Source organism: Pseudorca crassidens, chromosome 13, assembly GCF_039906515.1.
Source record: "Pseudorca crassidens isolate mPseCra1 chromosome 13, mPseCra1.hap1, whole genome shotgun sequence".
NCBI lineage: Eukaryota > Metazoa > Chordata > Mammalia > Artiodactyla > Delphinidae > Pseudorca > Pseudorca crassidens.
In genome coordinates, this window is record NC_090308.1 from 906,973 (window position 1) to 968,824 (window position 61,852).

General features: G+C 44.6%; 1 pseudogene; it reads left to right on the top strand.

Annotated features, from left to right (window-relative positions):
* Nucleotides 1–44,357: 44,357 nt before the first annotated feature.
* On the top strand, nucleotides 44,358–54,943 carry LOC137205107 (vacuolar protein sorting-associated protein VTA1 homolog; annotated as a pseudogene).
* Nucleotides 54,944–61,852: the final 6,909 nt, after the last annotated feature.

Genomic DNA, 61,852 nt, shown 5'->3' on the forward strand with positions numbered 1-61,852 from the left:
AGAAGCCAGGTGAGTTACCAGTCACCCAATCCAGGGTCAGTGAAGTATGACCTGTGAGTAAAGTTTCTCAACAGTGATGCAAGGGAGAAATAAACCTTTATGTTACTAAACCACTAAGATATAACATAGATAACTATAAGCTATAGTCTCTCCTTACACCACCTACCATTAACTGCCCTGGCTTATACCACCGCTCTTAGTGCTCAGAGTTTTCTCATATATATATATATGTGAGACACTGTATATATACAGAACTATATATATATATACAGTTGACCCTTGAACAGCACGGTTTGAACTGTGCAGGTCCATTTATACATGGGTTTTTTCAGTGGTAGGTATAGATCAATGATATGTTTGGTTGGATTTGTGGATGCAGAACCATGCATAGGGAGGAACCATGTATACAGAGGGCCGACTATACGTTATACTGTTACATGCAGATTTTAGACTGCACAGAGACGCCCCGAGGCTCCTGTGTTGTTCAAGGGTCAACTGTGTGTGTGTGTGTAAATAAATATATGTATATATTCTCCATATATGAATGCTTATTCAAATATCTCATTAATGTGATATAGTTGTGAGGTAAACACAGTACGCAGTAATGCAAATTCTGAGATATCAATTTTATTTTTAAAATAAGTGTAAATTTATCACTTTTGTGAAATTTGAGGTCATTTTGTCTACTCCTCTTGTTTTACAAATTAAGAGACTAGAAATGTGGGCTGATGAAGCTATTAAAATATGGCAAGTCTCATCACCATTAGTGAGAGCAACCGTGGTTCAGCTTTCTGGAAAGTGCACAGAACATGCCAGCTCCTACTCTGTGACTCAGCCTTCATGACCCTGACCCACATCCCAGAGCAGGTCTACAGGGGACATGTACAAGGGCACTCACAGAGGCATGTTTGTGGAAGTGACTAGAATTCATCCTTAGGGGAATGGTTTCGATGATGCTTTTAATGGATAACTACCTACAGACGTATAGAAAACATAATTGGGGTGGATTTTCAAGTAAGGGGGACATGGGAGAAGGTATCAAAGAGGATGGAAGAAAAAAAGGAAAGATACTATTTCACTAAGATCAGAGAGTAATTCACACAGTGAAATTTCCAAATTATTTTCAAATAGAGAGTTTATTTTACTAAACATGTTGAATTAATTTAAACGTTGTTGGTCACTATGCTACTGAAGAGAATTATTAAAACACATAGAGATATTGACTTGAACAGTTTTTACTGAACATTTCCTTTGCCGTTTTAAAAATGATTATTTACTTAATAATTGCTCCCTTGATTTTTGGCCCAAACTTGCTTCATTGTGTGCCTATCACAGAGCCCTACATATACTAAGTGCTTAAAGATTGACATTATTGTATTTTTCCACTATGAATGTAGATAATGGATGATTTCATAAAGATACTTTTGACTTTTCTTTTAAATATAATGTTTGTATCAGTTTTGTATTTTACTCTGTCTGGATTCCAGCCCTTTCTTCTCAGTTATGATTATGTTTTATTTCTAGGATCCTTTATTTATTTATTTTCCCACTTTTCTTAGTTTCAGTCCTTCCTTTGGCTCACTTTGTGGCTTTACAAAATGACGTGGTGTCAAGAAGCAGACGCTCAACAGAGAACCCACGTGTGGTCTCTGGACAGTGTGCGCTTGAATTAAGCCCTTGAGTCTGTTACTGACAGTACAGCAAACAGCAAAATCCGTTCAGTATTTACTGCTAACATTGCATCTGACACAAGTCACTCTAACTCTCCAAGGTATGGTGGTGTCTGTCAATTGCTGCTTTGGTAGTTTTGTGAGGATTTTATGTAGTTTTGTTAGTTCTGAAAATTTGCATCTATTCTTTTAACCACATTCTTTTTTTTCCTTTTTTTTTGCGGTACACGGGCCTCTCACTGCTGTGGCCTCTCCCGTTGCGGAGCACAGGCTCCGGACGCGCAGGCTCAGCGGCCATGGCTCACGGGTCCAGCCGCTCCGCGGCATGTGGGATCCCGCCAGACCGGGGCACGAACCTGTGTCCCCTGCATCGGCAGACAGACTCTCAACCACTGCGCCACCAGGGAAGCCCCACATTCATTTTTAATGACCTAAGTTCTTGTCTCTAAACTAAGAATGTATCAACTCTTCCTGCCGTTCTGACCTACACATCAGCACCCTAGTCTCGTAACACCCTGTGCCTGAGGCTTGGGTGATCAGAAGTAGAAGATGCCATGGTGTTGAAAAGGTAATACAAGGAGGGCTTATATTTGAGACCGAGCAGTGACTCCCCCATTGTTTTCTGATCTATGCCCAGACGGAATCTTTGTCTTCCGTGGGTTATTGGTGAGCACAGATGGTAGATGGCAGGTCCCTGGTCTAAAGAATTATACTTGATGTGGATTTTAAGCCTTCCACACTGGCTTATCTTCTTATCTTGTTCGTACTTTCCTGCTTAGAATGGCATGGGTGGAGTGTTTGTCCTTTTGTATTTAAAATTGTTTTCCTATTTTTGTGATCTCTGGCAACATAAATCTCGGCTCTATTAGTCAGCTGTAATTAACTTACTTGCTACCAAGACACACAATAGCTCAGAATTCCTCAGTGGTTTCTGACTTTACCTTTTCTCAAGATGAGTGATACTAGGGACCAAATGCCTCTTTCTACACAGGAGCAGAGTAAGGCTTTTCATGAGATCCACAGCCCTGGGCACACGAGAGTGGAAAGCACGTTTGAGAGCCTCTTCACCATGAGACCAGCTGGAGTCCTGGCTCTCGCACAAACACTGTTGTATTTGATTACTTAAGGTAGAGAATTCAGGGAAACTGGCAGAGCAGAGAGTACCTGGTAGATGAAATCTGTCACGAGGAACCTTCAGTAAGACTATCGACAGATTTCTCATCAGAAACTTTGAGGCCAGAAGACTGGGCTGATCTGTTCAAAGTGCTAAAAGAAAAACTGTCAACCAAGAATCCTGTATCCAGCAAAACTGTCCTTCAAAAATGAGGGAGAAATTAAGACATCCCCAGATAAACAAAAGCTAGGGAGTTTGTGACCACTATTTGCCCTGCAAGAAGTGTTCATGTGAGTCCTGCAAGATGAAATGAAAAGAAACTAGACAGTAATTCAAAATTGTGTGGAGAGATAAAGGTAAATACATGGGCAGTTATAAAAGCTTGTATTATTGTAACAACAGCTTATAACTGTACTTTTTGTTTTCTACATGGTTTGAGGGACTAATACACTTAAAGAAAAAACCAGTTATTAGTATAATTGGTACCTTTTTGGTCATATATTCCAAAAATCTATTGCAAAATGTCTTAACAATATAGCGACTAAATTGGTTCACATACCTAAAAACCATCAGAGCACTGTTGCCCCAGATCCAGCACTGTGGCTGGATCGAGACATCACTGGAGGGGCTGGGGACACAGCAGTTAACAAAATGGGAAAAGTTTGTGTATATTTTATAGAAAGAAAATGGAAGAAACAGGTAACCTTGTTGACAGTTTATAGTTAGTTTTTAGAATTTCGATTAGGGGTTATATTTTCCTATAACTTTTGATCTATTAACGCAATTTGGCTGCAACATAAAATTCAGAAGGCCGGTAGCCAATTGTTATTTAGCCTGATATCTCTTTCCATTACATTGAAGAAGAAAAGCAAAGGGACTGATCCGGGGAGTAGTTAGGTAACTGGACTGGATGCTCTTCCTTGCATTTTACTCGGGGTTATTTCATTATAAGAAAAAGAAACACACTCTCTTGCTATTTTAAGAAAAATAAGATTTTGCGTAAAGATCCGGAAGTCTATTGCAGATACTCAGAACAGGAACCCTGCGGAACCTCAGAATGGTTCTCGCTGTGTGTGGTGAAGGGTGAGCTCTAGGAGCTGGGAAGCTGTCTGAACGAGGCGGGCCCTCTGTCCCCTCCGTCCTGCCCTGCAGTGTCTCTCATTTCTCCTGCACGTGAGCCTCAAAGAATTACCTGAGTCTTCATGACCTCCCAGCTGGATGTAGCCACCCACGGCCATAGTTTTCAACTGTGACAGCCTGGGCCAGTGGCACGGCCCCAGGCGAGTCGGCTGTGGCTGGTGGTGCAGCAGGTGGGGAGCTGGGTGCCACCCTCCACAGGGCTGGGGGTGGGGGATGGGCAGGCAGACCCTCCAGGTGTGCCTGCACCCCGGGCACTGGCCTACTCTGCTTCTCTTAGGAGGTAATATTTGTTCACTGATGCTTATTTCTATCAACTAGATGGGGTAATGCAGAGTTTTCGATGATATTTATTCATATGCTCATTTTATTTTTCAACAATATTTGAGTGCCTACGATTTTTTAGGCACTGTGCCAGGCGCAGGGATACACTGGTGGGTGAAAAATGGTGTTTCTGCCTTCTTTCACGGGTTTATGAACAAACAAGGTAGTGATATTATAAAACTTTAAAGTCACTAAAAACACATGTATTAAGCCCCAGTGATCTTCCTGGGCAATTTAGGGACCCAGATGTGTATTGAATTAAAAGCCCAGTTTCCACTGCCGGAAATACAGTGGCTCCTTCCACGAGTATCACTAATGTTTCCCAGGAGTTTCCGATTTTGCCAAGCCTCCCGTGTGCATGGCTGCGGGGACCCCAGCTCGTCCCTGGAGAGCCAGCGGGGGGCTGTTCTGTGGGCTTCCTTCCAAATGAGATGGGAAGGGGCTCAGAGAAGCTCCTTTCCTTCCTTCGCCAGAAGCTCTGACATGACAGTATCATTAGTTAGGTTACTGGGTGGGTTACTGTGCTTCAGAGCATGTTGAGTTATTTTACAAACAATGGCTGAAAGCGGTTTTCTGTCAAGCTAGTCATGTTTTTTCTGAATGTGAAGCTCTATCTGCCCTTTATCAAGTGCCTCACAGACCAGGGCAGCTCTGTGCTGGCTCCTGCCTGGAGGACGCTTTTCTCTGCTGTTCCTTCAAAGGGTACCAACCGGGCATCTGTCCTTCTGTCCTTCTGTCCCCCTGGAGCACCTGTGTCTCTCCACCTTTCATCTCCCAAGTAACACGCTGGGCCTTCTCCCCCCAGCCCTCATTTCTCAACACACACCTGCAGACCCACCCCGCATCAGGGTCTTGAACACCCTCTGGGTTATAATGGGGGTGTGGCCGTCCTGCCCTCAGCAGCCCAAGGTCTCATGAGGGAGGAAGCAAGGAAGGGGTGAGGTCTAAACAGCCAGAAGTTCTGGCCTCGAAGGACCCCAACCACTGGTGGAGTCGGTGAAGGCCTCTGGGAGGATGTTTACTTCCAACCCGAGACCTGGAGGCTGGGTGGAAGCCCAGGTCTCAGGTAGAGGCCCCAGCCCGGGGTGACCCCAGGCCTGGAGGGACAGGAAACGACTGTTTGTTCTGAGTAGTTGTGTGTCTCGTTTATCATGCCAAAAAATGGTAAAGCGATTAGAATGTACAAGAACTGGTGGGCGAATACTATTGCTGGTGGCCGTGTAAGCACAGTGAGTCCTGGCCCCGGGGCCTGGGGTGGGGTGGGGGACATGATGGTGACTGAGCTTCTGCAGGGAATCACTGTGTTACTGTAGTTCAGACACTCTCTGGCCCAGCCTTTGTCTATACTAGAGCTAGTTTCCAACCTGGCTTTCCGTGTTTGCTGTGAAGGCGGCCAAGGGACTGAGTGTGGCTGCAGCCCTGGGGGTGCTGTCGGCGTCTCCCACCTCCTCCTGTCCGCAGGGTCTCCTCTGGGACCCTCCCCCTTGGCCTCTCGCCTGTAGGCTCTTCATGGGGCTGGGCCACCCGTCAGGGCTCTCTGTGGCCCTCTCCTCCCTCCTGCGCTGTGACAGCTGCATGGCCAGGGCTGGGACCCGCAGCCTGCACCACCAGCTCAGGTAGTCTGTGACTCCCTTCACCAGATGGCTCGGTCCCCACTCCCCAGGAGGGTCTTTCTTAAGGGCAGCTGTCATCTTGGCGGATGTTTCTGTTGGTGAAATACACCATTAAGGAGACGTCTTAGGCCTGAGTCTTACCTGCCCTGCCCCACTCCCTGGAGCAGAGTCTCTCCCACACCATTAACCAGCGCTTCTCATGTTTTTCAAATGGAGCCGGTTATAAATGAGGTCATCACACAGCCAGCGTGGGGTGACAAGATAAACCCCAGTCATTTTAAATCACATGGAATCTGAATCAGGAATCGAGGGCGGACAGTGCCTCTTAACAATGTACAAAGAAACATTTCTGGGTGGATGCGTGAAGGGTTGCCATTTGCTTTATAAAAGGTTACTTTGCTTTTCTAAACGATTTACTATGGAATTACTCTAATGAGTAAAATCCTTAAGTGCTCTTAAAATTCTAATTAGAACTTCTAGCTTAAGAGTGCGTCTGGCTGTTTTCTTATAGGTTCTCTTCCAAATTCCTATTTAAGGATTCAAGGAACAGAAAAGAAAACACCAAAAACTAAAAAATGTGCTGTAAAACGAAATAGCCGTCAACATTTTATAAGATTCTTGAGCAAGTTCCAGTAATAATGGGGCAGATGTGTTTGGATTCAAATTCTTAAAAATCTTAAACCTCTTCTTTACCCTCTAAAACAAAGGGCAGCACATCCAGGCAGGGGTGGGCTGGGATCGGGTCCTCTCTGTTACCCACCTACGTGTGAGGTCCACCTGCAGAGGCCGGCTCTTCTCAGAAGCGGCAGGAAGCCTGTGTCCTTGTCCCAAGATGCCAGCCCACCAGGAACCACCATCTTTCCACCCACTGGAGGACACAGCTCGGAGGACGCAGCACCTGTGGGCACTGCTGAGCCTGTATGTGGTGGGGAGATGGGGGATGAGACCAGTGGGCCCCAGGAGGCCTGGAGGCTGCTGCACTTATGTATTTTAACACAATTATTATCTACGGCCTCCTGTACTTGAAGCATTATTTTTTTCTGCTTTAAGTTTGAAAATTGGACGTAGGAAATGGTAAAGGCCCCGACTCAGTCTGGCAGAATACTCCACATGTGCTAGACGCTGGAAATTGGACGATTTCTCTAGCTGTTGATGCAAGAGGGAGATTATTTCAGTACCGACTTGAACAGAAAGGAGACGTTCATATCCTGTTGGTGTAGACTTGAGTTTGCCAGCATATAACTCATTTGTATTAGAAACAGTTTTATCTGGTATATTTACGAATCATACCTTGGTTTACACTTCATACAGTATTAATGTGGGCAGCCCCTTCTCTTTTTGCTTGTATCATTTGGTGCTTTTTAAAAATCTTAACCTTTGTGAGTTGCTTTGTTTTAGGTACACCTCTTAGAAATGGAATATTAATTGAGCTTTGCTTTTTCAGCCAATATTAGACTGATGTTTTAATAATGACAGTATCTAAAATAATTTCTAAGAGTGTGAAAAGCTGTGTAAGTGATTATTTAAAATAATTGCTTCACTCCCCAACACTATAAACCCACTAGGGCAAGAACCCTGTCTGTTTTATATTCACAGACGTGTCTCTGGCAACTGGAGTAGAGACTGGAGAACAGTGTTGCATAAATGATCAAGTAAATGAAGGGAGAGTTTTTGATTTAAACAATCTTTTTAAAACTGTAAATGTTCCTCCCAGTGTCTGCTGGCAACCCTGTGGGGAGACTTGGAGATGCTGGTGCCTCGGAGGAGTCCTGGGGAGAGACTGGAGAAGAAGCATAGGACAAGCTAGTTGTTTTATTTCATTCATTATCAGAAGTGGGTTTACTGAGAAGCAGACGACGCTGAGGCTTTAAGGCTCTTCCCTGGACCTGGTGGGTCCTCAGTGGCATGCCCATATCATCACGTGTTGTGAAATTTTCAAAAGGTGTTACCTGCAATCAGCAAAGACCATGCCTCTTTCCAGCCCAACTTCCCTCACCTGTGTTTCCCACCATGGCAGGATGCAGGGGTTGCTGCAGTGAGTCAGGCTCTGGGGAAGTGGGGTCAGGGATGCATTTGATTAGGGTTAGTGGAGTCATAGTCACTTCTGTCCCAATGCTGGGGTGACTTCAAAAAATGCTCTAACCATGCACTCTGCTGATTTACCCAGTGTCATGATATGAAGACTTAGGAAGAAAAGACTGTAATCAGCCAGAAAATGTAGTTAGAGTTGTGTAGACGTGTACTGTGCCCTTAAATTGAAAAAAAAATGTTTTTTTCCAGATTGTGTGATGCTTGTGGTGGCTGTCATATTTAAAATGTTTAATTTATTTTATTCTTTTACGTGCATAATTTTCTTAAAGAGATTCCCCAGATTATATAACTTTCAAGCCTCACAAAACCTGGGATCCTGGGCTCCCCTGGTGGCGCAGTGGTTGAGACTCTGCCTGCCGATGCAGGGGACGTGGGTTCGTGCCCCAGTCCGGGAGGATCCCACATGCCATGGAGTGGCTGGGCCCATGAGCCATGGCCGCTGAGCCTGCGCATCCGGAACCTGTGCTCCGCAAGGGAGAGGCCACAACATTGAGAGGCCCGCGTACCGCAAAAAACAAAAACAAACAAAAAAACCTGGGAACCTGGGATCCCATGCTTATTAAAATCACAAAAATTAAGAGCACTTTTAACATCTCTAGATTTTCCTGCACCAAATAACATGGAATAGATTTCTATGGAACAAAAACTGAAGAGGTTACAAGAAGAGATGGCCCAAAACACCTTAGCTGTGAGATACGTAATACTTATTTCTCTTCCTCTCCATGGATCCAGAAGAATTATGAAAGACATATTTATGAAAGATGTGTGTGTGTGTGTGTGTGTGTGTGTGTGTGTGTGTAAAATAAAAAACAAAAACCAGAGGGGTAAAGCAGAAACAGATAGTAAATGGTAGACTGAGCTAAATCTTATCAGTAATTACATTAAACGTTAATGGTCTACACACTGCAGATAAGAGGCAGAGATTGTCAGGATGGATTAAAAGCAAGTCCAAGCTATATGCTGCCTACAAGAGACAAACTTTTAATAAGAAGACAAGGAGAGTTTGAAAGGAAATGGTGGGAAAAGATAAATCATGCAAATGTTAAGAATAAGTCATTGGAGTAAAGTGTATTCATATCTGAGAAAATAAACTTCTACATGGCGAGTATTGCCAGAGATAAAGGGAGTTTTTGTTGTGGTAGAATGAGCTTCTCTTCATCAGGAAGTCAATAATTATAACGGTGCCTGTTGAGAAATACTCCAATACATGAAGCAAAACTGACCCAGTGAAAAACTGAAGTAGACGATTCCATAACCAGGGTGAGATTTTAACACTCCTCTCTTGGCAACTGCTAGAACAACTAGATTTAAAGAATGAAAACTGGGTCAGTGAGGACAAAGTGTGACCCACAGCCTGGGGTCACCCTGAAGGGGCTCCTGACTGAAGTATCTGGAGGTAGTGAGAGCCTGGCCCCCAGCTCAGTCTTTGTGGGAGGTGACTGCCCTCCTCTGCAGTCATTTGTGGCCCTCTGAAGCCTCCTTCCCACTGTGAGGAGGTGTCTGGTTCCAGGGGCCTGTGGGAGCAGCGGTTACAGGAGCTGGACAGGCCACCAGGTTTGTCAGGTGGCCAGAGCCATGGCTGGCCTCGGCCCGTGGACTCCCCTGTGCATAATCTTGGGCCATGGAGGGCTCCTTACTTCCTTGTGAGCTCAGCAATGCCATTAAAGAAGATAATTTTAAAATTGCATATTCAACATTTTACTTGTTTTCAGGAAGAAAGCAGTTCAGGGAACTTTGTCCTGAAGGGCAGAAGCCTTTTGAAACATACAGTAGATTGGTGCATATTTGTACACTACTGATCATTACAGTGTTGTTTGTTACAACAGAAAGTGTCGAAGCTACACTAATGAAGTGGAGCAGTTCGGTTGGATGTGGTGTGTTCACATTGAATGTGGAGGGGCCGTGGATTTTCTGCGGAGGGACCCTGCATCTCCCCTTGTTTCCAGCAGCCACTTGCGTGTTTGCCTTTGCAGGGTTCCCAGGGACCACAGCCAACACAGTCCCCCTGGAAGAGCTGCCTTCCTGACTTGCCGTGGGTACAAAGCACTGCCTTCATTTTCATTGCTTTGTGCATCTGAAACCTGGGGACGAGTGACCCAGCCACGACTCCCAAGCTGGACCCAGGTTGGCCTTGACACGGCTGTTGGAGACTCCACCCCAGGGGCTCTCCTTTCCCAGATTCTTCATTAACTTACTCTAAGCTGACTTCCCTTTCTTTCTCTTGCAGCATAAAAATGAATTGGAAAAGCACATATGTCACCTCTAGGCTTCACTGATGCTACTTTAATTAAACGCACATTACCTTGGGGATGTTTTAAACGTTCCATCTCAAAACGGCAGAGACACGAGCAGCATGGAAACCACATCTCCTTCCATTCCTCTCACCTCCTTTTGGACGTGGCAGATTGAATTTTGGCTGAGTCTGTGTCAAAATTCAGACACTTGGCCACGGTTAATCTCTCACTGCTACTGCAAAGGCAGTAATAACAACCAGCTGAGTGAAGAATGAAGCCCAGACTTGGAAAACAAGCAGAGCCACCCCTTGGTGAGGTCTTGCTACTCGGCAATACTTGTTACGGGAGCCCTGGTGGGAGGGGTGGGGTCTGGGGTCCGGGGTCCTGGCACAGCTGTGTCAGAGGCCGCTCTGCTCCCTGACTCAGACGTGCCAGATGACCCTTCCACTAGTTTGCGAAGGTATGTCCGAGCTGGAGACAATAAAGGATTCAGAAGTGAAGTCTGGAGTATAGTTTGCCCTGTTATTGTCTCAAAGGACCAAAGTAGCAGAAGAACAAAGTCAGTCCAAGTTTAATACTTTAAAGCCAATGTATTTCTTAATAAGAATATGAGTGGAAAACAAAACAACTTAGCCAATATTCTCCCAACTGCCATAATCCCTCAGCTCAGGGAGAAATTCCACTCCAAAAATAACAACAAAGAAAATCCAAATGAATACGGACCAAAGCCAGCCTCCCCCACCAGGTGAGTATTTCCATGGGTGATGGGCCTTGGATGAAGTCAAGTCCCGTTGGCGGACGCACGGCGCACTGGCCCCGGCAGCCACGTGGACCTGGGCGGGGGTGTGTCAGCGTCTCCCTGAGCACCTCCTGCCTCTGCTCCCCACACAGGGTGCCTGGACGTGGGACAGAAGCCAGCTCCTGGCTGCAGATTGACACCTAGTTTCCACATGCAGGTGGATCTATCTCTAAACATGTGTGCCCAATAAATACTGCATATTCCTTCAACAAGCAAGTGAGAGGGAGAGGGAGAGACAGGATGGCAGGACTGGTTCAAGAGAACATTTCACGATGTACCTGAAAACTTTTAGTGGGTTGAGTTCCATATGTAAACATTTTTCAGTCTGTGTCAGATCTTTAGAACAGCTCCCTGGGTAACGTTTTTGACCCGTGATATATAGGGCAGTGTCTCCCCCCAGCCCGAGAATAAGACGTGAATGAGACCCTGAGAGCTAGAATAATAATTATCTTCCCCCCAGTGAGCTAATGTATGTAATTGCCATGTTTTAATGTGATAACAGTTGACTCTTATTTGGAGTTCTAAATAAATATATTTCGTTAATTATATACTTTTAAATTAGCATGAAAGTTTTCTCAGGACAGAGTTTTCCATCTTCTTCCAATTTTGAGGAGGGGGAATTGAGGAGGAAGAGGGTCCCACTGGGTTTCCTCATCCTGCTCTGGCCATGGAGCCACCCTGCGTCTCGCCGACTGTTTCCTTAGCCTTGGTGAAAACAGTCACGTGAATTCATAAATTTTTGAGTAGTCAAAGGTATCAGGTTTAGCTAGTCAGATGTTGTCCCTTAAAATATTTTGAGAAGCGTCTGTGCCCCTTTTGATGCGTAAGACACAGGGGTGCTTTCCATGCATGGTTTCATCCTTTCCTTGCAAACAGCTTCTAGATGAAAGTCTCTTTAATCTCTGCTTTTACTATATCCTTGTTCTAAACCTTTGGATAACTAGCTGTTTATCATAGGATAAAACCAAACCTTCTTGATTTTCAGAGTCTGTAGCAGGCTCATGTCTACCCACTGCCATGTGACTCGTGGGGCCTCCCTCTCAGGGGCTTCATGGTTGGGCCACATTCTGTGACCTTCTGGGGTCCTTGCCCTGCATGTGGAAGAGTGTCAGCCCCAGGGGAGGTCCGACAAGGCACGGGCTCGTAGGAGCAGAAGGACGTGCTTCTGTCCCGAGGCTGGTCCTCCAGCCGGGCTTGTGGGTCCCCTGCCACTCGCCTCACAGCTATATGACCATGTGAGCAAAGAGAAGTTGTCCTCAGAGCCCAGTCATTTGTGAGCTCAGCAAAGCCAACCGTCCAGCTCGGTGGCCCTGATTCCTTTCCATGGGAACAGGCCGGAAGATAATTCCAGGCTCTTTTTTCAAAATTAGTTAGGTCAGAACATGATTCCGGAACTGATTTTAGTGGAAGCTGATATAAGAAAATGCTCTATGTAGTAATGAAATCTAACACCCACATCAATAATAAAATACGTGCATTTGTGTATCTTTTCATAAACGCGTCATTTCCTGAACGCTGTCTACCTCCTTCTTTCTCCCCCAGAGCTGGAATGAGTCAGGTTTGCTTCACTGTTGAACCACCAAGAAGAAGTGGGAGGAGGCGCTTGGGGGCACGAGGCTCACATGCAACGCGCAGCGGACCACGAAGCCGTGTGATGAGCAGGCCTCACCCTCTGGAGTTTGCCAGGTGTCTCCTTCCCCTCCCCGCACTGTCTTCTTTGGAAGGGGGTCACTGTGCACAGCCCACACTGGGGAGCATCTTCACAAGTTACTTGGAATTCTTGTGCATGGGTTGGTCTACTCTCCCCGCTTTGTTTATTCCATCGTGTGTTTATATCTGTGTGGACTGGTGGGTATTTCTTTTATGCTCTGGATTATGACCCAACACGACTTTATTTTGTTGTTCAAACTGTCCCAGCTTTGACCACTGGGGGCTCCTTCAGTTGGCTCCCGGGTCCCTTTGACCTGCTGCCTCTTTGCCTTCTGACATTATAAGAAGCTCCAGACTCCTCCTGTACAATTCCTGCTGCAGTCAGTCTTAGGATCAGTCATTTCTGCGAGGAGCCCTGGTGGCTTTTCGTGGAGAATGGAGTTTAGACACCAAGGTCTGGGCACTGGGTGGGTGTCGCGGCTGGTGAGGTGCCACTGCCTCTAAGGCGTCTTGGCTGACAGAGAGGAGACGGGTGAGTGTGCAGTGACGATACACGCACGCTGGCTCCTATGTCGGATCCATCACACATGAACCGTATTTGCACTTCTCCTCTGCGTATCCATCAGTCTCTGGAGTAAGTGAGGCATGAGTCCATCCTGATGGCTGTGGCTCTGACAGCACCACCTGGGTTATTCTGGTGGCCTTTCTGTTATTTTACTATTGAATCTTGCATCTCTGCTTTTCTTAGCAGGAAGCACATCCACTTACTTTTCTCTTCCCTAATCACTTGAGGAACATATATTTGTCTAAAAGTGCTACTTTGAAGAATGTTTTAGTTTTCTTTAAGGTATTTATATTGTGGTTTGCTGTACAATAATTTATATACTTGGTTAAATCTACCCAAATAGATATTAAGCTCTTGGAGGATAGGGATCATGTGTTTTTCATTTTTCATTCCTCCTGGCCACCGGCACAGACACTCAATTATGTCTTGATCGAGAATCTGTCTTTGTGACCCTGTACTTGTTTCAGGAGTCACAGCACATGCTGTGGGTGCTTCAGTGGAATGGCTGCCTCTTCTGCATTTGGGGAAGATGCCAGCACCGTATGGCTATCAGGGTATTCATTGTTCCCTAGTCGGAAAGATGAGCCCTGGTCACTTTCGGGGGTACTCTCTCTGCATGGGGACCTAGTACTCACTGTCATTTCTTAGTGGTTATCTACTTTAAGGGCCCAACTGGAATACTTAGGAAAAAGAAGTACATTTGTTTTGGGTAAAGATATTCAAACATTTGATGAGAATGCGATTTTTATGTGTGTGGCAGTAACTTTCTTATTATCTTTGGAGAAGTTAATATGGGGAAAATTATATAAATACATGGAATGGGAGAAAGAACTAGTTGCCATTAGGGTGAGCTCATGTAGACTGTGGTTGGGCTGGATGACAAGTACTGGGAAAGGCAGGAGGATTGACTTTGCCTTGTAATCTATAGCTTCTGTCAATACAAGAATCCTGTCTAATAACAGGGAAGTTTACTCTGTGTCCACATAGCAAAGCACAACCTACGTGCACTCTCTGATTCTGTGATTATGACTTTATGTGGCTGTCCCTGATTCCCCTAAATGCCCAGAGGAAGTTCTTACTTCTTAGTTGAAGGGCAAATGCAGGGAAAAAGACATGGTTTTCCTTGTGTCACAGTTAAAGCTTTGGCTCTTTGTTTTATAACTTAAAGGATTATAATTACGGTCTCTTATGGGATGATCCAAATTTGTCCCGTGCTCATGGGTTTTAATGCTTCCTCCTAGGGAACCAAAATTGCTACATTTCTAAGTTCCATCACACTTCACTTCTTAAACATTCTTATACTGCTGCGGTTTATTGAACTGTTTCTTATGTAAAATTAAGTTATTTTAAATAATGCCCACACTGAGAATACCAATGATAATGACAATAATGTTAATGACAACACAATAGAGGTATCTTTATTTCCACGGTGAGTTTGTGTGTGTGTGTAATTGTGGTGTGTAAGTATGGTGCCCGTATATTTATCATCCGGGTTGGGGACGCTTCTGAAAGTGGCTGGAGCTGCTGTTAGTAATCGCACTGCCCCACAGCGTGAAGGTGGACAGGCCTGGAAAGGGGGATACGGCGGTCACCCTGTGAGTGAGCCCAAATAGAAATGCAATTTACCTTTGGTCCCCTTCCTTAAACACTATTCAGATTCTCTCACCAGCTAGTTAGTTCCTCTGCCTGAAAATCGCAGCCAGCCCAGCTCTCAGGCACCCGGGAGCAGTGGACACAGAGGCACAGGAGTGGAGAAAGAAACAGGCGCTGAGCTGGGTCCTAAGAAAGGCCTGAGGTACTTTGTGGACTCAGGGGGTCTGGTCTGGTGAAGACCCCCAGGGCCCAGCATTCCTGTGTTACTGGGCGCTAAGATAAGGAGGCTGCTCACTCTGGGGGGTCACCTGGGCGGGGAGTATAGCTGAGGAAGAGGAAGCAACACAGAATAAGGGCAGAAACAAGGTCCCGAAGGGATTTGTGTGCCGGGGGAGGGAGTCTGGATGGGGAACAGATGAAGGGTTTTAAGAGGCTGTGAAAGATGGCGACACCAGATCTGCACCTTAGAAGGATGACCCTGACTGTAGAGGGAGGGGGAGCCTCCAGGCTGGCAGGGGTCCTAGTCATGCAGGCCCTGGTTTGGGGAACCTAACATTTATGTAGTTTAAAGGGCCCTCTCAAAAAGAAATAAAGAATTAATACGATGGGTACAAAATTAGGTATAAAAGTGAGTACGTAAGTGTCAATACAGCAGGATGCAGGTCTATTCTTGGAGGCCACTCCTGCTCTAGGACATTTGACAATGGCTTACCACACACGGAAATACCCTGATTCGACACCATCCATCCCACTAAGCCAGAACCAGATGCTCCCCGTCCAGACCCTAACTGATGCCCAAGAATGCCCAGGGTCACTCCGATGCCACCTAACACAGAGCGGAGAAGACAGAATGGTCGTAAGGATTTGCTATGGAAATACCTTTGTAGGTGAAATGTGCACAGGCACGAGCACACACACCAGGTGAGAAGGCTTAAAACCTAAACTCTGAGCTTCATGGCAAGTCCACCCCTGCATCTGGGCAAGAGGATCAGAATCAGGCCGTGGCAATAAAGAAAATTAACGGGATATTGAGAAGGAAAGCACCTTTGGGATGTAGTTACCTACTGGGTATGGCCAGTAAGGCACAGAGGATCAACCTGAGTTTCTGACTTAGGCACAGATCAAGCACTCGGAGGGTGTTTATTCTGTGGGCTGTAAGTCTTAGAAATCAGAGTGCATCTACAAAAAGTCAGTAGAAAAGAAATAATTAATAACACCTTCCCCCTGTTTCAGGGTAATTTACTGCTATGGGAGGATGAGGGATGTGTGAGCTCTTGAACACCAGGGTGCGCCTGGCTTGTGACATTTTCACCCTGTGGCTGTGGCCCTGATTTTCACTCTTGCCCCGTGAGTCACTGTGCTGCACAGCTTGGGTTGAAGACATTGGCTGCTAAGTGGAGGTTGTCTTGTAGTTGGCAGATGAATTACTGCGTAGAATTGTTTCTGTTCCGTGCAGGACTTGGTGTCTGCTGGGAGTGGCTGACATCAGCTGATGACTTTTTCCTTGGCTCACCCACGGAAAGTGACTGCAGCAGAGGTGAAGTGAATTAGATTTGGACTAATCTAAACCTTGGGAAACTCTGTGGGACGTGGATCCCACTTCTGACAGAGCTGGTCTGAAACAGAATTCCTCTCCAAAGGGGATACAGAGCTAGACCCCTCACGGCACTGCTCCCCGACCAGTTTAGATCCTGCAAACGTCAGGCGCTGAGTTCCTGCAAGTCACCCAGCTGTGCTGAAGCTGAGACGTTTTTCTCCCTCCTCCAATTTCCTGGGAGGAAACGAGAGACAGGACAGCAGAACTGACAACGATCTTGTAACACCTGCATCAAGTTCAGGCTACGTAACCCACCCTCATCTCTGGAATATGAGCAGAAAGGGGGAAAGGGGTGCTGTGCTCTTTTCCCATGGCTACATACTCCCAGTTCAAGGCAAAGGGGGAGCCTGGGCAAGGGGCTGACACGGGGAAGGGAAGATTCTGGGACTGTGGGTTCTGGTCAAATATCTGGGTCCTGCTCTCTGCTTCACAGTGGCTGGACCTCACATTAGCAAGACATGGTGGACAGTGATGGGCATGGTTCCTCCAGGCCACAGCTCAGCTTCTTCAGGGTGTCATGAGAAACTCTCGGAGCAAAAGGGGCAAAACAAGAGAAAAACAAGTATGGACACGAGATCCCTGGGTCCAGAAGCAAACTCAAGTTTCTCCCAAAACCGACTGCTCAGAGACTGATTCTGATAGAATTGGAAGATGATCTGGTAGAAGAAAGGCAAGCAGAGACCCCGGGACATTCCTGCAAACTGTCGTGTCCTCACTATGAGCTGGTGGTAGTGCAGAAAACGGGTGGATTGAGGTGGGTCCAAAGGGCAGGGGCTGGTTGAGACACCGTAGAAATACTCTTTGATTCCTCCTTGATGAATTTCTAGATGGTCCCCTCCTAATTCAGTGTTTTATATTTGATAGCATTCTACTTACACTGCTCGATATTGAACTATTCCATGATTGGCATATCCCATTTCGGAGAAGATTCCAAATAAATTGTGAGATTGATTCCACATGATGTGTATCTTCTCAACCAACATCATGTGCTCCAGTGGAAGAAATATTCAAGTAATATTGGGAGCACATGCTTGTTTTTCTTTTATCATGATTTATGCAACACATGTTTTTTAAAAAATATTTGGAGATTTAGAGAACATTCAGTAGAATTCTATTAATTCTACTGGTAAATTTAGAGTAACCCTATTGTGTCATTGAAGAATTTTGGGTGCATGCAATCCATGTGTTTTTCCATGAGGAAAAAACCCTTTTATCATACTCAAACGAACTGGATATTGCAGGACTTCCTTGATTAAAGCCAATTATTTTGTTTACAACTCTTTTAGTTCATAAAATAAATTTATATTTAAAAGATTGTGCTACAAACCATGAGTTGAGTTCAGACACGAAATTATTCCCCAGTGTCATCACGGGTTACTTGTTATCCTCACTCTCACCAGATCCGTCCAGGGACCGTTGGGATGAACTTGGAGTCAGGAGTCCACGTTCTGTCGTGGCTGAGCTTGGATACGTGTTCGTCCCAGTGAACAGAGAAATGCAGCCCCAGGACCATCAGGCCTCAGATACAGGAGTGCTGGTCTACCCAAGTCAGCAAGGCGGAAGGATGTGTTCCCATCTCACTCTATATCCAGATTATTTAGAAAAGAACATAAATACCTTTCATTGTTCTGTTTTCACTCACCGTTTATCATCTTATTTCTGTAGTTCTACCGAGGCCACTGCTGCAAGGGCCCGACGCCTGCCGAGGGTCGTCTGCGTGGCTCTATCCTGGGCCCCCTGGAAATTGCTATCAAAGTTCTCTGCTGACTTCTCTCCTGAGAGCTCTGCCCTGTCATCAGCGGTGCTGGAAAAAAGGAAGAAGGAAAACACCAGGGGAGGTGACGACTGCCACCTACTGTCCCTGCTCCATTCACATGACTTCATTTCATGTCGTGAGACTGTCTGTGGGATCGAGGTACTGGCCACCGCGTTCTCTGTCTCTTGAAAGAAATCGCGCTTTGGTTTGGCCTCAAGCACCTTGATTTTGCAATGCAATGAGGCAGTCAAAGCTACATCTCTCGTTTATATGGGAATAAAACCAGACATAAAGACAGGAATTCCAGATATTCACGGATAGCCTTAGACAGACACCAATAAATACAGTATTTATGTGCATTTAGAAAAACAAAGTACAGTAACCATGTGCATTTGAGAGTCTAGTCACATCTGTTGTTAATATTTCAGCTTTATGCCTGGATGGCTCTGTATGTGTGTGTCAGGAGACCACCCACATTGGCATTCTTCTGCTCCTGTTCCAAGTAGATTTGGGATTAATTATAATAAAAGCGATAATTTGTGAATAATTTAATTTTAAACTGAATTTTATACACACACATATGTATGTGGTATGTATTTATAACATATTATATGGATATATAGACACATAATTATTTTTCTATGCACATAGCGTGGTGGTTGGTAGCACAGAATCTAGAGCCTAACTGCCTGGTTCTCGGTTCAGATCCCAGCCCCGTTCTTACTTCTTTGTGAACTTGGGCAACTCAGTTCCCTTCCTTCCTCGGTTACCTCATCTGTAAATAATGATAATGAGAGGACCTGCCCCTCACGTTGGTAGGAGATTTAAATGACTTACTGTTTGTGAGGCATTTAGAAATGTTTGCTAACTCACTCCCGCTGGCTCTTGGGATTCACTTCGTGGCTCTGGGGGCTGGTGTGATTTTCCCCTTTTACGGAAAACAAAGACCCTGGACTCTGGGAAGTTCAGGGACTGGCTGAAAACCACACAGTTTTATTCTCTCAACCCTGAGCTCTTTCTGGTTTATTTAAGCCGAGGCGTTTTGTGAAGGAAGGAGGACGACCTCAGATGTTTTTCTCCATTTACGTGGAGAGATTTCTAAACCATCATCAGCATCGTGGTGGAAAGACCTGCATTTATTGCTTTCCTGTTTGCATTGTCTTTCTAGAAGCTTTAAAGCGAAGCCCACGCATATTTTCCTCATTCTCATCATTTTGTCTATTGAGTATTGAATATAGGCACCTTCTTGGGGATAATGGGAGGTGGAGCGTTTTTATTGGGGATAATGGGAGGTGGAGCGTTTTTATTGGCGATAATGGGAGGTGGAGCGTTTTTATTGGGGATAATGGGAGGTGGAGCGTTTTTATTGGCGATAATGGGAGGTGGAGCGCTTTTATTGGAGATAATGGGAGGTGGAGCGTTTTTATTGGGGATAATGGGAGGTGGGGCGTTTTTCTTAAATTTCGTCCTTGTCCTGCTTGTAGCTGGATACGGATCCTTCAAACACATGATGTTTTCACATCAATCACGTCACCTGCCCCCAGGTGCCCCTTCACGGGGCCTCCAGAGCAACTCTCTGCCCCGACCTGGTCTCTCAGTGCCCTATTCCTGCACATAATGTAAAAGGATTAGGAGCAAAAAACAAATGTTTCAAATGTTTTTAAATCCTAAGTTTTTTGCATTGGATTTGGAGCAATTCACAAAGTACTGGAAGATGACACAATTATGAGTCAATAATTATCCCCGAATGATCATAGTGACTCATTGGCCATCCAAACACATCAAAGGTATTTTGTCTTCTTAGAAGAGCTTTGGGTAAAGAGATTATTGCAATGTTTTCTATAAATTACCATCCCAGCAAATACCTACTTTCCTTGCTGGAAATATTACCCAGCACACCCATGAGAGGCGAGTATTCTGAGTGGTGTATATATTCTTTCCTTGAAAAACAATGGCCCTTACAGTACCGTGTTTGGATGTATGTGTGTTTGCGTGTCTGTGTAGCTCAGTTTGCATATTTATGTAGTTTAAAAGTGCAAGTGTCTGTATGTACTTACATTCACTCTCACAGCTGTGTCTAAGGTGTGAGGGCCGATGTGGTTCATCTCATGACGGTCGGGATATAGCCGGCGAGGTGCTGCTGGTCAGTGGCGGGGCCTGAACTTGAACCAAAGCGTCCTCGCTCTTGGGCTGGGAGACTCTCCATCTTGCTGCGCTGCCTCTGCCCTTGGAATTTTTTATAACTCTTTGTGACCTTTCTGACTCAAGGCCTCGAAGATATTTTTTTATTGAGATGAAATTCAGAAGATATACCATTAACCATTTTAGAGTGAATAAAATGGTGGCTTTTAGGACATTCACAATGTCGTGCAGCCACCAGCATTATCTGGCCCCCAAACACTCCCATCTCCCAACAGGAAACCCCATGTCCTTTCAGCAGTCACTCCCCCTTCCCAGCCCCCGACAACCACCAATCTGCTTCCTGTCTCCATGGATTTGCTGATTCTGGACATTTCATGTAAAGGGAATCATGCTCCATGTGGCCTCTTGTTTCTGGCTTCTCTCACTGAGCATCATGGTTTCAAAGCTCATCCACGTTGTAGCCTGTGTCAGTGCATCAATCCTTCTTGTGGCAGAATCACATCCCAGAAGGTGGATGGACTGTATTTGTTTATCCACTCACCAGCTGGTAGAAAATAACCTAAATTGTGGTTTCAACCTCTTGGCTGAAAAAATGCTGCAGAGAACATGCATGTACACATATGTTTAACATTTCTGAAGACTTTCCAAAAGGAAATTTTATCTTTGGATTCAAGACAACATTATTAGACATTCAATGTGAGAAGCAAAGGATAATTATTTGTATCATGATATTTTGGTCTTTGATGCTCATTTTTAAGCATAAATGGTTATTTATAATTCCTCCAAGACTTATAAACTGCACCTACTTTCCTACAGTCTGTGATTATCATGGGGAATGATATTTGTGGATGAGCATTTTACAAATATGGAACAAGTAAACACTTCACTATGAATACTTCATCTAATGCCAGAAAATTTACCCTGGGTCCTCAGTGTCTAACTCACGGAGTTAGGATTCAAAGTAGTTAGAAACCAGCAAATTTTAAAATGCTCAACTATTATGGACATAACCTGAGGTTGAAAGACTAGAGGATCAGATGTAGCAAATATTTAAACAACTTCATTTAGGCTACCAAAGAAGATTTCTGAAAATAACAGGATGGATAAACATACCGAAAAGGCAGAGGAATGACCTTTTTGCTATTTAGAGAAAACATCAGGGATATTCTCCCTATGTTCTATTCCTAAGCAGAGACAACACACGTTTGCAAATACTGCCTTATAATGTATAATAGGGACGTTTACACTTTTCTTTACTCATCTCATGTTTATGCTTTACCTCTTCAAGTAGAAACTTGAAATTATTAAATTATTTTCTTTTAACTTATGGGTTCAGAAGTATGGGTTATTCATTCAATATGGGTGACTTAGGAGGGAGTGGCGGTAATCACAATTTATTAGTTTAATTTATTATCTACTTAACAGACATGAATTTTACTTAATCCTCTATTACTGGCCAGTTTCTCTGGCAGAAAAAAGATAGTGGATCATCTCATGACTTGTTTGGATGTTGGGGGTACTGTTTTAGCATTTATTTTCTACTCTTCCTTAGAGACGTGTATGGAAAAACTTAAAAAAATATCACAGTGTTATGTCGAGTGAAATAGTTATCTTGTGAGGAAATTTACACCATCTTGTAGGATCAGGAAAAGGAGAAAAATGTCTTTAATGACATAGAAAGTCTTTCTGTTGATTTACAGCTTAGAGAGACTATATTTAGAGGACTGAGCCACTGCCCTAAAAATAGGAAACTATTAGCTGAGAAGGCAACTTCAAGGAAGGAAGTATTCAAGATATGCACAGTGCGTGTGTATTAGTCACATGGCTTCTACCAAGACGGTGGTCACGTACAATCTTCTAAAAAACCATATTTCCTATAGGTTTGTTCCTACTTCTCAGGGAACAAACAGCTGGGGACAGTCCCGTAACTTCTGACAATACTTAATGCAGGAGGTAACGTATCTCATGATGGCATATTAAGGATCTGGGGGGCCCGGGGCTCCTGGTTCTGCGACCATGAACTTGAGAAGCTGGGGAAAGGGGCTCCACTGATCTGTGGCTTGGGGTAGAGCAGACATTTCTGGTGGTGGCCGATATTTTCCATCTTTGGAACCATGCTCACACCACAGAGAAGCTGAGAAGGCAAATGCAAAGCTCTCTGTGGCGAGCAGGGATGGGGAAGGAAAATGCCAGGATGCTCACTTATAAATAATCTGGTTCCCATCACAGCTGCTGAAATAGGTCTTTGAAATCAATCTGAGTGGAAACCCTGCTGGCTGCCTGAGACTGGACCCTGAGACGGCACCCATCCGGATGATTTGCTGCTCTTCCTGGATGAAAGTGTCCAATGCATCCACCTGCCAGGAGGTGGCTGTTGGTTTTCTCAAAGGACACTGCCAAGTGGGGGCTTAGCACTAGATTCTGCATTGATGGACTAGACATTGAACCCTGGCAGTCCAGACATCAGCTGCGATCAGTAGGCCCTGCGCCTTGACCCCAGCACAGCGCCCTGAGGGGCTTCCATGCATCCACTCTGCCAGCTCTGTGGTGGCTGCAGCCCACCTAACAGGTCAGGTGTCCTTACCCCCAGGTCAGGTGCCCACTCCTACAGGTGTGACCTCCAGCCCCTGACTCTCGTCACCTTTCTTTCTCCAGGCCCCTGTCCAAACAGTCAAGCTACTCATCCTTGCCCAGTGTCTGTGTAAGTTCTCTCTTTTAGTCGGACCTGTTTTCACTTGCTGTGTTGCCCATGGTGACCAGGTGTGTGGCCTGAAGTTCTGCCCCTCAGCTTCCTTCCAGGGACCCCCAGGGGGCTGCCGTGCAGTAGTAATTCTGTCTGTTCAGGTTCACTATCGTGTTGAGATGTCCCCACTGTGACCAGTTGGGCCCTTTCCCTTCTCAGCCAGAGGACCACTCAGTACCCAAGAGTGGCCTTTGGTGTGAATCGAGGCAGGGGCGCTGGGGTGGTGGTGGGTGGTGTGGCCTCCTGCCCGCACACCTGACACTGGGGCAGCTCGCGCTCTGGCCTCCCGGAACCGTCTCCAGCCCACCACCTGGAGGACCTGTGGATGCAGGTTAGTGATGCTGCGAGGTGAGGCCCTTCATCTCCAGGGAGAGAGGGAACGGCCAGGGCCTGTTTCTCTGAAAGTGGATCATGCTCTACTTAACTGGGAGAGGCTCGTCCTAGAATTTTCGGGGCCTCTTTGTGATTTTCATGTTGGGGATTGTTGTAAACTCTGCGTGTGCTTTTCCCCACCATGGGTATCTCTAAGACAGAGAAGTCTTTGTGACGCAGGACCCAACTGGTGGGTGGTGGCGTCCCATCTTCTGCTGGACAAGCCATGGTGTCATCAGCTATGACTGTCTGTGTGTCCCCAGTGATACAGCCAAGGACAGAGCCCTCAGAGCCCCCAGAGCCCCGACCTCGGACCCCAACCCCACGTTCTTCTTTTACACAATGGTGGCAGCAAGCTTGTTGTTAGCAGTGTGTTTTCTGGAAATTACTGTAAAAGTGGTTTCATTGAGGAAGTATTTACGTGTGGCAGGAAACATAAGGGGTCTCTCCTTTGACCTGGTTACACCTCTTGGCACCTCTTCTTTTATTTTTTTTAACATCTTCATTGGAGTATAACTGCTTTACAGTGGTGTGTTAGTTTCTGCTGATCACAAAGTGAATCAGCTATACGTATACATATATCCCCATATCTCCTCCCTCTGGCGTCTCCCTCCCTCCCTCCCAGTCCCACCCTCTAGGTGGTCACAGAGCACCGAACTGCTCTCGCTGTGCACTGCTCCTTTTAATTTAGGGCGGGACAGTTAGGTGCCCCTCTAGGTGGTCACAAAGCACCGAGCTGCTCTCCCTGTGCTATGCAGCTGCTTCCCACTAGCTATCTACTTTACGTTTGGTAGTGTATATATGTCCATTCTCTACGTCTGAGTCTTTATTCCTGTCCTGCCCCTAGGTTCTTCAGAACCATGTTTTGTTTTTTTTAGATTCCATATATATGTGTTAGCATACAGTATTTGTTTTTCTCTTTCTGACTTCACTCTGTATGACAGACTCTAGGTCCATCCACATCACTATGAGTAACTCAGTTTTGTTTCTTTTTATGGCTGAGTAATATTCCATTGTATACATGTGCCACATCTCTATCCATTCATCTGTCGGTGGACACTTAGGTTGCTTCCATGTCCTGGCTATTGTAAATAGAGCTGCAAAGAACACTGTGGTACACGACTCTTTTTGGTTATGGTTTTCTCAGGGTATATGCCCAGTAGTGGGATTGGTAGTTATATGGTAGTTCTATTTGTAGTTTTTTGTAGTTTTTTAAACAACTTCCATACTGTTCTCCATAGTGGCTGTATCAATTTACATTCCCACCAACAGTGCAAGAGGGTTCCCTTTTCTCCACACCCTCTCCAGCATTTATTGTTTGTAGATTTTTGATGATGGCCACTCTGACTGGTGTGAGGTGATACAATTGTTACAATTGTTATATTTTCTTCTTGGATTGATCCCTTGATCATTATGTAGTGTCCATCTTTGTCTCTTGTAATAGTCTTTATTTTAAAGTCTATTCTGATAAGTGAATTGCTACTCCAGCTTTCTTTTGATTTCCATTTGCATGGTATATCTTTTTCCATTCCCTCACTTTCAGTCTGTACATGTCCCTAGGTCTGAAGTGGGTCTCCTGTAAGCAGCATATATATAGGTCTTGTTTTTGTATTCATTCAGCCAGTCTATGTCCTTTGGTTGGAGCATTTAATCCATTTACATTTAAGGTAGTTATCAATATGTATGTTCCTATCACCATTTTGTTATTTGTTTTGGGTTTGCTATTGTAGGTCTTTTCCTTCTCTTGTGTTTCCTGCCTAGAGAAGTTCCTTTAGCATTTGTTGTAAAGCTGGTTTGGTGGCACTGAATTCTGTTAGCTTTTGCTTGCCTGTAAAGGTTTTAATTTCTCTGTCGAATCTGAATGAGATCCTTGCTGGGTAGAGTAATCTTGGTTGTAGTGTTTTCCCTTTCATCACTTTAAATATGTCCTGCCATACCCTTCTGGCTTGCAGAGTTTCCACTGAAAGATCAGCTGTTAACCTTATGGAGATTCCCTTGTACATTATTTGTTGCTTTTCCCTTGCTTCTTTTAATAGTTTTTGTTTATATTTAATTTTTGATAGTTTGATTAATATGTCTTGGCATGTTTCTCCTTGAATTTATCCTGTATGGGACTCTCTGCACTTCCTGGACTTGATTGACTATTTCCTTTCCCATATTAGGGAAGTTATCAACTATAATCTCTTCAAATATTTTCTCAGTCCTTTTCTTTTTCTCTCCTTTTTCTGGGACCCCTATAATTTGAATGTTAGTGCATTTAATGTTGTCCCAGAGGTCTCTGAGACTGTCCTCAGTTCTTTTCATTCTTTTTTCTTTATTCTGCTCTGCAGTGGTTATTTCCACTATTTTATCTTCCAGGTCACTTATCCTTTCTTCTGCTTTGGTTATTCTGCTATTTATTCCTTCTAGAGAATTTTTAATTTTATTTATTGTGCTGTTCATCATTGTTTGTTTGCTCTTTAGTTCTTCTAGGTCCTTGTTGATTGTTTCTTGTATTTTCTCTATTCTATTTCCAAGATTTTGGATCATCTTTACTATCATTACTCTGAATTCTTTTTCAGGTAGACTGCCTATTTCCTTTTCATTTGTTTGGTCTGGTAGGTTTTTACTCTGCTCCTTCATCTGCTGTGTATTTCTCTGTCTTCTCATTTTGCTTAACTTAATGTATTTGGGGTCTCCTTTTTGCAGGCTGCAGGTTTATAGTTCCTACTGTTTTTGATGTCTGTCCCCAGTGGGTAAGGTTAGTTCAGTGGGTTGTGTAGGCTTCACAGTGGAGGGGACTGGTGCCTGTGTTCTGATGGATGAGGCTGGATCTTGCCTTTCTAGTGGGCAAGACGACATCCGGTGGTGTGTTTTGGGGTGTCTGTGAACTTAGTATGATTTTAGGCAGCCTCTCTGCTAATGGGTGGGGTTGTGTTCCTGTCTTGCTAGTTGTTTGGCATGGGGCGTCCAGCCCTGGAGCTTGCTGGTTGTTGAGTGGAGCTGGGTCTTAGTGTTAAGATGGAGATCTCTGGGAGAGCTCTTGCCAATTGATATTATGAGGGCCAGGAGGTCTCTGGTGGACCAACGTCCTGAACTTGGCTGTCCCACCTCCGAGGCTCAGGCCTGACACCCGGCCAGAGCACCAAGACCCTGTCAGCCACACTTCTTAGAAGAAAAGGGAGAAAAGAAAAAAATAAAATAAAATAAAGTTACTAAAGTAAAAAAGTAAAGTAATTAACGAAAAGGAACCAATAAACAAATACACCAATGATAGGAAGTGGTAAAAACTATACTAAAAAGAAAACCCGACAGATGGAACCCTAGGACAAATGGTAAAAGCAAAGCCCTAGAGACAAAATCACACAAAGAAGCAAATACATGCACACTGACAAAAAGAGAAAAAGGGGAAAAAAATGTGTGTCTATATATATATATAAGGGAGAGAGCAGCGAAATCAATAAACAAATCTACCAGTGATAATAAGCTCTAAATACTAAACTAAGATAAACATATAAATCAGAAAATAGTCACATACAGCAAACCCCAAGTCTACAGTTACTCCCAAAGTCCACCTCCTCAATTTTGGGACAATTTGTTGTCTATTCATGTATTCCACAGATGCAGGTACATCACGTTGATCGTGGAGCTTTAATCCGCTGCTCCTGAGGTTGCTGGGAGAGATTTCCCTTTCTCTTCTTTGTTCTCACAGCTCCCGGGGCTCAGCTTTGGATTTGGCCCCGCCTCTGCGTGTAGGTCGCTGGACGGCGTCTGTTTTTCGCTCAAACAGGACGGGGTTAAAGGAGCCGCTGATTCGGGGGCTCTGGCTCACTCAGGCGCGGGGGAGGGAGGGGCACGGAGTGCAGGGCGGGCCTGCGGTGGCAGAGGCCGGCGTGACGTTGCACCAGCCTGAGGCCCGCCGTGCGTTCTTCCGGAGAAGTTGTCCCTGAATCCCGGGACCCTGGCGGTGGCGGGCTGCACAGGCTCCCCGGAAGGGGTGTGTGGAGAGTAATCTGTGCTCTCACACAGGCTTCTTGGTGGCGGCAGCAGCAGCCTTAGCGTCTCATGCCTGTCTCTGGGGTCCGCGCTTTTAGCCGCGGCTCGCGCCCGTCTCTGGAGCTCCTAAGCAGCGCTCTTAATCCCCTCTCCTCGCGCACCAGGAAACCAAGAGGCAAGAAAAAGTTTCTTGCCTCTTCGGCAGCTCCAGACTTTTCCCCGGACTCCCTCCCGGCCAGCCGTGGCGCACTAACCCCCTGCAGGTTGTGTTCACTCCGCCAACCCCAGTCCTCTCCCTGCGCTCCGACCGAAGCCCGAGCCTCAGCTCGCAGCCCCGCCCGCCCCGGCAGGTGAGCAGACAAGCCTCTCGGCCTGGTGAGTGCCGGTCGGCACCGATCCTCTGTGCGGGAATCTCACCGCTTTGCCCTCCGCACCCCTGTGGCTGTGCTCTCCTCCGTGGCTCCGAAGCTTCCCCCTCCGCCACCCGCAGGCTCCTCCCGCAAAGGGGCTCCTAGTGTGTGGAGACCTTTCCTCCTTCACAGCTCCCTCCCACTGGTGCCGGTCCCGTCCCTATTCTTTGTCTCTGTTTTTTCTTTTGCTCTACCCAGGTACATGGGGAGTTTCTTGCCTTTAGGGAAGTCTGAGGTCTTTTGCCAGCATTCAGTAGGTGTTCTGTAGGAGTTGTTCCACGTGTAGATGCATTTCTGGTGTATCTGTGGGGAGGAAGGTGATCTCCGCGTCTTACTCCTCAGCCATCTTGAAGATGCTCCCTCCTGGTGCCTCTGACCTTTAGTCTTCAAACCTGAGACTGAAGAACCAGGACACACCCACTCGATCCAGTCCAGGGTCGTGCAAGTGTTTAGACTCCTTCCTCCAGGCTGGTTTCTAGACATCACCGTTGACCTGGGATCCCATTCCTTTCATCAAAACAAGGGGAAATATTGTCTTCTCAGATATCTAGGGAAGGATAAATCACCAATAAAAGAACATTGTATAAACCGGATCACATATGTCCTAAACACAGACAGTTTTCATCTACTGCCAACCTGAAAGCCTCCTTGCGATAAACAGGCAATGTTTTGCAGTGAGAGTTCAAACTGCCAAGCCGGCAAGATGCTCCCTTTGTACCACCTCAGCTCGGCTTTAGCCTGAGCCATCGTCAGGAGCAGCCAGAAATGTAATATCACTGAACGGATAGCCCAGAACGGATTTATTTAATACTTTAATAATAATAAACATTTTTAGCAAGTGTTTCCACCCAGGAGCTGAGTGACTCATCAGCAACCCTACCAGCCTATCTCAGATTCTCGGATTAAATCTTCTGGAATTTTCCTTCCTTCCTTCCCTCCTTCCTCCCTCCCTCCCTCCCTTCCTTCCTCCCTTCCTCTCTTCCTCCCTTCCTTCTTCCCTTCCTCCCTTCCTTCCTTCCTTCCTTCCTCCCTCCCTCCCTTCCTTCCTTCCTTCCTTCCTCCCTCCCTTCCTTCCTCCCTTCCTCCCTTCCTTCCTTCTTCCCTTCCTCCCTTCCTCCCTTCCTTCCTCCCTCCCTCCCTTCCTTCCTTCCTTCCTTCCTCCCTCCCTTCCTCCCTCCCTTCCTTCCTCCCTTCCTCCCTTCCTTCTTTCCTCCCTCCCTCCCTCCCTTCCTTCCTTCCTTCCTTCCTCCCTTCCTTCCTCCCTTCCTCCCTCCCTTCCTCCCTTCTTCCCTTCCTTCCTCCCTTCCTCCCTTCCTCCCTTCCTTCCTTCCTCCCTTCCTCCCTTCCTCCCTTCCTTCCTCCCTTCCTCCCTTCCTTCCTTCCTCCCTTCCTTCCTTCCTTCCTCCCTTCCTGCCTTCCTTTTCTCCATCTTCTCCTCCTTCTCCTTCTTCTTCTTTTTCTTCTTCTTCTTCATCTTCTTTTTCTTCTTCTCTCTCCCTTTCTTTCTTTATGTAAAAGAGATTGCAAATTGGCAACTAAATTTCGATTGCTTTTTAAGTTTGTTCTTTTTTTCCTTAGTCATAATTTTGTAAGTTACTAGAAAAATACTTAGACCCACTCATGCCTTGTTCTCCAGGGACATCAGTTAGAGGCCAGTCCTCTTCTGGGCATCGGGTCAGTGAGTTCCTGCCCCAGGCGTTGACTTTCTTCTGGGAAGAATGTTTACCTTTATGGATGCCGTTTCTAGCAAACCTCTTACCCCCGAGAGGAAGGAACCTGATTTTCAGGAAAGAGGGTTCTGATCCTGGCAATAGTGTAAGGCAGCTGGGCCTGGGAACTTGAGATACACTTTCATTTTAGGTTCTTTGCTCCTTAGTGGAATTGACTGTCAGTAATCTGGTTTCCACATTGCTTTGTGTTAATAAAAATGGGAGAAGCAAAGAAGAGTTTATATCTTCACATATGTGCAGCTGGAGGGAAAAGCACTTTTTGGATGGGTCGTAGCATGTTCCCCAGCGTGCTGAAATCAGAAGCGCAGGCAGTGAGTGCAATCGCGTTCCCAGCTGTTGGCATCGGTGGGGGCTTGCCTCGACCCCCCCAGCCCGGCTGTGCCTCCAAAAGCAGGATGCGGGCTCAGGAGGGAATTCCCACGGGTGATACGTTGCCGCCTTGCTTTCCATTCAGTTTACTCTTTCGTAATCTTCTGCCAGCTGGACAAATAAAAGGTAGCCTCCACCTTCTTCAGTCCAGAGCACATCAAGGGACGAAAAACAACTCCCCTCTCACCAGCTGAAGCGTTTCAGGACCTCATCCTTATCACAGCAAGACTGACTCAAAAAAATAGATTTGGTTCAATTAAAAGACCCTAGAGCATAATGCTCCTTCCACACAAAGGCAGAATATGTCTGGCTGTGGATACACAGTAAAGAGGAAGCAAACACATGCCGTCTGGAAAATAGGGTTATATCTACCCATTAATTTTAACTTTGGAGAGTTCTCCTCTAGCCAATAGGAGCTCAGTGAATGAAAAAAATTAAACTTAGGGTTTCCTCTGAGTCGAGCAGGACGTTCTGCCTCTGATGCAGGTGACCTGACTGTGACTTTCTTAGGGTGACTTCCCTTTCTAAGACTTGAAAGGGAAATAGGCTTGGGCCCCTCCCTCACCCATGGTGGAGGCTCTTCTGAAAAGGCTGCGAACGGTTCTGAAGTTCCGCGGAAGGCTGCCCAGGAAGTCTGCGCAGCTGTGTGGGATATTCATGGAGACTGTCTGGTTATTACAATTTTATTTCTCTCCCTATTGAAGTGGAAGCTTATAGAAGAATGCACCCCTGTCTAGACATTCTGTGAATTTCCCGCAGCAGCTCCTACCTAGCCATGTGTAACCGCAGCTCATCATAATTTCTTTCCATTCCTAGGAGCCTTTCTCTAACAATCACTCACAGGTGATTCCTCTGCTAGACCAGAGGCCCCAGTTCATTGGTCCATTAGCGTCTCAATGTTTTCATGATGCTCCTGGGCCAGACGAAATACCCAACAGTTCCTTTTATTAAGTAGTAAGGCCCAAGGACCGTCACATATGCTGTGTCCCAGTGCGTGCAGCACAGCTCCTCAAACTTTGGAATCAGGCTGGACACTGCCACCCTCCTGTCCTCATGTCCACACTGATTTTCTGAGGGTTCTTGCTCTTAATCACACAACTGGGGCAAACCCAGCAGAGATGACGTAATTGGAAGGAATGCAGGGGTTCAGTGAAGCTGTGAACTATCTCGAGCTGGAGGTTCCACAAACACACAATTTAAATACCCAGTGGCACCCCTCCTGAGTTCCCTGGGGTGCCTACTGAGTCTTAGTACACAGTCTGGGAACCATGGTGCTGGACGAATGTCTTCATTTAAAAGCTTCTTGTCTCTGTAATAAAACCAGGCCTGCAAGCCCAGCGCTGAGAGTTCTCGGCCATCTGGTTGACTCAGACCTATTTACCACTTCTCCTGGCCACTGCCCATAGGTCACTGTGTGACCCCCTGGGGTTCCATCCTGCACTGTCCTTGACTGGGAGGCCCTTGTCTTCTGAAAGCAGAGCCTGGCCCATGCTTGGGTTGAGCTAGTTGGTTGTCTAACTTGGGCAAATGTGGCAGGAGTGCAGGAGAGAGTCAGACAAGGAAGGAGGAGAGGGCACGTAGGTGCATTTTCCCAGTTGGAGGCTGCCCCACAGGGGCCTTGGAGAAGAGACAGTAGGCCTCCTTGCCCTCGTCACCCATGAGTGAGGGCTGCCCTGGGACCTCTGAGTTCCCTGTGCCTCTGGGTCTGAAGTGGGGCAGAGTTGAGACGCAGGTGCACCCTTGGGTGGGATGCCATCAGGGCAGTGGGAGGTGGCAATGGGCACGGAGCACACCTGCAGTTACTGTTAGGGTTAAGGTTATGTCCATCACCATGCGTTTAACAGAAACCTGGCGTCCAGCAAAGAAAGGGTACTGTGCATAAAATAGACAACTGAGGGGAACATACCGTATGGCACAGGGAGCTCTACCCAATGCACCATGGTGACCTAAATGGGGGGGAAACCCAAAGGGAGGGGATTTCTGTATGTGTAGGGCTGATTCTCTTTGCTGTGCAGTAGAAGCTGACACAACACTGTAAAGCAACTACACTCCAATAAAAATTAATAAAAAATAAAGAAATAAAATAACTAGGAAAACAGCAAGAACAACAACAAAAAACAAACAAAAAAGAAAGGGTGCTGGTGAACCCACCCGATTCCCCAGGACTGGCTCCGCAGCTGGAATTCTAACCGGCTCCCTTGGGCAGGAACCTTCCAGGGTCTGAGTGTGTGTGTCATGTGACTTCCTGCACTAATGATGACATACTTGATTTATAGCAGTTGATTGGAGAAATGTCCACTGATCTCTGAGCTGGCGGCCTCGGCCCTGTCGGTTGGTTATCCACGTGTCCTGGGTTGTTCGTCTGTGGTTCCACGTAAAGAGCTGTGTCAGGCCCGTGACATCAGGGGAACATGGGAAGTCCTCCCATATCCCTCACAAACACACACCTGCACGTTTCTGAGCTCACGGTACTTACCTTTAGCCAGTCCATTTTTAAAAATAGCTTTAATACAGTTTCACCATTTCCCTAGGCATTTTGACGACAGACAGAGGCCATGTTTTTACAGAGAAAGTGCTTTGCTGTGCGATAGCCCACCTCCACGCGTCCTCTTAGCGGTATTGGTACTTCGCCGACAACTGGCCCTTTTCCTCAAGGAGGCACTTTGTTTACATCCTGCTGTGTTAACCCAGCAGGAAGTTTCCAGGGCAAAGCTTGGGCGTGGAGGGGACACGGAGTGTCCTTGTGGTCCCTGGACTTTCAGTCAGCTCCCCCAGAGCTGGCCGGCCCTGGGGAAGGGCCTGCGCCAACCAGACTCACAGAAGCAGGGCCTCCATTGTCAATCTCCTGGGAATTATTGGCTGGTGGGAGTGCGTTACCACAGTTGGAGGGAGGGCAGAGCCCCTGCTGGTCCCAGAAAGGCAGCATCGGCAGGATGCAGGAAGTCCTTGCTGGGTGGAGCAGATGCTCCCAGAGGGGTCTCCCCCCAGAGACGCCAGAGACGAGCCCAGACCTGGCTTTTGGGTGAGTCTCAGCTCTAGCGTTGGCATCCACCCTCCCAGAGCCCCCAGGAAGCCCCCTCGGGGTAGAGCCACTTCCTCCAGTCACAGGGTGGAGGTCAGTCCCTCGCGAAAGTCGTGGTCTTTCTCCCAGGATTGCCTCCCTTCTGTGGACCTGGGACCCGACCATGGAAACTCCTATGTGGTATCAGGCTCTTCCTCTGAAGGGCCCCAGCCTGGGGTCTCCCTGGGAGGGATGGAGGGACTCGGGGGCTGAGCTGTCTGTCCTTGCCCCACACCTGTCCTCACGCTCAGACTGGGACTGGGACTGACTGCAACCCAGTGTTTGTTACCAGTCACCAGGAATTGGAGGGATGGTGGCCATTCAGGACAAACAGGCAAGAAGGAGGGCTGGCTGTGGAACTCACGCCCATCACACTGGCCAGTAGGACAACTTTCCTGCCACTGACTCTCTCTTATCGCCCCCCCCCGCAAACATAAGGGCTCCCAGACAGAAGGCAGAGGACGCAAGAGGGTGGGTGAGAGCCGAGGCCCAGGCTGCCCACCCCAGTGAAGACCTTGGGGGTGGGGTGCGGTGAGCCTGCATCGGAGGTGAGTGTGAGAACAGCTCCTCAGCCTCTGCCCACGCGGATCCTCCCACAGGGTGGTCCCCAGAGCCTCCAGCGGGACAGGGAGCATTGCCTGCTGACGACGTTTAGATTAAATGGGGCATTCTGTGTCTGGCTTCCGCTCTCTCTGTTGTGCAGTGAGATTCACCCAGGTTATATTTAGCTGCTCACTTTTCATTTCTGTATAATATTCCACCAAATAAACAGACTAAAATTTATTTCTCCGAACCTAGGGTTGTCTCTGCTCAGGATTCTGAATGACGCTGCAATGAACGTGCCTGCACAGGTCTTTGGCACGTACGTGCACGTAGCTCCGTGGGGTGCCCTTAGGAGCAGACGGTCCAGCTTTACCAGCGCCGACCAGCTTGCAGTTCTTGAGACTTTCAGTGGCTCACGTATTTTCAACGCTTGGTACTACCAGTCTCTAATTTTAGCCTTACTGGGGGGTATGTGGCGATATCTCCTATGAATTTAATTTACACAGATTTTCCAAACTTTATTCCTTAAATATATTTGCTCTCCTGTTTTCACTTTTATTTCCTCTGACTCTCATTAGGTGTACGTTAGATATTCTCCTCCTGTTTATCATGCCTTCTACTGATTTCTCATATTTCAACTCTATCTATAATTCTGTTTTCTTTCTGGGTGATATTTACAGAAGTAGCTTCTGGCCCACTGCATTTTTTGAACTATGTCTACAATGTCATTTAAAGTAACCCACAGAATTTTTCATTTAAAATATGTGTTTATATGTGTATGTGTGTATATATGTATGTGTGTGTGCACTTTAGAGGTTCTATTTAATTCTTCTCCAAATCTACCTGTTAATTTTTCATTGTCCTCAGTTTCTTCCTTATATTTTTAATTTTACCGTATTTTCTTTAAGCAATTTACACATACTTGTTTTATATTCTCCGTATAATAATTTCAATGTCTGCAGTCCTTGGCTGTCTAATTTTGCTATTTTTTTCCTGCAGACTTTTGCTTTTTTCCCTGTCTCTTGTAATTATAGACCTCAAGTTCTTAATCAGCTGATCTTAGTGGAAATTAAGGGTCTACATTGTGTATATGACCCCCCAGAGAAAATTACTGTCTTTTTTTTTTTTTTCTGTGGTACGTGGGCCTCTCACTGCTGTGGCCTCTCCCGCTGCGGAGCACAGGCTCCGGACGCGCAGGCTCAGCGGCCATGGCTCACAGGCCCAGCCGCTCCGCAGCATGTGGGATCTTCCCGGACCGGGGCACGAACCCGTGTCCCCTGCATCGGCAGGCGGATTCTCAACCACTGAGCCACCAGGGAAGCCCGAAAATTATTGTCTTTAAGGGGCCACTTTAATTTCTTGGCTGGGGGTTTATAGCATCTGTGTTGCCCAATGTGGTAGCTACTAGCCAAATGCGGCCACTTAAATCAAGATTAATTAAAAGTTAATAAAATAAAATTAATTTCTAATTTGTACAAGCTACATGTCAAGTGCTCGATAATCACACATGGCAAATATATTTCCATCATTGCAGAAAGTTGTATTTGAAAGTTGTGTACTGTTTCATAGAGATTTATATAAATGTGACCCCCAAATCAACAGGCAGTACTGTTGTGACACTGCTTAAGCAAATGATGTGTTTTCCCCATGGAAGGGGAACTATTCAGTCCTTCATGTAACTTATATATACGCCAGCGGATTTATTCCAAATGCTCACTTTCTTTGGCTGAAGACTTGTCTCCTTTCAACTGACTAGTTAGTGAAACCCAAGGCTTTAGGTTTCTGGTTGGGTGAAAATTGCACCCAGAGAAGCCAAAAATTCAGTTCTACGTCTTTTGTGTTAGTTCTTGACCTCTGGGGATCCCCTGTGCAATATCTTTGAGCTTAACTAAGCATTTAAAAATTTTTGGTTGTAATTCATCTAGTGTTTCAAAGTATTTTGCAGAACGGTATATATGTTTTTTCAGAAAAACAAATTCTGTACTGATCCCCAGCTCAGCATGTGTTCAGAATGAAGGTTTTCCCGCTCAGAAGCACTTCCTGCCCTCAGGATGCGGCCCCCACGTCTTCTGCATCCCTGCATCGCTCCTCCTTAGTGCCCGGTCCCTGCCGCCATCAGTCCTTGCCTTTCACTTAGCCTGTGAGCTTCTGAAGAGCAGCAACTGTGCCTTTTTTGTCCCAGTTTCACCACCTGGCACTAGCCCAGCCCAGAATGGAACCAATTCAAGTCCTTAATTTTAGCACTTACAATATTTTCTGTTGAAAAATATCTTCCTTGGGAGATCTTTTGCATGAATGTAAAGCATCTACACTACGTTGAGAATACCAAGGGGATGGCCATCCTGCTACATCTGTCGCGTTTCCCAAGGTGATAAAGCTCTTTAAGAGTTTACAATCTAGGAAATCGCCCCCAGGTTTGAAAGAGCATAAGTCAATAGGGAATTAAGTTTTCATATGAAGATTTGTGATTGGAAGACAAGCGGTCAACCAATAGCTGTAAGACAGCTGAGGACGGCCATCCCTGCTGTTTCTCAAGCAGCAGTTAATTACCCAACCCTGAGCGAAGCTACTGTGTTTTGCTTTGTGAATCTGCTTAACAGCAATTCCTCAGCACAGAAGTCACAGAAAATCTTCTTAGCTCTACTTTTAATATTTTCCTTGTTTTTTTTTTTTTTATAAAGAATCTGTAAAACATTTGCAGATGTTTATGGCAACACAAAGCAAACATCTATGGCTGGTCACTCAGTGTGATTTCTTTGTTGAGGAGCCATTCACTAATCTTCAGGGTCTGTTACTAACACTAGGGTTCCTTTCATGGGAATGAGTTTGTACAGAATGTTCCTGTCGATGTTTTAAAAACCCTTGCCCAAACTGCTGGAGTCTGGTTACTCAGCTTGTGTTCAAATGTGATGCCTATAGGAAGATGAGACCCTTTGATGAACACGGCACATTGGTGAGAATTTCACCCAGAAACATATCCTGGGATCATCACCTGTACATTTCACACAGGACAGACACACATTTATTTTAAACTTTTAATTTTCTTTCTTGGAAATTGGCCAAGTGAGCAGAATTGTCTAACATTGAGTCATTCCTTTAAATGGTCAAAAATGGAATGCCTTTGGTTAAAGAAAGAAAATTGTTAAAATTTTATTTTAATAATTATAGCAGCAAATGGCCAACTTGGAGCTAGAAAGAATGTCCAGGGGTCTTTCACTGTAAACTGGCAACTTGAGACGTTGAATGTAGACCCTGGGCACCATGCACCCTGCAGCACAGTGGGAAGGGCCCGGGTTGGGTGAGACATGCCTGGATTACATATTAACAGGTGGCTTCTTAGGTGTCTGGTGTTCAGGACATTACCGCTGAGGATCAGTTGTGTCATCTTTAAATTGGAGACAACCTTTCCTTTGATGATATAATTTTGAGGAGTAGATGAGATGAAGAGTATAAAATATCTGGCACATATATGTGCCAATGATATAATCACATCATTGAATAATTCAATAATCATTCAATAATAGTTTCCTCCACTTCCACATAGGTAGTTTTCTACAAATGGGAGCTAAATAACATGCTTTGTGTTATGATTGCATATTGCATAGCTTTTTGCATTAAAATAAAATGTCAATATGGAAAACAGAGTATAATATACCACTTTTTCTTTAAAAAAGGATACAAATACATATATCTCTCCTTATAATAAGCTAGAGAACTTTAAAACTGTTGAACTATAAGAGAGGTGGTAATAGGGTATTGGATACATGATTTTTTTAATCTTAAAACAGGAGCCAGACTTCTCTGAATACAACTTCGCTTGTACATTTGACTCTGGAGTCATAAAAGTTGTGTACATAAGCATGGAATGCAAATAAATTTTAAAGCTCAGTTTCGAAAAATCCAAACACAAAGAAACAAATGAATTTTAACGTGTATACAGTTGGTGACATAACCACACAGAGAAAAACGTTAAAGTGACTCTAAAACACAGGATATTGTACATTTTTTGTAAAGTATATATTAAGGATAAAAACCATAAAAAGCTAATACTTTTTTGTTGTAATCATATTGTAGGATAGGCATGTTAACATTTTTATTCTAAGAATTTTGAGTGTGGTATTGTGGGATAAGGAAAATTAGTAATTATATATTATTTCATCCTGTCATTTACAGAATTATTTAGAACCAAGTTTCTTGGAACAGGATAAAGAAAGCACAGATGTAAGATATAAAAGGTTTAGTACAAACCCAGAATTACGAATGTAATTGGCTACATCAGAATGAACTCATGATGTATTTTATATTTCAAAAAAAGAGCCCCTAATTTTGTCCACTGAATGGCCTAAAAATAATGGCTAGTGGTCATGAGCACCTCTAGTGTCCAAATTCAGGTCCTGATATATTATTTCCCACCAGAAGGAGTCAGGCTTCTTGAAGAAATGCTGTATTTAGACCTGGATAAGAAACATATAAGATAAGCCTGGACCACTGGACCTTGCACGTAGCAAAGAAGCTGTCCCAGACGGCTAGGATGGCATCAAAGGATCACAGAGGTCAACCTGACCATGCATTGGGGCCCAGTGAGGATGCTAATGAACTCAATCATTATTTTGAAAAATGATAAAACAAAAACATAAAGAACTTGGCATTTATCTTTCCTTTCCTGTAATGTCAACCCATCACAGACCAGGGAGATTTACTTTTGTGGGAGTATGTTGGCTAATGCATGAAGCAGGATTGGGAAAATATGATTATTTTGTAAATACTAATGAATGAATTCATCTAGACATTAACCGTCAGTGGTTGCTTACATCACAAAAAGTGGTAGCTAGACACTTTGTGCCTCCTTTGGATAAAAGTAATCCATCTTGTATAACGCAAACTTTCCCAAAGTAAAGAGAATCAAAATAGGACCTTATCAAGCCTCTATATTCAATTGTCAATTTATAGGAAGGAAAGAGGACAGGGAGTCTGTTAAGGATACCAGAGTATACAATCACCAAAGGTCAGGCTGTGAAAAACGCTCAAAGACAAACAATCCTGTTTCTTCAACCATGTGGAAAAATGAAAAAGGTGGATGTGGAACCTATAGAAATAAAAGGGATTTAAGAGATGTATCAGCTGATCACAGTAAGTGAATCTTGTTCAGATCCTAATTTAATCACTATTTTAAAAAGTGACACGAGACATGAAAATTTGAACACTGACAGAATATTTGAAAATAACAATTGCTAATTTTCAAGGTGTGACGATATTTTGGTTAATTTTTTAAATAGACCTTGTATTTTAGGAATACATACTATACTATTTACGGATGAAATTCTATGATGAGATTTCCTGCAAGATAATGTTGATGGAGTCAGGCTGGCGGAGTAGGTAGTAGATGAAAGATAGTAAATATGCCATGATTAGAAATAAGCCTTTTTCTTGAGATCACACTCTATACAGTATCTAGTTTCACTTCCCAAATATTGTAAATGATGGAAAACTATAAATGATATCTTCAGAAGTCACTATACATAAAATGATAAAAATTACCTCACCTGGGCTTCCCTGGTGGCACAGTGGTTGAGAGTCCGCCTGCCGATGCAGGGGACACGGGTTCGTGCCCCAGTCCGGGAAGATCCCACATGCCGCAGAGCACCTGGGCCCGTGAGCCGTGGCCGCTGAGCCTGCGCGTCCGGAACCTGTGCTCCACAACGGGAGAGGCCACAGCAGTGAGAGGCCTGCGTACCGAAAAAAAAAAAAATTACCTGACCTGGAAGATAGTGTAACCAAATCTGAAAACTTTTTCCTGGGATTTTGATAAAGATGGATGCACATAATAGGAGTGGGTAGACCTCACTGACAACCCTCGGGATGCAGTGGGGAACCTAGGAATGCCGCATTTGATGTAGAGCTAGTGTAGACCAGCTCCAGTAGAGCCCCAGATGAGCCACAACAGCATCAGACTCATCAACCAGTTATCCAACTACTTGCTAAAACATAACTCAGCACTTTTCTTTAGTGGTGAAAAAATTTATATGTAGAACTAACCAGCCCAACTCTGTTAAGATGATCCTACTTTTGTTGGCAGCATCAAAGCATTGTAGTCAGGAGCCCGTTGCACACATGACTTTTTCTCCTCATCAGGCCTCCTCAGCTGTTGACCTTGGCCACACAAATGCCATAGACCTTTTCCACAGCCTGCTTGTCCTGCCTGCTGGCTTTGAGCTCTACAATCAAGGGTGACCTTGAGGAAGGCATAGTGGTCAAGCTCGTTTCTCCAAGCTTGTCCTTGGGGGCCTCTTCCAAGGGCATTTGGACCACTTTCAGGGTTATAGTGTCTTGGGCCACTGGAAGGTGCGTGACAAGTGAATCTTTTTTTTTTTTAATTATTTATTTACGTTTGGCTGCGTTGGGTCTTTGTTGCTGCGCTCGGGCTTTCTCTAGCTGCAACGAGCGGGGTCTACTCTTCATTACGGTGCACGGGCTTCTCATTGCGGTGGCTTCTCTTGTTGCGGAGAACGGGCTCTAGGCAGGTGGGCTTCAGTAGTCGTGGCACACGGGCTCGGTAGTTGTGGCTCGTGGGCTTAGTTGCTCCGCGGCTTGTGGAATCTTCCTGGACCAGGGCTCGGACTCATGTCCCCTGCATTGGCAGGTGGATTCTTAACCACTGTGGCACCAGGGAAGTCAGCAAGTGAATCTTTTCCCTGTGGCTGTGACACCTTTCCACACTGCTTTCTTGGCTTTCGAGCCTTTGCTTTGGCTTCAGCTTTGGAGAGTGCAGGGGACGAGAGAAGTAAAGAAAGTGGGAGTGCAGGACTCAGAAATCTGTAACTTCTGACCTCACAACCCAAAGTGAGTGCCTCATGTCACATGTGCCTCAGTGGCTGCTTTGAAAAACTCAATACTCTTAAAAGAAGAAAAAATGACCCAGGCTTTTCACCAACCAACATTCACCATGTCCTTAATCAAATCAAATGGATAAACAGTTTTAAAAAATCACTAGTTAGGCACAGAATCAGGGAAATGTGGTCTATAAAGAGGATAGAAAAAAAGTAAATAGAAACATACCCCCAAGTGGCACATACGTTAGATTGATGGAAAGGAACTTTAAAAGAGCTACTATAAACACGCTCATGGATTTAAAGTAAAGATGTACATGTTGAGTAAACAGAAGGGACCTGAGTAGAGAAAGGGAAACAGTGGAAAAGAGCCAAATGGAAACTCTAGAGCTAAAAAAGTATCTGAAATTAGCAGAGAGCTTAAGAGAAGATTGAACATGTAGAATAAAAGATCAGTAAAACTTAAAGACATGTCAACAGAAACTCAAAATTGAAGCTGCATAGCCGCTAAAACTCCAATGGAAGCACCTGTTTTCCTGGTGGAGGACCCACAGATGGAGCCTGTGGGGCTGTGGATAGGAATCCAGGAGAGGCGACACTTGTGAAAGGGGCCATTTATTCTGTGTGTGGTCCATGCCAGTCTCAGCCTGACCTCCGAAGCATGTCTGTGTGGGGCAGACCCAGTTCAGCATAGCAAGGGTTTAGAGAATTAAATTTGATTTGGAAAAGTGCTCATGATAGGTGAGAAAGAACTTACAGTCTGAATTTAACCAGGTGGTCAACCTGCTAGAACAAAACCAACAACAGTGTCCAGAAGATTAAAGTATAACCAAGAGACTATGCCAAAAAATGTGACGAGACAATGTCCAGCATACAATCGAAATTTACTGAATATACAAAGAACAAGAAAATGTGACCCAGTCTCAAGAGAAAACACAATTAAAAGAAGCCAACCCTCAGATGACTCAAATGTTGGAATTAGGGAGGATGGCAAACCAGCTGTTATAACTGTGCTCTTTGAATTAAAAGAAAAAATAGAACACTTGAAATGAATGGAAATATAGGAATTATTAGTTGATAAGCAGAAATAACTTTTAAAATATGTATCAGATAGAAATTTTAGAACTGAAAATACAATCTGTAAAAACAATTACTGCATGATCTCACTAGCAGAATGGAGGTGACAAAAGAAAGAATGAGCTTGAATAGAGATAACTGAAATGGACCAATCTGAAGAAAGAGAAAGAAGAGATTTAAAAAAAATGACAGAGCCTGGGACCTGTGGACCAATATTGGATAGTCTAACAAATGGTAATTAGAATCCCAGAAAGAGAGGATAAAGAGGTTGGGAGATGTACTAACCTCCTAGGGCTTCTGCAATGAAATACCACCAAGTGGGTGCCTTAAAAAACAGAAATTTATTTTATCCCACTTCTCGAGTCTGGAAGGTGTTGGAATAGAGGAAATAAAATTGTCATTTTTGCATATGGCATAATCATGTGCACATAAAACTCAAAATAGTCTACAATCTATAAATACACTGCTAGAATCAATAATAAGCAAACTTACTAAAACTTTGGATACAAACATAATTTTTCAAAAATAAGTTGTATCTCTATATACAAGTAAATTTTTAAAATGGGTATTTAAAAGTGATACCTTTTATAAATAAATAAATGAGGGAGAAAGGACAAATCATTTTTACAGAAGAATTTCAAATACTACCAGCAAATACCTCCCCCTTTCTAGGAATTGCTAAAATGACAAACTTTGGTTTTGTTGGACCAATTGCTTCAATGAATAGAATGTGTGTGTAAACATATATTCATATAAATGTTCTATTATTTGCTCTAAAAGGATACCTAGTCTTCTATTTCTAAGAGGGCTGTGCTTGGCACTTTTCTTATTTAATAAATCGGCACATTTCTGATTGAACAGGTGTTTTGATTACTAGGTATTAGATATTGTAAGAAGAAAAAATGAAATAAACCAACCATCTCTTATTTATGAAAATTCAATCATTGTTTTTTTCTATATGACTTTTGAAACATAATACCATTATTTTACATTAAAAATGAGAGATATAATGCATTGGTTAAAAATACATAGAAAAGTAGATACCTAAACACACACACACACACACAACTGGTGTTGATATCTCTATGATTCATCAGAAAATTAAGTCATTCTCAATGTGACTTAATAAGGGTTTTAGCAAGTGTAGGCATCCTGTCTTTGCGGTGGTTTTGACCTGAGAACGTGCCTTTTCCATTTCTGGCATCACTGCTAAATATACTGCTCCTGCTGAACAACTAAGCAGATGGTGAGTGATACAGGGTCCAATAGCTCCTATCTGTTTCCATTAGGAAACATGTTTTAATTAGACTCAGATTTTAATCTAATCTCTTTTCCTTGATGTTCCTGCTCTACTCTGAGGCAAAATGTGGCAGAAAGTATTTATAATAAAGTTGAATAATTTGAAAGCTTGGTCTTTAAGCACGGAAAGTGAAATTAGCTGTGGCCTGAGAAGACTTGGATCTCTGATGTTGATGTTCTGGAATTCAGTTTGTTGATTTGTCAGATGTTTCAAATAGAATAGGATAGAATAGAATAGAATAAAATAAAATAAAATAAAATATTGAGACCCTTGTTTCAGATTTGAAGATGAGATCAAGCAAACCTAGGATGGAAGCAAACCTGGAGAGTCTGTTGTTCAGCAGCTCACCAGTGTCATAGATGGCTCATCTGGTGATCACATCCAGTGATTACAGGACACACTGACACCTGAACCCACCCCGGAACTTCCCACAGGGGCCTTGCTGGTACCTGGGAGTCTGTGTGCATGACAATAAATTCTAATGGAGACCATGAACATCCCAACCCCACATTCTTAGGTGAGAGATGCCAAGGAACGTGGCTGAGCTAACAGAACACACAGACAGCTGTAAACATGCACAGAGAGTATTTGAGAATTTATTACGGCACGTAACCCACAGACTGCCCTGAGACTGGTGCTGTCCCCATCCCCAGAGAAAGCTGCCCATAGAGGTCTGACCACCAGTCACAGGCTGCAGGAGGGAGTCCACGGGGACTTCCTGTATGCACCTCCCATTCTTCCTGTAAACTAAAATTGTTCAAAATAGAAAGTTTCTTTTTTAAAAATTAATTTTGTTGGAGTATAGTTGCTTTACAATGTTGTGTTTGTTAGTTTCTACTGTACAGCAAAATGAATCAGCTATACATACACATACACATACATACATCAGCTATACATGCCCTCTTTTTTGGATTTCCTTCCCATTTAGGTCACCAAAGAGCCATGGATGGACCTAAAGTCTGTCATACAGAGTGAAGTAAGTCAGAAAGAGAAAAACAAATATCATATATTAATGCATATATGTGGAATCTAGAAAAATGGTGCAGATGAATTAATTTGCAAAGCAGAAATAGAGACACAGATGTAGAGAAAGTTTATTTTTTAAAAAATAAGTTCTGGAATTTATTATCCAAGTTATTAAAAGCAACTCTTAAAAAAAAATACATCAGATGTCAAAGCACAGCTTCGTGAGCAGAGAAGTAGGAGTAGGGTGAGGGCCTTGGCTAAGAGCTAGTGCCACTTTGTCTGAAACACGCTCTTGTCTACATTTCAGCCCAGACTTACGTGACCAGTGTTCTTGTGGACGTTCTGCTGTTGGGTCGCCATTATCAAAACCGCTGTCAGTGTACAGAGAGTGTTCAAAAACAGTCTAAACCTAACTATTTTTATCCTGCTCTAAAGTTGCACAAATAAGTCTCCCTCGTGTTTATCCATGTGAATGAACTAGGCTGCAGAATGAACAAAGGTAGTGTGCCTGTAATCTCTCCCAGGCAAATTGTAGAGGTTTAACAGAACGCCAATATTGAACTCATTAATCAAGTACGATTAAGAAATTCTTAGCTTCTTTTGATAAGACAGTTTTATCCATTGCACTGTAACAGCCACTCACCATTGCCCCCGTGGCTGAATCTTAAACAGCATGAGGGCGTTTCTCTTTCAAGTGCGATGCGCTACCTGACTGCTCCTGGGTGTATCTTCATGAGGGATTGGGTATGTTTTATAAAATTAAGGTATTTGACTTCATCTACAGGATGTTTCGTATTGTGAGCCTGACTAAGCATGTTGCGAGCATATCATCAACTTTAATAGATTTTCTTTCTTTTTACTTAATTGTTTTGAATTTTATTTTTTATACAATAGGTTCTTATTACTTGTCTATTTTATACATATTAGTGGATATATGTCAATCCCAATCTCCCAATTAATTTTTATTTTATATTAGGATACAGTTAATTTACAATGTTGTGTTGGTTTCCGGGGTACAACAAAATTACATTTTCTATATTTAACTAATCATGTGTTTTTAGTCATAAGAGTTATGATTTGTTTAGTGTAAATATATAGGCACAGGAAATATATAACTTTTAAAAATACAGTATTGCTCACTTCAAACCCCATAATAACAATGAGAAAGATTATGCCTGTTTTACTCATGATTTTGCCCCAGGGCCTGACTCAGCAGATCCCAGTAAGTACTTGTTGAATAGAGAATGAGTGACATATAAAAGCAGTCACCTGGGATGATGAAACTCCATAATAAGACACAGTGCGTGCTTGCTCCCTTGTTACCGACTCCCTTGCTCCCTTGTACCGACTTACAGGTACGCTGTGTAAGGTAAGAACTATTCTATTACTAGTGATGGAGCAAACTACAGCTACTATGAGGGCAAAAATGTGGGGGGGATTTACAGAGTCACATGGACCCAAAAACATTGAAAAGTGTCCGTTTTAATCAGCTGTGTTATTTTAGGAATTTATCCATTTCATCTAAATATTCAAATTTATTAAACCATAAATTGTCTATACCAGTGTTTTAGACATTTGTTGCTGTTCCTTTCTGGTAGAGGTAATTTTGTCCTTCTTTCTTTTTCTCTCATTCTGTGTTTCTGGGGCTTTACATTTTTGTTGTTGCTGTTTAGTCTTTTCAGAGTAACAGTTTCTGATTTTGTAACTACTCTCTTGTGTGTGTTTTCTTTTCCATTTCATACTATTTGCTCTGATTTTTAAAACCTCCTTTCTTTTGCTGTTTTTTTAAAGTTTAGTTTGTTCTCCTTTTCTATAAAATTCTTCAATTGTATAGTTAAATCATTGAGTTTGTCATTTTTCTTTCCTAAAATAAACTTTCCTAAAATTTACTTTCTAGCACAGCAGTAGCTACGTCCCACAAATTTTCTTATACCAATTTCATTATCACCCAGTTTAAAATATTATGTTCTATTCTATTCTATTCCATTTTTATATTCTATTAATATAACTAACAGAATAATTAATAATATGGTCACTTTCACAGGTTCCAGGTAGACATGAATTTGGGGGAGTGGGTGGTGCCCTGCTCAACCCAGTACAATCTCCAAGTATTTGAGGATTTTCCAGGTATCTTGGTTACTTTTTTCTAGTTTAATTCCACTGTGGTCTGAGAGCATATTTTGTATGCTTTTTATTATTTTAAAATTGTTCAACTGTGGAGCAGAAGGCAGTGGCCCCTGGAGTGATGAGCCCCACCCCCCACAGTATAAAAGCAGGCAGTGTCGTCTGGGGTGGCTGACTACTGCCATTTACATGCTATGCACATTGGAATGAAGATTGTTAGTAAAGCTCTTAAATGTGAATTTTTATCAAAAGCGAATGGATCAGTTCAAAGCTCTTAAGAAACAGCTGAGTGGTAATAAAATTGTTACTCAAGAAGTAGCTGGTTCTGTCCATTTGGAGAATTATGCTCTGAAATGTTTTTGTGTGCAGACAATGAAGATAGCACCGGTTGTTTTCACAAGATCAAGTCCGTCTATCCTGCAAATCCTTAATAGCTGTCATGACAGTCTTTGGAGAACTCACTGATGACAGTGTGAAACATAGAAAATATACAAGGTGGGGTGACATATGTCCATACTTTTTTAAAGCATAGGGAGACGCCTCAAGGAAGACCTGTTAGAATTGGAAAGATACTGATGTTGAAGAACATGAAGGTGGGGCCGCCCTCTACCCACTTGACCCACTTGAATCAGAACCATCTTCATCTTCAACTGAGGACTCAGAGAGCACGCCCCCAGGCAGCTGTTCTGGAACAGAGCCCTCTCCGTGCACACGCCCCGGCGGATACAGCGGCAGCAGTGCCTCGCAGCACAGGTGAATCGGGTACTGTCCTACCTAGGCTACGGGTTCATCTGGCCATATATTCACAGTTTCCACGGCGGGGATACTGTTCTAACACCAGAGGACGTGGCTCGAGCTCAGATGCACGGCAGGCGTGCTGGCTGGCGGTGCACAGCAATGCGAACGTTCAGCCCTGCTGCGCAGAGCCTTCAGAGGCCCTCAAGTTACTGTCTGCAGGCAGAGAGTGAAGCCTTTGTACAGCAGAGCCGTGTAACTTTGGCCTGCGGAGCCAACGATCGGTTACTCAATCTTCAGCCGATCGCAGCACGGTTCTAAGGAGGACTTCATTTCTACTGACTCTGACAATGAAATCTGCATGCAGACTCTGTTGATGCAGCTTCGATCAGTTTCCACTGCCATTAGTGGACCCAACAATCTCTGGGGATGTAGGGCTGCTGCAAGCTGGGTCCTAAAAATGCCCGCTGCACCCTGCTTCAAAAAAATGAGAGCACATACAAATTACATGTTGGGAATAAGCTTTGCACCTTAATTTGCATACATTAAGAGAATTTGTTCAAATTTATAATGTTCGGATGAACATACTATTACTTTGCTATAAAATCCTAAATTTAATTTGTAATAAAGATTGTTGAACTATTCTAGCTTACCAGCCGTTGGACTATTCATATTACAGGGTGAATATGAAAGAGATTATGTTAAACTTTGATTTATATTCACGTAAAACATAGTTGTATTAAAAGTTTAAACTTTCATGGAAGGAAATTTAACAAGACAAGGGGGCAGATTCACGTTTAGACTTAAGAATGCTGTTGGTTCTCAGCTGCTTCTTTTATCCACTGAAGCTTGAGGTGAATTACTTCATAGGCGGTTTGACTGCATGTACCAGAGAGTGAACAGAGGACATTATAGTAATACCTGGAATCTTGGCGTTTTATGTTAGGTTCTCCTCTGACGCCATGTGGATTCCGCAGAGCATGACTATGAATCGTGTAGATGATCATGAGTTTAGATTTTTAGCTGTTAATTTACACGTAATGATGGGAATTGTGGACCTACTGTGTCACCTGCATTTGTGCAACGTAAAAATATAAACAAGGATTCTTTTGTATATATAAAAAAATTCAGTTGTGTTTTATGAGCCAAAATGTGGTTTATTTTGGTGAATGTTCCAGGTGAGTTAAGAAGAATGTATCTGCAGTTATTGTTGGATAGAATACTCTATAAATGCCAGTTAGGTCAAGTTGATTAATAGTTTTGGTCAGGTCAAACCTCTCCTTTATGATTTTCTGTCTTCTTGATCTATCAGTTACTGAAAGTGGAGAATTAAAGTCTCCAGTTATAATAGTGAGTCTCTCTATCTCTCCACATCCAATTCTATCAGTTTTTGCCACACATATTTTGCCGCTCTGTTGTTACATGCATACATTTTAAGTGTTGTATGTCTTCTTGGAAATTAACTCTTTTACCATGATTTAATGTCCTTTTTTATCCTCAACAATTTTTCTTGTGAAGTTTTTTTTTTTCTTTTAAATTTGTGTAGCTAATCCAGCTTTCTTTTGGATAGTGTTACCGTGGGTGTATCTTTCTCCATCCCTTTATTTTTAATCTGTGGAAGTTTATGTTTTTAAAGTGGATTTCTTGTAGACAACATAATAGTTGAGTCTTGTTTTATCATCCACTCTTGAGTTCTCTGTATTTTAACACATATTTAGATCATTCGCATCTAAAGTGATAACTGATATAGTTGGATTAATATCTGCCATGTTTGTAACTATTTTCTATTCATTTTCTTCTACCTTTTCTGCCTTCTCTGGTTTTAATTGAGCACTTTATGATTTTATTTTATCTCCTCTCTTAGCATATTATTTATACATTTTTAATAAACATTTTTAGTTGTCTTAGAGTTTGCAATACGAATTTTCAGTGGATGTAAGTCCACCTTCAAATACCACTTTCCTACTTCACAAATAATGTATGTACCTCATTATAAATTATTCCCAATATCTCCCTCCTGTCATTTATTCCCTTTATCCACATAATATTAATTCCCAATACATTGTTACTACCGTTATTTTAAACAAACTGCTTCTTTTAGATCAATTAAAATATGAAAAATAAAGGATTTCATTTTACCTTAATTTATTCTTCCTCCAATGCTCTTCCTTTTTCAGAAAGATCCAAATTTCTGTCCTGTATCAATTCCTTCCTCCCTTAAAGAATGTATGTAAAGTGTACTTCAACATATTTTATTAAAAAAAATCAAGTCCAGTTCCTGCGTATGGGTTCTATGCGGTGACATTTAGGAGAGAGAGATTCACACAACCACCCTGGAGAGGACCACTGGGAACCTAAGGAAATGGGTAAACAGTTAGTGTATCAAGTCCATGCTATTTCTTCAAGTAAAGATTGGTTCATACAGTGGAGTATTTCTGCGTGGCTCTGAAATATATCTGTGTTAAACAGATGCTTGTAGGATGTTTGAAATTGTGGAACTCTTCTTGTTTTCATGTAAGGAAGCGTCACCTTAGAAATGGTGTTGACGTGAATGCAGAAACTATTTAAACTGTAAGAAATTCATGGGAGTGCATAACATACTTTGAGATTCTGATTCAGTCCACCTAATTTTAATTATTATCTTGCAATGAATAAATTAAAACCATATGATTTAGTCATGTTTGTAAAATGCTCTTATTTTGAATGTTTTGATTAATCATTTGGTAATAACCCCCCCGCTTTTAAAGTTTAAATGTCAAACATGGATGTCAAATGAGTAATGTAAAAGGTTTGACATATACATTAGCCATATGTAATATTCGGAAACATCTTATTAGACTTTCCTCAGTGGGCTCCTGTCCTGAGAGGCTCAGGATGGTTTCAATTATCTGTTGAAGAGCTCAAGTCTATAGAATATTAAACTATGATGAAACGGAAAGAATATTTTCAGGCAGCTACAGACACAACCCTGCCTGTCGGGATGAAAGTCTGGGAATGAGTCATCTAGAAGGGGAGGTGTGATCACATTTCCTCTGTGAGGAGGCCGTGTCTGCAAGGCTGATTGCACAACCTGGACGGCCCTCTCACCCCTGGCCTGAGAGGCCCTGGGTCACATGCTGGGTCGAGACCATTGGGCAGGGAAGCGCTACAGATGTCCTGGCAGGACAGACAGATCTCCCCAGCCACGTGGAGCCTGCACCTCCTGGGGAATCCCTGGTGTGGCTACTTTTGCTTCTGAGAAGGCTGTCTACATCTGAAAGCCTTGTGTATACACTCCAGCTGGGGGGCTGCAACCAGCCCTACTCCTGGCGGACAATGCCTTCGAGTATCAGGTGATCTCTGGAGACTGAGGATAGCGCCACTTTCATTCAAGCGTTTGGGAGTAAATGGCTTAAATAAGGTAGTGAAAGGCTGTGAAAAGTCAAGGAACCGTAACCAAGATGGCACCATGAATTCCTGCTTTCAATCCCCACCCCCGGCCCGAGCAGTGAGGATTTAGAAAAAGTACATAATGAAACTGAGTGGAACAAAGGAAGCAGTCAGAGTCGGGCTCTTTTTCTTAATCAATATATATATATTTGAAGTATAGTTGATTTACAATGTGCTAATTTCTGCTGTACAGCAACGTGATTCAGTTATTCTTTTTTTTAAATGTTCTTTTCCATTACGGTTTATCATAGGATATTGAATATAGTTCCCTGTACTCTATAGAAGGACCTTGTTGTTTATCCATTCCATATATAGAAGCTTACATCTGCTGACCCCAACCTCCCACTCCATCCCTCCCCAGGCCCCTCCCTCTTGGCAAAGGTCTGTGATTTTGTTTCTGCTTCGTAGATGAGTTCATTTGTGTCATGCTTTAGATTCCACATATAAGTGATAACCTATGGTATCAGAGTCAGGCTTAGAACTTTCAAAATCAGACCTGGTCCCAGGAGAGGTCCCACTGCTGGTGAGAGGGTGACGCAGGACATGGGGACCCGGGACCCCCAGTATCAGGCTGCCCACAGGACCAGAGGGAAGGCAAGGGGTGAGTGAGGGGCACAGGTCACAGGTTTCCTACTGATGGGGCATCTTCCTTCCCTCTGCATGTTCTTCCACCACCTCGTCTAAACATTTGCCCCCAAAGCACAAATAATCTCAGCACCACCCTTGCTGCGCTCCGTCTTCAGCAGTTACCCCAACACATGACACGGCTAAGAATTCCCAGGACACCGCTCCCGGCAGTGAGTGCGAGAAGGGCCCTCTCGCCAGTCTCTGGGACCAGGCAGATGTGCCCCAGAGGAATTAGCTGTGAACTGAGTTTCCAGGGATAAGAACGTGGTAATAGGTGAATAAGCCTGGGAGACAGGACAGGAACTCTGGAGAGAAGAGATAGCACATGGAAGACACAGAGAGAGAAAGATCCTGGTGGATGTGCCCCCCGAGTGGTACCACTGAAGCACTGAAGACAAAGGTGGACGTGCTGGCTGGTGGCAGATGCCTAAATGCTTCCTAAGAAAGCCGGGGTTCACCTGCCGGCCAGTGAACAGCCATTCCAGGTGTAAAGAATCAGAAGACAGCAGATCTACTTTGAATGAGGTCTGTTTTAGATTGATAAGTAAATTCTGGTTCTAGTGTGGGTGGGGCAGACTTGAAAATGTGAGATCATGAAAAGTCAGGATTGTAATGCCATCACCAGCTCCTGACCCCCGCTCTTTACCTGTAGACGCCCTTATCACTCACACTCACCTGTAGATGCTCTCCATGCCTCATGGTCACCTGGCACCTGGGACGCTGACCAAGGCTCTCCTTGAAGGGCTAGTTTGTGACATGTGGTTCACACACAAGGTTGCAATTCTTTTGGTTCAAGAGTCTGAGCTTTGTGGGGAGACAGATCTGCCCTTGACAATGGTTTTATATCTCCCCAGCTGCGTGGTCTCCGTCATTGGGCTAATGTCTTGAAACTTCAGTCTTCTTATATATAAAATTTGAATAATAACACTCAGTCCTTAGATTGCTGTGAGGGTTCAGTGTACAGTCCGTGGAAAGCGTTGACAGTGTTGAGGAGTTATCTGCGAGAGGGACGAGGGGCCCTCTTGGGGGAGCTCGGAGGATGAGGTCACAGGTCATCGGGGTCAGAGGGCGACCTGAGAGACTCCTGCTGCCGAACCTGTCCCAGAAGATGCGAGGGGGCTTTGGGGGAGATGGAAACAGTGTCTTCTTTCTGAGGTGAATCCCAGGCACCAGGAAACTCTGGTTAAGGACATTTAGTTTGTGCCTGGAAACACGGAGCTCAGAAGAGAGTCTGGGTCTGGACCTGTGAATCTGGAAGAACATAAGTGAGGCTGAGGTCATGGGAACCCACCAGGTTTTGTAGGAGGAACAGGGAGTGGGGAGAGGAAGGGGCTGAGGATAGACCCTGGGGACCCACGCGCATGGCCTCTGGGGGCTGGACAGCAACCGGGGGTGGGGGGGACATGGGCCCCCAGGGTAAGGACACCCCCAGGGGCTGTTTCGTCAGCACACGGCCCTCAGATCCGAGTCCACCGCCCGCCTCTGGTACCCGCTCCTCGGAATTCAATGGGATTCAGCCGACTGTGGTGAATTAGCTGTTTGTGATTGTTTTGGAGCTCAGCAGAGCCTATCAGGCTAGTAGTTAGAGGCACATCCTCATCTGGCCCGCAAAATCCAAACCCATCTCACCACTGGCCGTTCAGTTGTATTTGTTTTTTTGTTTGGATATTTAGAATTTTATTTTATTTTTTATACAGCGGTTCTTATTAGTCATCCATTTTATACATATTAGTGTATACATGTGAATCCCGATCTCCCAATTCAGTGGTATTTGTTTTCTACTTTAGGTATTGGAGGAAAGAGCTGTGATTATGTGAATTGAGTACCCAGCTTGCAGCTTGATAAAATTAGCAGCCCCGTCATTCTGTTGTCACTTTATCGGTGTGCTTTGCTCTTCTCTTGCCCATTTTCCTTTCTTTTTTCTATCACAGCCCAGTAATCTGAGAATCGTGAGAAGAAGCTGTTTAAAAGTCACCCAGCTTTTGCATGGTTTGAATCAAATAAACAGTGCTGTCCAGATGGGGAAACTAACATCTTGAAAACTGAAGGATCTCATCCAGCTTCTAGAAAAGGCGAGTCACCTCTGGGGCTGTCAAGTGAAGAGCCGCAGTGAAGTTGCCGGGAGGAAGCAGAAGTCCGTCCTTTCCGGTCCCATAAAGACGGTGCTCTCTGTGGGAATTCCTATTACCGAAGTCCACGAGTCCGCGTGCACTGCCCACAGCTGGGTCATGAGGCGGCTCCCTCCGAGCTGGAGCACAGGAGGCAGCCCTTCATCTGCCACTTGATGTCACACGGATGTCCCTCAGCAACAGAGGAGGGGTGGGAGCTGGGGGTGTGTCCAATCACAGATCGCGCACGGCGGTGTGACGACGCAGGTACGTGTGTGCAGACATGTGCGTGCACAGACGTACGAACATACAGACACACACGTATGCCCATGCACCACGCTAGCATCACAAAGCCTGGTATCAAAATGGCAGCCCTGACTGATAGAACTATTGCCTAATCTTTCTGCATCTCATCCTCCTAAATTTTACAATAATTGTGAACTGGTCTCTAAAGCTTTTCCTAGCCCTACCTGGAAATGGCACACAGCTCACGGCTCCCACCCTGCCTCCCACTGCCAGGCCCTCTTCCCCACCCTCACGCCGAGGAGGGCGGCCCCAGCCCCGCGTGTCCTGCTCGGCATGGCCTGTCTCCGTGGCTTTGCTCACGGGGTGCACAGGGGGCTCCTCCTTCCCTCAGGGCCTGGCCCCTCTTCGCCCCCCTAGAATCATGCCCCCGCAGGTGCTGGGTGCTGGCCTGACACGTGGTGTTCATGGTGACCTGGAGGCTGAGACGCCCAATTTCTGCTCCCTTCAGGGCCGAACTGCTTGATTTGGGGGACAGTCCGCAGAAACTGACTGGGGTGCACACAAGGGTACTCGCCAATTACAAAGGCAAGGAAGGATGAGCGTGGGATGGTCTGTACTTCGTTTTCCCATTTTATGTACAATACACCTATTACTTACTTACAGTAGACTTACTATTGGGACACTTAACTGTGCTCATTTCAGACAGTTAATGCTCGGATATGGGACATGGTTTCCAATGTTCCACAGGCTGTAAAGGGAGCGTCTCTCCTGCACCTGTGCCTGCCCGCCCCCTCAGAAGCAAGCTCTGTCCTGTGCATCTCCTGCACAACCCTGGAAATACCCAATCCCAGGTTACTTTTGCTTTTCAAGGCAGTGTGGTGAAGGATGCTTTAATTCAGGTAGCTGTTTCTGTGTCTTGGATTAAACAAATAACACAGGAAATAATCAAATATCAGGAAAGTTTATCTGATTCAGAATGAGGCTCCCAGATCCTAAGTTGGAACCTTGGAAGGAAGAATGGAAGTCGCCCCGTGTGACTCTGATGACACTGCCCTTGGCCCGTCTTCCCAGAGCAAGAAGCAGCCCACACTCAAGAAGCAGCTGCTCTGTGCTGGGCTGGATGCTAGGCCTTCAAAGAACGTAAGCCTCTGTCACTCGTGAGTCTGGAGTTTGTAGACCAGGAGAACAAACAAAAAGTGTTTCTTTTTTACAAAAGTTATTTGTATACCTTTTGAATAGGTCAGGTGTGCTTTACTGCCATCATGGGATTTTTATTCTTATGTTGCTCTGTACCCTGTAGTCAAAAGAAAATTATAAAAACACACATGCCATACAAGAAAGTTATTGGGAGTAAAAACACTTGTTGTGGAAGGCTTTGTGGCATGCAGGTAAGTCAGGGGTGTTTCTAAAGGGTTATTTGCTATCGGGGTGACTTGGCCGGACAGGCAGTAGCATGAGGGCTGCTCGTTTTGAAGGAATGACACTTACACGGAGGTCAGTGAGCTGGAGGTGGGTTTAGTCCTCATGCGCCGTTGTTGCTTTGCAGGCTCAGAAACCCAAAGGCCGGGAAGAGCTGGTGTGGGAGGAGGGTGGGCAGGGAGGGGGCCGAGGGACCGCGTGGTGGCCTGTGCAGCTGCCCGTGGGATCCCGAGGGGACTCAGCCACGGGGCCACTCCCAGTCCAAGAATTCACTTCCCTTGGAAGCTAAACATGTTGAAACTGTGTTAAAGGTCTGAAATCAGATGATTACTGAATGACAGCCCTGTTCTGTGTTTATCTCGGTGGTGCCCTGAGTCACAGCCGTGTCAGAGCTCCGATGAGTCACAATGTTATGAACAGGCATCGTCCGACTAGTTTTGCAAACCGAGTTCGCGTCCCTTAGCACCTTCTGCGTCCTCCTTCCCAGCGGCTTCTGCTCTGTGATGCGCTGCTCGGCGGGGGTCGCATCTGTCTGTCCCTGTGTGCCCTCAGGCCCACGCGGTGCTGGGCGTGCAGTGGGCCAGCAGTGGGACGTGAGGCCAGGAAGTCACAAGTGGATGAGTGTCTAGAAAACCCCGGGCCACGTCCTTACTAGTGGCATCAGTGACAGTTTTGACAGCACTAGGTTTTAGTGGTGATCGTGCTTCTCTTCTTGAAAAGCAGGTGCAATCACAGTGGACGTACGTCATCTCTGCATCCTTTCCCAGGAGACTGACCATGAAGGCTGTAGCTGAACCTCAGTCTCCACTCTCTGGGCTGATTGCTCCCTACGTTTTTCTAGGAAGGAACAGGGAGAACCTTAGCTGTCTCTGCCTCAGGAAGTCAGAAGTTATAACTGGCTTTAAAGATGCTAATGGAGCACGACCGGCTGATCGATGCCCAAGGCCCAGCGTCTCCGCCCCACGGGAGGAAAGTGGTCAGAACATGTTCTCTCTGCGAAGCGTTCCAATGTTTGTTCCCACTGAACTTGCCTCTGGCTGTTGGACACGTTCTCTGGAGCCTCCACGTCCCACGAGGAGGGGCCAGGCTTGGGGCTGCCTGGCCGCAGAGGAACTCGCTCAGCAGGACCTGCTGGGATGGACGGGGATGAAAGGACAGCAGAGCCTGGCTGGCGGCTGCCTCCCGTTGGCCTGAAATGTCTCTCTCGCTGCACTTTGAAGAACCAGAGACCCAGGCAGAGTTGCTCTGATTCTGGCCGCTACGAAGACATGCATGAAACATCAATCTTTATCAGTGGCCTTTTGGAAAAGATGTGGCAGATGGTAGGACACAGCTTTGCCCTCAAGAAAATACAGGGAATGTGTCAAAGCTTATGTTGATCCAGTTCCATTCCCCGCACTCACCCACCAGGACCTTCATACTTGAGTCTCTCCCTCCAGAAGGAAATTCAAGGACCCTGGCCTGGCCCGCCTCCCTCTCTGTGGCCAACGCCCTGGTCCTGCAGCGTTCATGCCTTCTGTTCTTCGGGAATATAGTCCCCAGATAATTTTGTCAGATGTGATAGGCTACGTACAGCCCCAAAGATGTGCAGATTCAAATCCCTTAGAACCTGTGACTATTCCCTGATTTGGCAAAGAGACTTTGCAGGTAAGTGAATTAAGGGTCTTGAGATGGAGATTACCCTGGATTGTCCACATGGGCCCTAAATGCCCCTGCAGTGTCCTTAAGGGGGAGGCAGAGGGATGTTTGACGGCACGGAAGCAGAAGGGGGGTGACCACTGGGCTGCTGGATGCGGGGAGGGGGAGGGGCTGGAGCCCGGCAGCCCGAGAAGTTAGAATAAGAAGGAGTGGGTTTCCCACAGTCCAGGAGGGAGGGCATAGTTTTGGTCCAGTACCTCTGGTTGTAGACTTCCAACCTCCAGAACGACACAAGATTGAATACGCGTTGTCTGAAGCCGCCCAGTCCGTGGTCGTTTGTTACAGCAGCGCTGGGAGTTCATACAGGGACCAAGTGTCGGCCAAGAGCAAAGGCGATGGTTCTCAGCCCCTCTTGTAGCTCTTGGTCATCGTGCTGGGTTCGGATGGTGAGACACACCTGCAAGCGTGGTGCCAACCATCCTGGAAAGTCTGCTTAAAGAAGGGGTCCGACTTCTCTGTTCTTCTTCCTGCCAACTACGCTGACACGTTCTCTGGACGCCAGCCGCCATCTGGGACCATGAGACAAATTTGGGAATGAAGACTGCACACGGTGGGTCAGCAAGACGAGATAAGCACGGCAGCAAACCTCCAGGTCTCAGGTAGGAGGAACAAATCCTCATCGAGCCACACACCTTCTTATCCATCTCCTCCGAAGGGCCCTGTGGATCGATGTAGGCCTCTGTCTCTTGCCCTCTAAAACTTTTAGCATAGCAGTATCATAAATTTATAAATAGGAAGAAACTCCGATTAGATTAATTTACAATAAGGTGTGGTTGACCAAGAAGTTTCTCGAAGTTTACATTTGAGGAATAAGCACGTTTTAAATCAAACGCCCCTCCCAGGCAGTACATTTCCCATTTAGGATAAAATAGAAGGAGAAAAGAGCCAGGCTTCACCCCTGTGGACCCTCTCCATCTTTGGAGTTTCCACAGTGGTTGAAAGTTTGGAGCTGCAGATCAATATTTCTTTTTTCTTTTTTTCGATGTTTGTAATTGCTATTTATTTTCATGTTCCCTCTTATTTTCTTTTCTCTAACTCATAGAAGACAGGAGTTTTCTCTTTAGGTCTATGTTGAAGCATCCTAGTGTTGCTGTCAGCACAATATTTTATGGAAGCAAATGCAGTGGTTTGACTGTCCTTCACGTGAGCATCTTAAAAACATAACAGTAGTAAGATTCATAAAGTCTAAGATCATTGAATCGTATTTTCCCTTCTGTTTATGGAACAAAGCTTTCAATTGATTTTATGAGTTAGTTCCCAAATACTCTCTCTTTGTGAAGCAGTGGGGATGGCGTTACAATGCTGGTGTCTGCCCAGTGACCCAACACCTGTCCTTCTTGCCTATAGTGAAAGAAGATGAAAGCTGGCCCTTCGATGCTGCTGCGATGGAAAGTCTTTGGGAAATGCATCGACAATAAAAGCAACATTTAATTATGTACAGCTCATCACTGTATGTTGAATAAAGCTCTTGAGATGTTTGTGAAAACAGATTCTTGCAGCCTGGTTTTGTACCTTCCTGCCTTTAACTAGGCCAGGAAAAGACATATCTTTTCCCCTTTTCTCAGCTTCTTGGCAATGTCAGTTCCCATTCCAGCCAAAATCTAGAAGTGCGGAGAGCACTGATTGAGAATAGCTATTTGAAAAACCAGTATGTTTAATACCACACAGTGGGCTGGCTTGAACTTGGAAATGAATGTCCACCTCCAATCTTTACATCAGAGCAGTTTCAGCAGGTTTCATCGCTGCCTTGCAGAAGGACGACTGTATTGTTGTCCCTCAGAAGGTCATGTAGCCCCCAGAGGAGGGCATTTCCACATCAATGGAACCCTACAGCCAACTCAATAAGATTTCTCAGAAACAGGTTGAAGGGGATCAGTGTTTCCTAATCAGATTTGATAGTTGAGTTTTCAATGGATTGAAATTATTTAGATGTTTAAAATGAATACTAGTCTTCTGAGATTCTGTATCTCTGAAAGAAATTTTAAATGAATCTTTAAAGACTGCACAGGGTTATTGTTGGAGTATGTCCTATGAACTGTTCATATGAACACATGGACTGGAGTCCAGAGATGCTCGGGAAGCTGGATGTTTTAATAGGAAGATTAGGTTTTCAAAAGTTGAGTGTTGAACAAGGGCCTTCTCATTGTAAATGTCAAAAGGCTAAGTAAGAAATATTCAATTTATTTTTGTATTTTATTTTACTTATTTTTTTATACAGCAGATTCTTATTAGTTATCCGTTTTATACATATTGGTTACATAAAACCTCATAGCACTTGGTTTGTGTGTGGGTACTCGGTCGATGATGAATCTGGTGTCCATCCAGATTTGCTCCAGATCAGGCCCTGGAGGGGACGAGGATGCAAGTTACCCCTGAGGGTCTCCGGGTGACTCTCCACTGGTCATCCTGTCCTGGAGCCTCAAGGCAGCCTGTCTGTCCCCTTGGCTGCGTGCATTGCTTCGTTGGGTTGAGCCATCTGGAAGTTTCTGAGTCAGAGACTGAGAGCTCATTGCTGTTGGACATGTAATGGACAGGTAAGTGGAGATCTAATCAGTGTTCTCAGCGGTAGAGGCTATTTCATCCTTCAGGGATCTGGGGGCAGAGGATTTATACAGAGACGTGAAGAAGTATTCATGCTACTGAATGATTCATTATTGTGAACAGTCACTGACAAAAATTGACAGTAGCCTGCTTTAGAATGTCTTCTGCACTGAAGCCTTTGACAGTGGGCCCAAGAGCATGACAGGACATTCCCTGGCATTGCGTCACACCCCTGAGACTCCTGCAGTGTGGCTTTGTGTCATTTCAAAGGACACTCAGTTTCCAATAATAAATGTAATTTCTAACTTGAGGTATATTAAGCACATGTGTTTACTTTGCAAGGGTTCTGAGACTTCCTTTTTCATTTTAAATAGAGAAAAAGCCATCCAGCCATGCCAATTCTAGCTGCAAAATAACAACTGTGCTCTTGGCAAATAAATCGGGGTAAATAATGGCTTGTGCTACCTGAGATGTGAATGCATGACTTCAAAACACAGAGAATACTCAATTTTTTGTGTGTGTGAATGAATGAATGAACTATTCTCACTTAAGTGGGACATGGAAGTACAAACGTGAGAATTTAAAGGAAAGGAAAAAATGCCTGTTGAGAGAAGCAGCAAGTGCTCCTGGAGCTGGATCTTGGCAGGTGGGCAGAACCTCCTAGTGATGGAGGCTCAAGTCCTGTATTGCTAATTCTTCTGCTCTGAGAATGATGAGGGGGCTGTAAACCCACAGAAATGACAAGAGAGGAGACAAATGCCACTTTATTGCATCAATGGAATGGATGTCAGCCAACGCAGGGCTTTCTGGTTGGCATGAGGCTTCAGTGAGTTCCCTCGTCCAACACCTAAAAGGACATCTCTCCGTGGATCCTACACCCCACACCCAATATTCAGGATTTTATGACCTCCAGCTGGTTACACTTTACAGGAGACCAGAGGAGTGTGGCCAACACGCTTAAAGTGTGTTTCAGGAAGAGAGGAAACAGGGAAGGGGTCCAGAGTGAGATGAATGTCCGAAAGTGTTCCATGGAATGGAAAAGAAAGGCACACACAGGACCTGGGTTTCTCAAGTATCCCAACCACTGGGGTCCTGCTGAGAGGACATGACAGATGAAGAGTCCTGGAATCTGACTGTTCCATCCTCTCCAGGGGGATAAGGAAAGAGTCGAGGAGAAGGACGTTCCCTTTCCCTACCATAGGGGGTTGATAGGTGATTGCATTTCCAACCATGTTCATACTTTGCTTCTCTGTCACCTGGCTCAGAGCTGCCCTGTCCGAGACCTTTTGGGGTCACACAAGATGGAAAGTGGGGTGGCTGTCTTGTCTCTCACACTGTTGCGTACCTCAAGGATCAGTGACAAGATAAACGTAAAGTTGACTCAGAACAGCATTTACTGTTAACTTTTACTGTTAATTATTCTTTATTATTGAAAATACCATTCTCCACAGTGGTTAAAACAGAGGGGATCCAAATAATCTCCTTATCTTGGAGTGCATACGATATGCTTCAGGTTATTCTGTTAAGAAGGGGCTGCCTGATGCCCCTTCCTCAACAGGCAGGACACAGCTGCACCTGGCTTTTGTCCTGGACGTGACCGAGTCCTCCTTTTCCAATTTTAGGGGACCCGGTGGAGGTCTCTAACATGTTAATTAGAAGAAATGAGCAAAGAAAACAAGTCCTCTTTTCTGCCTATTAAATTCCCAACTTATAAGATGTCTGAACTGCCCAGTCTCCTTCCCTGTGTCTTTATCGCGGACCTACATTTCCACGAGGTCCATTTGACAGGAATTAATGGTGAAGATTTTCTTGTGGATGCAGACCATGCAAGGGAACAAACACACAGGACTCAGCACGGTATTAACAAGAGAAAGTCTAGTGGTTAATGAAGTCACAGAAGACGCCTGCCTAGGGGAGGTTAGGCCTCAGTTACGCAGGCCCACAGCCGTCCGCGTGTGCTTATTTGGAGGTTGCTAAAGTCACGTTCAAATCCCATGTTCCACCATAACTACACCACATGCAGTGTAATGTAATGAAACATAATGATGACAGCAGTGCCGTTAACTGTAAAATCTTATTATATGCCTGGTGACTTCGGTTTTATATAAATTATTTTATAAAATCCTCAAAATAAATCTGTGAGCTCAAGTTGTTACTTTATATGTATCATTTTATTTAAATACATCTGAGAGGTGGTGTAACTTGCCCGAGGTCACACTGCTGGTACAGAGGTCTGGGTGAATCCCTGGTCTGGGTGAATCCCTGGTCCCGGGGCTGCACAAATCTTACACTTCCCAGTGACACCCCTCCCTGCTTATTAATCAAGAAATAAAGAATGACAGTAAAAATGACAATTTTGTCATTTGCTGCAACACAGATGGACTTGGAGGACATTATGCTAAGTGAAATAAACCAGACAGAGAAAGACAAACACTGTATGATATCACTTACATGTGGAATCAGAAAAATAAAACACTCTAGTGAATATAACAGAAAAGAAGCAGACTCACAGATGTAGAGAATAAACTAATGGTCACCAGTGGGGAGAGGGAAGAGGGGAGGGGTGTGATAAGGGTAGAGGTTAAGAGATACAAACTGCTACGTATAAAATAAAGAAGCTACAAGGATATATTGTACGGCAAGGAAATATAAACACTATTTTACACTAACTATAAATGGGGGACAATCTTTAAACATTGTGAGTCACTCTATTGTACACCTAAAGCATATAATATTGTAAATCAACTATACCTCAATTTAGAAAAGAAGAAAAGGAAATAAAGAAAGAGAAAAAAATTGTTTGGGACTCTGACTGTTTATCTGGCATGAAAAATTTATTCTCAGCATAAACAACATAAACGTTGCCAAGGAGGATCTTTTGGGAAACAATTATGCAAAATAAGTGATGTCATTGCAGGGGGTTTAGATGTCTCATGAAACTTATTTCTAGAGATCTGGCTCCTGGGAATTGGTGAGTCATGTCACTACGTTCTGATTTAGCATCAGTTTTGAGGTCACATAGGAAGTTGCAAAATTAAGAAGCTTAGATAAAAAAATCAAACCCTATTTTTTTGTAGCCTCTTGAGTGAATGGAAGCCTGGAGGGTCTCACTTCAGACTGGCTAGAGAATGGGGTCAAAGGTGGGAAGGCACCATTCACAGAAGGGATGCAGAGGTGAAAAGCCAAGGAGGCAGGATCACCCAGGGCTTACCCTATAGAGAGTTTCCAAAGCTCTGTGATGGGTAAGGGGCATGTGGTTAAATGCTA